The sequence below is a fragment of the Nicotiana tabacum genome, chromosome 20, assembly GCF_000715075.1.
Source record: "Nicotiana tabacum cultivar K326 chromosome 20, ASM71507v2, whole genome shotgun sequence".
NCBI classification, from domain to species: Eukaryota; Viridiplantae; Streptophyta; class Magnoliopsida; order Solanales; family Solanaceae; genus Nicotiana; species Nicotiana tabacum.
The window spans coordinates 83,798,562-83,870,650 of record NC_134099.1 but is presented as its reverse complement, the minus strand read 5'-3'; the positions used below and the strand labels follow the sequence as shown (position 1 = coordinate 83,870,650).

Below are 72,089 nucleotides of genomic sequence, written 5' to 3'. Positions count from 1 at the left end.
TGAGTCGAACAAATCGAAGTTATGCCCATATTTTTGTCACAATAAGAATATTACAATATTTATCCTTGTCACTCCAGGCCTCAACACAGTAGCAATCCACACTTATCGCTCCGCACCTAAGACAATAATAATATCTGCCCTTATCGCTTCGCACTCGACACAAATAATAATATCCGCCCTTATCGCCCCACACCCTACACAATAGCAATATCCGTCCTTATCGCTCCGCACCCGATACAATAACAATATCAACTACAATTGCACGGTAAAATCCCAAATAATCTGCCCAAAATGTCCATATGTGCCCTAATTATAACAAAATAATGATGCTAAAATTTTATCAAGATATAAGCTCATAGTTAGGGGTGTCATTGGTTCGGTTCGACCGGTTATTTTATAAAATTTGTACCATATCAATTTTTCGGTTATTCTATTATGTATAACCAAAATTAGACTTTTCGAATCCGTCACAATCATGTCGGTTTCTCTTCGGTATCGGTACGTGTCGGTTAATTTTCGGTATTTTTTTTAATATCATGTAAAATTCACCATTAGAAGTAGAATTGCAATAACATATGTTCTTTTATAGGACTTAGCAAAACTCTCTAGACATTTTTAATGTTTAAAGGGTGATGAATTAAAAAAAAGATGGCTAGAGTATAGATCCATCAGCTATTCTACAACAACGTAAAAGAAATTAAACAAAGGCAAAGAAAATATTAATCACACGAGTTGAAAGATATACCAAGCTGGGACTCAAGAATAAAGTCTATAGAAGATTAAATATTCAAAAAGATAAATCTAAATTATATGAAAGGAAACATATTCAATACATTGTAATACTTTGTGTCTTGCTAATAAAGATACTCGAAATAACTTAGTTTAAGTAGAAGTAGCATAATAGGTTTTAGGAATTAGTATTTTGAGTTTAATTACTTGTTGGATTGTAATAGTTTTCATAATTCCAAGGCTCAAAGAAAATTTAATGCATTATTATTTTTAAATATACTAAATAAATATATTTTCTACATGTAAAATTTATTCGGCACGGTTTGGTATTTTTTCGGTTTATTTTTATAAAATAAAAAACCTACCCTAATTATTGGCGCGGTTATAGATTTATATAAAAACCTACGATTTCTTTTAAAAAAACTAAAAATCGATTCGGTGCGGTACGGTTCGATCGATTTAATCGGTTTTCGAATATCCATTGACACCCCTACTCATAGTTTAGCAACAAAATATGTAAGGACATAACAATAATAAAAATGCGGATGGATATTCAATATATATAAAATATGACTATAGTTAAATGTAACGCCAGTAACCGAGGAACACCCCTACGCTCTTCAACCTTCAGGCCCCTCCCCTGCTCCAAAAGATTAAACAAAATTTCAACTTACCACAGTAACATGGGGTGGTATCTGCAACTTTTCTCTTTTTTCCCATTAGGTTCGTCGTTGATATAATTTGCCTCTCTGGCCTCTGCCATTGGATCGTCGTCTTGGGTTCTCCGATCCCCTTTACTTCCTTTTCTTCTTTGACATAGAGATGCAAAACCTCATTCTTGTTCTAAAATAACTTTTTTATTGGGGGAAGATGGGGAATATATTCGTGAAGAAACCGAAGATCACCGAAGTGGATAAAGCAATTCTCTCTTTAAAGACTCAAAGGCGTAAGCTTGCCCAATATCAGCAACAGGTATTATAAGAATAATTTCTGAGAACTTCATTTTCCCCCTTTTGGAATTCTAATTGCAGTTTCATTTTTGTTGGGCTAAACTTAATTTGCTTTATTCTAGGATGGCTAATTCACCTTTGCAGATAAGAGTCTTGCTACCAGCATTCTGTTGATCCTTGTGTCAAAAATGATTTGATACCCATCCCTTGATTATGCTAATTTCCACCCCAAAAAAATTAAATATTAAAAGAAAAAAAAACCCCAAAAAAGAATAAGTTAGTCTAAGATGAGGTAGGGGAAGTTTCTTGGAATTCTGGTAATTGAAGGTTCAAGGTGATTGTCTACCTTGAGAATAAGAATTCTCACCCTTTCTTGGTGCCAAAGGCTCCACTTAGGGACTGATTTGCGAGACGTCCTCAAGGAATATTCTACTAAATACGTGTTGGTTTACGATCTGCTAATCCTTTCTGTAATTCATTGCTCTCAGCTAGAAGCTGTCATTGAAGCTGAGAAACAAGCTGCAAAGGACTTGCTACGCGAAAAGAAGAAAGATAGGGCCCTTTTAGCATTAAAGAAGAAGAAAGTTCAAGAAGAATTATTAAAGCAAGTTGATGTCTGGCTCATAAATGTTGAGCAGCAAGTAAGTAATTCTTCTTAGTTCCCCTGCTAAATGTCCGTATTTAAGCATTTCAATGTTTTCTGATTCATGTGCAAATTCTTTTAGTTGGCAGATATTGAACTGACAAGCAAGCAGAAGGCTGTCTTTGAGAGTTTGAAAACTGGAAATAATGCAATCAAAGCAATACAAAGTGAGATCAACCTAGAGGATGTTCAGAAGTTAATGGATGATACTGCAGAGGCAAAAGCTTATCAAGATGTAAGCTCATTTGATATAAAATCCCCTGTTATCTTAGATATGGTTAACTCTTATTAGTCTTGTGAGATTTGGGAGTTCATTCATGCTCGTTGAGTCATAATATTTCTGGAGTAGTACCGAAAGGGAGATGGCTAAAAGGTAAGGGGAAAAGATGAGAAAGGGGAGAAGAAGGAAAATCAAGAGGAAAAAGATTACAGTAAGGGAGATGGGACAAAGACAGGGCAAGAAATGATAAATGAAGAAGGTAGAAAGTTAAGAGGACAGATTATAATAGGAGAATCAATTCTTGTCTATGTAAAACAACATAAAAATGGGTCTGAACTCCGACCTATAGAATAAGAGCCTTAAAGAAGCCAGGACATTTGTTACAAGGCTATATCTGTATCCAAAGGTACAAACGAAAACCAAACGAAGTCTAACAATTGGAGATTGATAATAATCGGTGATAAAATCTGAATTAAAAGATCCTACATAATCTAAAAGATAATCTGAAAATAATCTAAAAATAAATGTAAATTATCTGAAAATCTGGGAAAACACATATAGAAGTTTATTTTTGTTGAGAATCTTTTCCTTTTTGTTGAGATTATTGATTTTTTCGCATCTATCTTGAATAAGGGGTTTCCCCCTAGTTTCATATGCATGTTGTTAATGTTTCTGGGTGAGGAAGCGTACGAATGTCGGAGGACAGATTAGCTCTGTGCACAAGAAACGCTCCACATGACTACCTATGCTTGAAGTGGCCCAAAGGTGTTGCTTCCAATTAGATTTGCGCTCTAGGCACTAGTCAACTGAGCTCCCTTTTGAGAATTATTGGGATAAACCGATAAAGTGATTAATATTTGTGCAACTTTGGTCTTTGAGCAAATAACTTGACCAGTTATTAAATTTATAGTTTCCTATAATGCAAGATGTGAATGTTGGAGGGATTAATCATCTGCCTTTAGACATTTTCGCTCCTAACTGTTAGATTTTGTTTAACTTCTCCAACTCTATAAGACTTTGCTTCACTCACATTTTTCTAAATTCAGTTTGAAGGACAGCAACAATGTATTTTATATAGTTCTAGTGCTGTTTATTCTCAGTCAATAACAACTGCAATTTGGAAAGAGATCAGCCTGGCAGTGAAGAACGCTCCCTTTCCTATCTTGGCTTTTTTCGATAACTGCTTGTATCCTTTTGCAGGAAGTGAATGCTATTCTGGGAGAGAAGCTATCTGCTGAAGATGAAGAGGAAGTTTTAGCAGAATTTGAGGATCTGGAATCTCAGGTCTGTCTTTTTATGATGCAGGCAATTGTTGCTAAAACTTCGTTCATTTATTTCTTTTGGCAACTATATGCTCCTTCTGGTGATAACAAAATTACAGCTTTGCTGTGGCCTTTTCAGCTTATAACTATGAATCATCTTAATTTTCCTACTGGGCTATACTTCCCTTTTTGGCTGAGGGATAATCAACTGCACTAAATGATCACCTTCGCTATAGCACTACAAAATATCTAGTTCTAGTATACTGCTATCTAGTTTTCTGTTGATGCGTTCTCCTTTTTTCGAGGGAGCAAAAACTTGGAGATAAAAAAAAATAATATACTGTTATAAACCCATGTAGGGGTCTATAGAGCCTTCAAAATCCTGAGATATTACTTTTCCCATCCCTTTGATATATGTATAGTATTTATAGGCTAATTTTGTGCGTGTGAGCCATTTGGACAACTTGATTGGAATCAGATGATACTTGAATTATGAACCAAGATGTGCTGAGTAATTAGAAGTATTAAGTTATGCATGAGTCGTATTTTATTTTATTTTTGATAAGGTAAATTGTATTAATCAAAAGGGAGAAAACTCCCGTATACAAGAAGTATACCAAAAAATAGAGAATTTACATCAGAACATGATTCTCTACAAATAACGCTCAATCTTCTATACAAGCAGCGGCTATATGAGTGCATCAAGAAGTATGCATGAGTCGTATTCACAAGTATTCTTTTTTTTTTTTTTTTTAAACTGAGCGCTAGTTTTTCTTTCGTGCAACATGATGTTACTTAATAATAAGGGCAGCCTGGTGCACTGGGGGCACCCTGGGGAAAGAGGGGGGTTGAAGTAGGCAGCGTACCCCGAAGCAAGCATCGATGGCTGATTCCACGGCTCAAACCCATGACCTATAGGTCATATGGAGACAATTTTACTGTTGCTCCAAGTCCCCCCTTCAATATGATGTTCTTAGTAAACCATCAATTTAACTATCTGGTGTGGGCCCACAGATGATAGTTAAGACTGTATTTGGGAAAAGTTGTATGTTGTGACCTGTGTTTGATGCATATCCATTTACAAACTTCAGTATCATAGCGCCGGGTTCTTTTCTAGTTTCAAGATTCTAGCATCAAAAGTTGCTAGCAGTGTCTTCTTTCTCGATGTATGGTGTTAGTCGTTATAGACTCTGGTTTATTTTACTGCATAAGGATGCATCGGAAATAAAAGGTGTCCATACATGTAGAGATTAGCTGTCCCGTACAAATGTTAATGCTTCTTTCTGCTGAAAGTAGTAAAATATTTTCAGCACGTTAGGAGAGGAGTTCTCCATAAATTTGTACAGTTGTGAGTTATTTCCTTTACCCTCTTCCCTAACCCCTCATCTTGGTCATATTCCATATTCCAGTATCACTGTCATTTTCTCAATAATTACTAGTATGTATTTGACCTGATGGTGGAAAATTTGTACAGTTAAAACTTCAAGATCTGCCAGAGGTTCCTTCTACAGTACCTTTTGCTGAGAATGTTGAAGATAAACTGGATCTACCTGACGTACCAACTAAAGCACCAGTCATCACGGAAGCTGTTATGGAGGACGCGCAAGATACTTCAGCTAGCGTGGTTGTGCAAAAGAAAGGTTACTATTCTTTTCTCCCTTATTCTTATACACACACACGCACACACACAGAGACATCTTTACTAAATCATGTATTCTTCTGAATTTTCTGTTCAAATTTGCACAGTTCTGGAGGAACCAATACCTGCTTGATTCCAGCGCAACTTGGTTGCTTCATATGTCATGTTTGGTAATTTTTCGAAAAGTGTGTCAAGTTTCAGGATGCTATAAAAGTATTCGATGTTTAAAATTTGTAATTTTTCAAAAGATCCTATCATATCTCCTGTGACTTGTGCAAATTGTGGTTCTGGGGTCATGTACAAGATTTCAGATTTGTACCGTGCTCTTGTGCGTTGCTGACTCGTACGAAGTCATTTATTTACCATTATCTTCATGCTCATGTCTGAGTAGTTTCCTGTAGTTCTGTTACCTTTGTATTGTGCAAGAAAGAAGGTAATTGTGTCTTTTAAGACCCAACTCATGTTTTAGATTGACCAAATGAGCCACCAGAAAATTAATGACTCATAACTTCATTGAAACATCTCAGAACTGGTTCCAACTCTAGTATGTGCTAATTGCCTTACCAGCGTCCAAGCATTCTAAGCAAGGAATTGCCTTTCAAGGAAAGTTTCGTTTGGTTTTCCAAATGATGGTATCAGTACATAAGCCTTCGTTAATGTTGTGTTTTCCTAAGCTTGAGGAACTACTCTGACATATACCATGCAAAGCACCCAGACGTTTTTCCAGCCATCTAATTTCACCATTTTTTTTTGCATAACATTTGCTAAGAGACCGCAAATCATATGCAACCTCTAAGAGGAAAATAAAGTAATTGTAGGTGCAAAAGGGGATAAAGAAAGCAACAGCAGACAAACAGGAAAAGAATGTGAAAATAACATGGACTAGCCAGTTTTCGGATAGATATTAGAGCGTTTGCAAAGTCATTGAAAAATATCAATTATTTTATGCGGAAATAAAATCTGGACAAAAATACCCTAGCTGAAATATGAAAAGGATTATGGAGCTCCTTTATAGTATAAACTTCCAGCATATTATGTTGGAACTCCAACATATTATGAAATTCCAGCATAATAGATTCGAACTCCATCATATTATAAAAGAATTTTTTCGTATTTTAAGGGTGTTTTTGTTCAGATTTTATTTTACATGAAAAAATGATTAAATTTCGATTACTTTTAAAATTGTGACTATTTTTCAATTAGCAGTTGTAAACCATGCTATTTTTGTTTTTTTCCCTAAAAAGAATAGCGAGCAAAAACTTCTTAAAATTTTACAACATATTTAAGACATCCGAAATTTCTACATTTTTAGTACTACAGTCAAACCTCTCTATAATAGCCTCGTTTGTTCCAAATATTTTTGAATGTTATAGCGAAATACTATTATACAGAACATATATTATAACATAACATAAAAATTGGTTCTGAAAAAGTTTCGCTAAGGAAATCCAAAAGGGGTAGAGGTATTTTGATATTTTGTAGCTGGAATAATGCTGGTTTTTTGCACCCTTAGATCAAGAGGGCTCTAAATCTGACCAATAAGGGAAAAATTCTTGACTGTAGAACATTTATCCGATTTCACCACATTAAAACTCTTATCTTGCAGCTTGTCGAAAATAACTCCATTGTAATCCATCATTAAAATGGAGATTTTCCTGAACACTCTTCATCGATACAAACTCCGTTACATACTTGTTTTTTGATAAAAACTGGACAAAATATCCTGAATTTTTTTGGGTTTTAACACATTGTGGCATATGAAACTTGATTCATATATCAAATCCAGAGGCGGATCTAGAAATTCAAGAAGATGAGTGCACCACTGCTGACAACGACGAAAGAAGGACGAGTCGCAACTACCAAATTTGCGATTCAAGCAATTTTCAGGTTAAGATTCTAAAGTCACTAGAGTTGGGGGCTTGGTAGATGATGAGAGATATGTGAGATAGGCGTATTCTTTTTCTCCCGAAAAATTCAATTTACATACTAAAGATGTAAATTATTAGTATTACCGATTATGTTTGCTTAGAGATTAATTATAGGTAATTTCTTACCACAACCATTTGATTGGTAACCTCTAATAGTAAGTAATCTATCAAGCTAGTACAATTATAGTGATAATGTACATATCTTTTAGCTAATATATTTGACTGCAATGCTAAGCCTTTTTTAAGAGGGGAAAAAAAAAGAGGTTAAGGCTGTTTGGTTGTGGCAAAAAAAAGCAGGAAAAAAATAGAAAAAGGAAAAAAGAAAGATTCAAAGGGAAAAAAGGAAAAAGATAAAGAAAGAGTTTGGCACTTGCCTGCGGACAAGGGGCAAAATCAAAAGAATGCTCTAAATGAGATTTTATCTCATTACCTCCTAGCAAAGTATGTGTCTTATGGTAAAAGGTTGAGCCAGTGCACCAAACACTCATTTGAGAGTATGGGGGCATAGACAAATATATCACCTTTTTAAAAATAAAATGTATGGTAAAAATACAAATTTAGAGCCACAAACATGGGTTCACATGCACCAATGGCTCCAAGGCAGATCCGCCACTGATCAAATCGTGTCGTTCTTTATTCACTGTATGTGCCTTGCATGTGTCCAATGTTTTTAGAGAAGTTCGAGTTAATATCTCGAAAATTATCTCTGAAGAAAGTGAAGAAGAAGAAGAAGAAGCCAAAGCCATTGAATTGATTCAAGGAACAAGAAGTGATAGCAACTCTTCATGGTGAGAAATGACAAAAGACTGTATATAGTATAAATATATCAGAAGGTGGCTAAAACTTGAAGATAAAGAAATAGGTAACTTTATTCCCAAATAGAGTAGTGTTCGTAAACTGTATTTGTAAAATAATTCTAGAGAAGATAAAATAATATATAAACAGAAATGTAAACAAAACAGAATTTAATCTAAGCCTACTGAATTCAAAGGAACTTAATCCTCTCCTTATACCCGAGGTTTTGGATTATTTCCTCACTGGATAGAATGAATTACAAACTGGTGTAGCGGTACTTCAAACCCCAGTGTTTCAGCGAACACAATGATCGGTAGCAAATCACACTTACTGTTACTTTCTTTGTAGTTAAAATAATGCAGAAGAAATGAGGAGAATTCAGAAATTCGTATGAAAAATCTGAGAGAATTGACTGCAATTTATAGCCCCAACATGTTGAGTTCAAACGAAGAGGTGTAACTCTTCAGAGGTCAGTTACGTAAAACGGCCACAATGTAAATGGTTATTTATGCAAATTAAAACGGGAATTCAATAACTTTTCCGTTACAAAAAATGGACGGGCAGAGAAATTACTTAAGATGGATAATTTGGATTTAATATTAATTTCCGTTACAAAAACGGATCTTTAATAATATTACGTTAATATTTACTATTAATAAATAAATTTGGTCCAAAAAATTAATTAATCAATCATTTGACCAAACCCGAAGCCGAAGCCGAGCCGAGGAGCGAGCGGCGACGACACAAGGTTTGCCTTCTTCTTAACTCTTTAAGAGCTAAGAGAAGAGCAATTATATATATACCCATCAAAAGTCTTTTCCTCCTCCAATATAGGACAATGTCCCTTTATCAAAGAGGGAAATTCAAATATTTCATTTTCCCTCTATTTTCTATTCACCCTCTTTTAAGCTAAAATAGCTTAAATAGCCCAACAATCCCCCACATGAATGGGGAATGGCTATATCACAAAAATATGCATGAAAAATTGTGTGATTCACAAGCAAGGATTAATCGCATCTGGATAAGTATTTGAACTTTCCGTAGTGAACTTATGTCGAATATACTCGGTCAATCGGTAGATTTGATATCTTTGAACCGTCGAACTTTGGTGTATACCTAGACAACCATAAGTCACACAATTAACCCTTAACCGTCTTTGGTTCTCATTGTTGTGTTCGTTTCAGCCATGAACACCGCATGATTTCATAAGTGCGTAGAGAACTGGCCTTACAAAATTCTCCTTGAAGCGGCTAACACTTCACACTTACATAGGTGATTCCTAAACGTGTCATCCTATAGATACACTATTTGATATACCCCGTATCAAATTTAGAAATCATTAAAAAACCTTAATGCTTATCCTTGGTACTGAACATTGTCTCGTCACGAGAATGAACGAAAATTTTATTTGACAATGTTAAACCGTCATTAATGACTTTGTTTGATCTCTTTAAACCTAGATCTTGGGACCTCCAGTCTTTTAGGTAGAGTTAAGGCCATAATGACTTGTTCTCGGCCATAGTCTCATTCCCCTCGATGATTTATCAACTACCTCTCTAATTAAGCCTTTCGTAAGTGGATCCGACACATTATCGCTTGATTTTACGTAGTCAATTATGATAATTCCTCTAGAGAGTAATTTCCTAACGGTTTTATGTCTTCGTCGTATATGACTAGATTTACCGTTATACATAACGCTCCCAGCCTTTCTAATTGCCGCTTGACTATCGCAATGTATGCATATTGGTGCAACAGATTGGACCAAAATGGAATGTCTTCCCATAAATTTTGGAGCCATTCAGCTTCTCCACTGGCTTTATCTAAGGCTACGAACTCGGCCTCCATTGTAAAGCAGGCAATACAAGTTTGTTTGGAAAACTTCCAAGATACCTCTCATCCACCAATAGTGAATACAGATCCACTTGTGGACTTAGAATCAGTTGAACAGGTGATCCAATTTGCATCGCAGTATCCCTCAATCACCGCAGGATATTTACTATAGTGCAAAGCAAAGTCCTGGGTATGTTTTAAATATCCCAAAAATCATTTCATTTCCATCTAATGAGATTGACATGGATTAATCGTGTATTGACTCAACTTACTTATAACACAAACTATATCTGGTCGTATACAATTCACGATATACATTGAACATCCCAACACACGAGCATAATCGAATTGTGATATGCTTTGGCCTTTATTCTTTGCTAGCGCAAGATTCACGTCAATTGGAGTCTTTGCAACTTTAAAATCTAAGTGCTTGAATTTTTCAAGTATTGTCTTAATATAATAAGATTGTGACAATGCCAAACATTGAGGAGTCTTATGGATCTTAATACGTAGAATTAAATCAGCAACTCTCAAGTCCTTCATATCAAACTTGCTAATTAGCATAAGCTTAGTCACATTTATGTTGGCAATGTCATTACTCATAATAAACATATAATCCACATATAAGCAAACAATGACTATGTGATTTGGAACATTTTTAATGTATACACATTTATTACATTCATTTATCTTAAAACCATTTGACAACATTGTTTGGTCAAATTTCGTATGCCATTGTTTGGGTGCTTGTTCTAATCCATAAATGGACTTAACAAGTCTACATACCTTCTTCTCTTTACCTGGAACCACAAACCCTTTAGGTTGTTCCATGTAGATTTCTTCTCCAAATCTCCATTTAAGAAAGTTGTCTTAACGTCCATTTGATGAATTTCAAGATCATAAACTGCAGCTACCGCTACTAATGTTCGTATGGACGTAATTCTTGTAACTGGAGAGTATGTATCAAAATAGTAAAGACCTTCTTGTTGTCTATACCCTTCGACCACAAGTCTTGCCTTATATTTATCAATAACGCCATCATCTTTCATTTTCCTCTTAAAAATCCATTTAGAACCCAACGGTTTATTTCTAGGAGGAATATCAACCAATTCTCATATATGGTTGTCCAATATAGATTCTATTTCACTATTGACTGCCTCTTTCCAAAATAATGATTCCGAAGAAGACATAGCTTCTTTAAATGTTCGAAGCTCATTTTGTAATAAGAAAGTCAGAAAATCTGGTCCAAATAAAGTAGACGTTCTTCGACGTTTATTATGTCTTGGATCCTCCTGATTAAACGTACTTTCTTTTGTTTCTTCCCGAGGTCATTTAGATCTTTCACCAATCGACTCACATTACTTTTTATATGGATATATATTTTCAAAGAACTCAACATTATCTGATTCTATAACCGTATTATTATAAATGTCGGAATTTTTTGATTTATGACCAGAAATCGATATGCTTTACTATTAGTCACATATCCTATGAAAATACAATCAACGGTTTTCGGTCCTATTTTTAACCTTTTGGGTTTAGGAACTTGCACTTTTGCCAAACACCTCAACACTTTGAAATAATTCAAGTTGGGCTTCCTTCCTTTCCATTTTTATATGGAATCGATTATGTTTTGCTATGGGGTACTCGATTTAGTATCCGGTTAGCCGTAAGAATGGCTTACCCCCACAAGTTCTATGGCAAACCAGAACTTATCAACAATGCGTTCATCATCTCCTTTAATGAACGATTCTTTGTTTCCGCAATCCCATTGGATTGGGATGTGTAAGGGTCTGTTATTTGATGAATAACTCCATATTCTAAACATATTTCTTCAAAAGGAGATTCATATTCACCACCCCTATCACTTTTTATCATTTTGATTTTCTTGTTAAGTTGCATTTTAACTTTATTTTTGTATTGTTTGCATGCGTCTATTGCTTCATCTTTACTATTAAGTAAGTAAACATAGCAATATCGAGTACTATCGTTAATAAAAGTTATGAAATACTTCTTTCTACTGTGAGATGGTATTGACTTCATGTCGCAAATATTTGTGTGAATTAAGTCTAAAGGATTTGAATTCCTTTTAACTGACTTATAAGGATGTTTAACATACTTAAATTTCACACATATTTGACATTTTGATTTGTCGCATTCAAACTTAGGCAATACTTCCAAGTTAATCATTTTCTACGAGGTTTTAAAATTGACTTGTCCCAAACATATACGCCATAAATCATTTGACTCAAGTAAGTAAGAAGAAGCTGAAATTTTATTATTCTCAACGACCATTACATTCAGTTTGAAAAGTCCCTCAGTGAAGTAACCTTTTCCTACAAACATCTCATTCTTACTTATTACAACCTTATCAGATACAAAAACACATTTAAACCTGTTCTTAATGAGAAGTCCATCAGAGACTAAGTTCTTCCTAATCTCGGGAACATGAAGGACATTGTTCAGAGTCACAACCTTGCCAATATCTTGCCACATCCTTCAATTTTGGCAGTTGCAGAATTTCCTAGAGAAAGCGCCTCTTCGGGTCCAACGGGAGCATATGTAACAAACGCTTCTCTAATAGCACAAACATGGCGAGTGACTCCAGAATCAATCCACCACTCCTTAGGATTTCCACCAGGTTGCATTCAAAAAGCATAGCACATAAGTCAATAACATCTTCGCGATTTTCAACCATGTTTGCTTGACCCTTCTTCTTGTCTTTCTTTGGAGCACGACAATCTGCAGATTTGTGTCCAACTTTCCCACAGTTGTAGCAATTTCCGTTGATCCGCTTCTTGCTTGGGAGTTCTTTTCGGTCCAGAAGCGTTCTTCCTCTTTTTATTATTCTGAGGAGCATCCTCAACAATGTTTGCTCCCATTATTGTTGAGTTTCCATGACCTTTCTTTTCACCAGCTTTGTTGTCCTCTTCGATTCTCAACCGAACAACAAGCAACATCTCCTTGCGTTTGTGTTTCAAGTAAAATCCTTCCACAAAGGAGGCAACTCTCAATCATCGCTACAACTTGGAATGCTTCATTGATGACAAGACCTTCAATGAAAATTATGTTAGTAAAAACAATATAATTAATACTTTCAACATCAGTATTAATTTGAATTATACCTTCAGCAAGGAGATCGTGAATAATCACTTGCAATTCCTGGACTTGGGTAATAACAGACTTGCTATCTACTATTTTGTAGTCTAAACATTTAGCAGCAACGCATTTCTTCAACCCAACATCTTCAATTTTGAATTTTCTTTCAAGCGCAATCCACAATTCTTTTGACGTCTCCACATTACTTTAGACGTTATACAGATCGTCCTCCAGTCCGCTAAGAATCTAATTCTTGCATAGAAAATCAGAATGCTTCCACGCCTTAGTCAAGAGAAAGCGTTCATTGTCTGGAGTTTCATCGGGCTGAACATGAACATCTTCCTTAATGAACTTCTGTAGACTTAAAGTCATCAAGTAGAAGAACATCTTCTGCTGCCACTGCTTGAAATCAATCCAGGAAAATTTTCCAGGTTTTTTTGCCGGTGTCAATGCAGGTATTGTTTGGCTTGTCGATGCATTGACAGTCACCATAGGAATAGTCTGGTTCCCATTGTCATTCATCATTTCTGTAAAAGAATGACACAAGGAAACATTAAAATCATGTAGATTTTAATCTCCAATGGAGTAGAAAACCACAAAGGTTTTAGTCTCCAGAACAGTGAGTATAACACAAATACAGAAAATATTAAGTTCCTTAAGCTTGTTTGTAAACTGTATTTGTAAAATAATTCTGGAAAAGATAAAATAACATATAACCAGAAATGTAAACAAAACAGAATTTAATCCAAGCCCAGTGAATTCACAGTGTTTTCTTAAGGAACTTAATCCCCTCCTTGTACCCGAGGTTTTGGATTATTTTCTCCCAGGATAGAACGAATTACACACTTGTGTAGCGATACTTCAAACCCCAGTGTTTCAGCGAACACAATGATCGGTAGTAAATCACACTTACTGTTGCTTTCTTTGTCGTTAAAATAATGCAGAAGAAATGAGGAGAATTCAGAAATTCGTATGGAAAATCTGAGAGAATGGACTACAATTTGTAGCCCCAATATGTTGAGTTCAAACGAAGAGGTGTAACTCTTTAGAGGTCAGTTACGTAAACGACCATAACGTAAATGGCCATTTATGCAAATTAAAACGGGAATTCAATTATTTTTCCATTACAAAAAATGGATGGGCAGAGAAATTACTTAAGACGAATAATTTGGATTTAATATTAATTTTTTGTTACAAAAACGGATCTTTAATAATATTATGTTAATATTTACTATTAACAAATAAATTTGGTCCAAAAATTAATCAATCAATCGATCATTTGACTAATCCAAATACCAATCTAAATCCAAATCTGAAGCCGAATCCGAAGTCGAGCCGAGCAGAGGCGAGTGCAGAGAAATTACTTAAGACGGATAATTTAGATTTAATATTAATTTTCTGTTACAAAAATGGAACTTTAATTATATTACGTTAATATTTACTATTAACAAATAAATTTGGTCCAAAAAATTAATCAATCCGAAGCCGAGCGATGACGGTGCGAGGCTTGTCTTCTTCTTAACTCTTTAAGAGCTAAAAGAAGAGCAATTATATATATACCCATCAAAAGTCTTTTCCTCCTCCAATATGGGACAATGTCCCTTTGTCAAGGAGGGAAACTCAAATATTTCATTTTTCCTCCATTTTCCATTCACCCTCTTTTAAGTTAAAATAGCTTAAATAACATAACAGTAGGAAAATGAGGAGAAAAAGCTGTGGACGGCTTAGTACAAGTCAATACTAGCACTCTTTTCCAGAACAATTAGAAGGAGCAAATTTTCATTATTTAGGGTAATAATCTTTTGGCAAAATGACCTCTGGACATCTAAACTTGTACTCGTTTGTCAATGCGGTAAATTAACTTAGAACTTTTCCATTTGAACACTTCAAGTTAATTAAATGAATATCAATAAACATCTCTGACCGTTAACTATGCTTATGTGGCATTGGCACTGTCTATGTGGCAAAGATGCGTGCAAATAAGGCTTAAAAGGCGCGTTGATAGAAAAAATCTGATTAAAAATTCTGAAATAGAAATAATTATTAAAAACGTAACTAAAATAATAAAAATGAAAGTAAATATAACAAAAAAACTCATCTCCTCTCCCTCTTTCTCCACCCCACCCCCTTCCCCTTCCCCTTCCCTTTCTGCTATGCCATTCCTCTGTCCCCTCCTCTTCTTCCCGTCCCCAATATCTTCGTCGTTTTTTCTTCTCCCCATCTTCTTGTCAAAAAGTGTTGTTTAGTTAAAAGAGAAAAAAAAGAGTTGAAGGTTGAAGATATGTTGTGTGTGAGGGATTGGCTTTATATGGAGAAGATGGGACGATTAGACCGATGGATAGTTGGTCTACTAATAGATAAGAAAATTGATAGGTTTTAAATGTTCCTGCCTTATGTTTTGATGATCTAACAAACTTACTGTTAAGAACCAAATAGGGAACCTGGCCTACTTGGACTATACTGCAAGCTTAATGAATTCCAAGCTAAAGGTGAACTGCTACAGCTTTAACAGCTAGGAACCCAAACAAGGATTTGATACCCTTGTGGTTCCCTTATCACAATACAAGTCAATTGGTCACAGCTGGAAATGAAGTGACTGACTGCACTGTTTTTGCCGCACTACACTGTCTCCAACGCCACTCATTCTCTAACCAAATAAAGTACTCACATCATTTCAAGTGACTTGATCAAGGTTTACCTATAATCAGTTTATACAAAACATCACTTGAAGGTTTCAGTTTCTTATTCAAGCTTTTTTCCAAAACAGAGAAATCAATCCTCACAAGCTTGAAGAACAAAGTTGAACGCAGCTACAGACCAATTCCTAAAAGATAGCTTGTTGTTGTCCTAGTTGAGTTGTAACTTTGTGATTGTACTTATTGTATCTCCTAAACTGCTTAGCTAGAAGCGTTTGATTAGGAATCCTCTTGTAAATCCGTAAACTCCTTAAGTTTATGTTGTGACTAGATTTAGTCATAAGCAAAAGTCTTTGTAATTGTAGAGTTACAAAGTGGATTGTGGTAAGAGCATCGCAAGTTAGTAAAGGCCTTTGTAACTAGGAAGTCACAAAGTGGCTTGTGGTAAGAGTACCACAAGTCAGTTGAGTAAATCCTTTGTAATGTAGTCATTGCAAAGTGGCTTGTAATAGGTTTTTTACAAGTTAGTGAAGTTGAAAGCCTACAGGTGCATGTCATGGTTTTTGATCCCCTTGTGTGGGAATTTTCCGCATAAAAATCCTCTACCTTATTTACTACTCAGCTTTATTAGCATTCTCAGCTTAACCTTATAGAGGACCAGGTACTCTACTGTTTGGTGGACTCATACAAACTAACAATTGGTATCAGAGCGGGTTCCTCCTATTAGGCTAACACCTAGGAAGGATCCTCATGGCTGCTCCACCAAATTTGGAATAAGGTCAATCTACATACCGACCACCCAAGTTAAATGGAAAATACTATGGGTGGTGGAAAACAAGAATGCACGATTTTATCAAGGCCGAGGATTGTGGGATATCATATGCGATGGTCCTTATGTTCCAACCAAGGTACTAGAGGAACTTTCATTTTCAATGACAAAAACCAGCAAAGAGTACACTGAAGCAGATAAGAAAGCTGTGGAGAAGAATTTTCGTGCCAAGAAAATTCTAGTATGTGGAATAGAACCTGAAGAGTACAATAGAATCTCCACCTGTGATACTGCCAATGAGATATGGGAAGCTTTGCAAACAGCTCATAAGGGAACTACACAAGTAAAACAGTCTAAGATTGATATGCTCACGACTGAGTATTAACTCTTCAAAATGAGGGACGATGAATCTATTCAAGATATGGACACAAAACTCACTTCCATCATAAATGAGTTACACTCCCCTGATGAAACTATTCCTAGAAACAAGCTAGTAAGGAAAATCCTCAGCATTCTGCCTAGCTCTTGGGAAAGCAAAGTGAATGCTATTACTGAATCAAAGGACTTATAGGAGCTGACCATAGAAGAACTGATCGGAAACTTGAAGACTTATGAGTTGAAGAGAAAGATAAACAGTAAAAGAAGAGAACTGAAGAAGGAAAAGAACCTGGTACATAAAGCATATAATAATGATTCAAGTGAGGAAGACAGTGACATGGCTTAATTAACCAAAAGATTTCAGAAGATGGTCAGAAGAAATGGAAAAATGCTAAAAAAGGACAGTTATAATAGACCAAGAAACTGTGATCTTTGTTACAAGTGTGGAAAGCCTGGACATTTCATGAAAGATTGCCCTCTCTTGAAGCAAGAATTCTCCAAGAACTATCATGAGAAAACATCTAAGACTAACCCGGTTCCTTTCAAGGACTTCAAGAGAAAAAGATCTGCTGACAATATGATGCGACAAACTCTTGCAACATGGGGGGGATTCATCCAGTGAGTCTGAAGATGAACCTGATACTAGTAATAGTTCCATGATCACAGTTGAAGGCGAAAAGACTGGATATGACTCAACTTTTGCTTTGATGGCTCAATCAGATGATGATGAAGGCAATGTCAACAAAAAGGTAAATTTCATGGATGCTCAGAGAAATCTGAAATCCTATTCTCCAAAAAAACTCATGTCTTTGGCTGATGTATTAATCACTACTTTTCATAGTCTTGTGGAGGATAGAGATTCTTTGACCGTAGAATTAGGAGAATCTGAACAAACTAGAGACGACTTAGTGGCTGTAGTTACTGACCATAAGAAAACCATTGAAATCCTCAGAAAAGAAAAGAGTGATCTGTTGGCAAAAATTGCAGATAAAAGGGAAACAATAGTGAAACCATGGACTAAGTAAAAACCTGAAAGTTCTAAAAAGGGAAAGGAGATAGCCAGTGAGGAACACAATAAGATTGAAAATGAGGCGAAAGCTATGAGATCTAGAATATGTGCTGAAATTGAGAAAAACGAGCTTCTCCAAACTAATCTGGAAAGAGTAAAGAATGATCTTGAAAAACCCCTAAAATGGACCTGGTCCTTAGAATCTACCACTACCTTACATACTAATGATTGTGAAAACAGGCAGGGAGAAGGGTTCCAAAGGGAGAAAACTCCTCACAACCCTCACAGTAAGTACGTCATTGTCTCTGATAACTGGCCTCGTACCCAATTTGGGAACACTGGGCGCTTCAAGGATGGTGTCTAGGCCAAGAATCAATCAGTTCAGAAAGATAAAGTGGCTGCTAAAACCGTGACCACAAAAGAGGGACCGGGTTCCACTCACAAAAAAAAAGCACATTACCTGCATGGACTAAGAGAACTCTTATTCATCCTCTTGCTTACTACAAGGGACCCAAACTTGCTTGGGTTCCTAAAACTAACTCCTAATCTCTTATGTAGGGAACAATGAAAGGAAGCGGTCAACAATGGTTCATGGATAGTGGGTGTTCAAAATATATGACGGGGAACACCACAAACTTTCTTTCACTAAAAGCCCTGCAAGGAGGGAGTGTATCCTTTGGCAATGGTAAAAAAGGGTACATTCTTGGAGTTGGAAAAGTCGGGAAGTCACTTACTCACTCTATTGAAAATGTGTATAATGTAAATGGCCTTAAGTACAGTCTCTTGAGTGTCTCTTAAATCTGTGATAAAGGAAACAAGGTGGAATTCTTGTCCAAAATATGTACAGTCACTAATCATGACCGGTGAAATAGTACTTGTGGCCAAAAGATACAAGAGCATCTATGTCGCTGATTTCGAGTCCTTACAGAGTGGTGATCTGAGATGTCTAAAAGTTGTTGATGATGAAGCTGAACTATGGCACAGAAGACTGGGCCATGCAAGTTTTTCTCTTCTGAACAAACTAATTCAGAAGGATCTGGTCCATGGTCTGCCTATGTCACAATTCAAGATGCAAAAAGTCTGTGATGCCTGTGCTAGAGGAAAACATATGAAGTCCTCTTTTAAGTCTAAAAGAGATGTGAGCACCTCAAAGCCACTAGAGCTTTTGCATATGGATCTGTGTGGACCTATGAGAGTGCAAAGTAGAGGAGGAAAAAGATACATTTTTCTGATAGTAGATGACTACTCCAGATTCATATGGACTTTGTTTCTCAAAACCAAAGATGAAACTATTGAGGTATTTGTGTCTTTTGTGAAGAAAATTCAGGTGAAGATGGAGTCTAGAGTCGCATGCATTAGATCAGATCATGGGACAAAATTTGACAATGTCAAATTTGATGAATTCTGCAATGAAAATGGCATCACACAAAACTTCTCAGCTCTCAAAACTCCCCAGCAAAATGGAGTAGTAGAAAGGAAGAACAGAACTCTAGAAAAAATGGCAAGAACAATGCTGATCGACAGTGGAATTGCAAATATCTTCTGGGATGAAGTTGTCAATACTACCTGCTACTTGGTGAACAGGTGCATGATCAGATCACTTCTGAACCAAACCCCGTATGAATTGTTGAATGGAAGGAAACCCAAGCTGACTCACCTAAGAACATTTGGGTATAAATGCTATGTTCTCAACAATGGAAAGGATCAACTTGGTAAATTCGATGCCAAGAGTGATGAAAGAATATTTCTGGGATACTCTTCTCAAATCAAGGCTTACAAGATATATAATAAGCGGACTCAATATGTTGAGGAAAGTGTCCATGTTATTTTTGATGAATATTATCCATTATGTGAGAAAAGTGCTGAAGAAGATCAAGACGAAGAACCCTTACTAGTCCTTGGTGAAGTCATTAACATGATAAATGGAAAGGCAGATATGATGAGTCAAGTAAAGGAGCCAAATGAAGAAAACACTGCCTCATCTTCAAAATAACCAAACACCTCAATTACAACCACTAAAGCTGAAGAAAGAGTGGTTGATGCAGTTCAGGGAACTCCACTAGCACCTGAGAGAAGAACAGAGGAAAATCAGCCAAACATACCTTCTTCCTCTTAGAATGAACCTCAGGCGTCTAACTGGAGACACCATAGCTCCCATCTAATAGACAACATTATTACTCCTCTAGATTTCGGAGTACAAACCAGGTCAAGAGCCAGAAATTCACTTGCCTTCACAGCCTTTCTCTCCCAGATAGAACCCAAAAATATCAAGGAAGCTTTGAAAGATGCAGATTGGATTACAGCCATGCAAGATGAGCTACATCAGTTTGAGAGAAATAATGTGTGGCACCTGATACCTAGACCCCCAGATCAAACCATTATAGGAACCAGGTGGGTATTCAGAAACAAGCTCGATGAACATGGAATTACCACAAGGAACAAGGCCAGGCTAGTGGTCCAAGGCTACAATCAGGAGAAAGGGATTGACTATGATGAAACGTTTGCTCCAGTGGCTCGCATGGAATCTATTAGAATTCTAATCACTTTTGCATCTCATATGGAATTCACCTTGTTCCAAATGGATATCAAGAGTGCATTTTTGAATGGACTCCTTAAGGAAGAAGTCTATGTGAAGCAACCCCCAGGGTTTGAATGCCATGAGCACCTTGAATATATGTTTAAACTGAACAAAGCTCTGTACGGGCTAAAGTAGGCTCCTCGAGCTTGGTATGAAAAGTTGTCAAAGTTGCTCTTGGAAAATGGCTTTAAAAGAGGGAAAATTGACAACATTTTTTTCTTAAAGAAACGAGGAAGGAACCTGCTCATTGTTCAGGTCTATGTTGATGATATCATTTTTGGAGCAATAACTGATTCTCGGTGTGAAGAATTTGCAAAACTCATGGGAAGTGAATTTGAAATGAGCATGATGGGGGAACTGAACTTCTTTCTGGGTCTTCAAGTAAAACAGTCCCCAAAGGGTATATCCATTTGTCAGCAAAAATACATCAGAGAGCTCTTGAAGAGGTTTGATATGGAGGCATCAACGGTGATAGACACTCCCATTGCTACTACCACTCGACTGGACATGGATGAAACTAGATCTCCTGTGAATCAAACCATGTATAGAGGCATTATTGGGTCTCTCCTCTATCTCACTGCCAGCAGACCTGATATTATTTTCAGTGTGGGGCTATGTGCAAGGTTTTAATCAAATCCCAAGGAATCTCACTTGAAGGCTGCCAAAAGAATACTAAGATATCTCAAAGGAACACAAGACCTGGTGTTGTATTATCCATCAGGTGACAGTTTTAATCTGATTGGGTATGGTGATGCAGATTATGCAGGTTGTCTTGTGGACATGAAAAGCACTTCTGGAATGTCTCACTTCTTAGGTTCATGTCTTATCTCTTGGGGCACAAGGAAGCAAAATCCAGTGGCTCTTTCAATAGCTGAAGCTAAATATGTAGCCGTAGTATCCTGCTGTGCTAAGATTTTATGGATCAAGTAGCAATTGGAGGACTTTGGGGTACTCACTAAGAGAGTTCCCCTTCTATGTGACAACACCAGTGCACTCAATATGGCCAAGAATCCAATTCAACACAAAAGGACAAAACATATCGATGTGAGGCATCATTTTCTGAGGGACAATATGGAGAAAAGGCTGATATGTATGAAGTTCTGTAGCACAGAAGATCAAATTGTAGACATTTTCACCAAGGCGCTAAGTAGGAACAATTTGAAAGAAATAGAATGAAGTTAGGGCTTTTAAAGCCCAATTGAGAACCTGATTCCTCTTTAGCTGACTTTTACCTTCAAAAAATAACTGGCTCAAAGTGTTTTCTGGCCATGTCTAACTCACTTCAATACCATTGCAGGTAAACACGCATGATGAGTATAGAAGCTGTAGATGTAGTGCATGAACGATAAAAGAGGATTTATTCTTTCAAATAAAAAGGTCAAGAACCTGGTTCTTGTACCAAAGGTTAGTAGTTATGTGCATCCTTTAATACACGTCTTAAAAAGGGGTACAAAACACAACTGCCATGTCATCAACTTTTCAGATCCTGCTGTCACGTCTCTTCATTTCAAATCGTTCCATGTCCCTCTGAAACATTGCAATTCTCCACGCCCAACCGCCATTTCAGAACCGGTGCCTATTCCTCTCTCTTTATAAGTATCCTCTCCTTTTAAAAACCCTCTTTTATGCTCTTCCTAACCATAAGTCTTACATTAGAATTTCCCAAAAAGGATTGTCACACCACTTCTTTCAATGTCTAAGACAACTTCCGATCTCCATGTCACAGTCGTAACTACTACTGATCAATCTATGGAGCCTTCCGTTCTCACTGAGCCTTCCTCACCCACTATTACTCATGCCGCTACAGTCACAACTCACCCAGTTTCCCAGTCTCTTCCTAATTCAAAAACCCTTAAAACTACTGCTCTGTTCTCCCCATCGTCTGAGGCTCCCACCAGTCAAAAACCAAGTGGAGAACAAGGTCAAAACCCTGAGGCCACAAAGAGTTCTGCCATCGTTGCTACCGATTCCATGGTGGTGGTAGCACCATTTGAGGAAGAGAAAAATGTTGTAACCGTTTTTGTAGTGTCTGTTGATGGTGCACCGCATGGGATTACATCTCAGAAAAACGAGGCACAAAGTGTGGAGGAAGAAGGGGCCATTGTAATTGTTAAAGGGGATGCAATAGCATATACTACTGGGGCATCACATGAGGAACCTGATCCCTCTCCGGAGGACCCAGGTTAGGGCTCTCGTTCCCAGGACAGCGCTGTTCCTGCATTCGATGCTGTGGCCCTAGAAATTTAAGCACCTGAAATGAGATTCGGCGATGAAGAGGACCTAGATAATATGGCGCTTGATGCATTCATAAGTAAGTGGAGGGTTGTGTCCACCCCTGAGTCTGAAACCAAACGACCTACTACCAGGCTTCAAGTTAAAGTGGCCTATGATTCTGCCCTTTAAAATAGCAAGAAGAGTAGTAAGAAGAAAAGAAGAAAGTTGGTGAAAGACGGTGTACCTGTAAGTGATGAGGTGATCCCTGTAGTCGAGGTGGAAGAGGAAACCCTAGATGAACCTGGTTCACTTGTTAGACGGTCTTCGAAAAAAATGAAGCCTGCTTCAATAGAGAAGGGGTCAACATCTAGGTCCAAGATGAAGGAGGTGGTGAGTGAGTTTTCAATGTCTGATGAGGATGTCTTAGTCAAATCCAAGGGAAAAGGAAAATTCAGTGGAGAGAAGTCTGACAAACGCAAGTCTGAATCTTTTGAAGAACTGGTTCTGTGAAGAGAATGAGAAGTGAAGTCAGCCTTGGCTCTGAGCGCCTGAGGTATCAAAAAGTTCTGTTGGGTCATACGTTTGACCCAGCAATCTCTAAGATGGCTGGAATGTGCCAAATTCTGGAAATAGTCGATTTTCAACGATGGGCACATCTATTTCAAATTGATGCACATAAGGTATATGAGGATGAGGTAAAAAGTTTCTTTGCTAGCCTCTTTCCAGTTGAGACTGACCACATTTGTGCTTTGGCCAATGGGGTGGACATCGTCTTTGATGTAAAGTTGCTTGGAGAGATTTTAAAAGTTCCTACAGCTGGTGTGTCCAGTGTAAAAAATGTGTGTCAGTATAACTTCAGAAATGCCGCGGTAAAAGACAATGCAAACCAGAAAGGGGACCAAATCCATAAGAAAGTGCTACTCCCTGTCTGTCAATTGCTGTTTGAATTGGTTAACAAAGTTCTATTGCCTTGAGCTGAGAGGAGGTCAGTGACTTCTAAGTCTGACCTATTCGTGATAGAGTAACTGGACAATTTTACTCTTGTGAGTCTACCTGCTATTATGATTGAACACATGCAAAAGGTTGCCACCTTTAAAGATGGTAATTATGGCCTTCCCTATGGGTTCCTGCTTACTCGAGTGTTCAAATTCTTTAAAGTTCCACTGGGGACGGGCAAAGTGGGGACTAGGAAGCAGACTTCCTCACAGATGACTTTGGAAGAGTGCGAGTGCGTGGAAAAGAATGGGGGGTAGGAAGTACATTAAACATCTCAAAACTTATAAATGCTCAGCACAGTGCAACTGAGGAAATTCGTCGGTCGAAGGCCAGGAATGCTATCCTGGAAGGTCAGCAAGCCTAAGGGGTTCCGATGTCAAATGATGAAGTGGATCATTTGACAAAGGAGAATGCTGATCTCAAGGCGCAAGTAGAAAACCTAAAAGTAAAATTGCTCAATGAGCAGAAGTCGGCAAATGCCCGAATAGACCTTGTTCTCCAAACACTTGCTGCAACTACCAAGCCTTTTACTCCTAGTGCCCCCTAAGTACCCCTTCAGTGAACAGTTTCTGGAAATGTTTGTTAAGTTGTTTTTTTGATGTTTTGGCGGATGTTTTTGTTTTCTTTTTTTATATGGTTGGGATGAAACACTACTGCTCCCGTTAACAAGTCCAATGTTGCCTTTTGCTTTTTCAAAGCAAAGCATATTAAAGCTTTATTAATATCAATCCTTGTTTTATTATGTCAGTACTCTCCTTTTGTGTTTCTATTCTCTATCATGATTGTGTGCACATATGTGGCATGAGTTAGCTTAGCTGGACTTCTTTGTACTGTTATTTTGTATGTTTTTTTAATAATGCCAAAAGGGGGAAAAAAGCCATCAACTCAGGGGGAACACATTGTTACGAAAAGGCATAGTCTCAGGGGAAACCTGTGTTCCCCTGTTACTTAAACTGGTTCTTACTACTCTAAATCCACTCTATAAATGTTAAGTTTGTCATCATAAAAAATGTGGAAATTGATAGGTTTTAAATGTTCTTGCCTTATGTTTTGATGATCTAACAAACTTACTATTAAGAACCAGATAGGGAACCTGACCTACTTGGACTATACTGCAAGCTTAACGAATTCCAAGCTAAAGGTGAACTGCTACAGCTTCAGGAGCTAGGAACCCAAATAAGGATCGGATACCCTTGTGGTTCCCTCATCATAGTATAAGTCAATTGGTCACAGCTGGAAATGAAGTGACTGACTACACTGTTTCTACCGCACTGCATTGTCTCCAGTGCCCACTCATTCTCTAACCAAATAAAGTGCTCACATCATTTCAAGTGATGTGATCAAGGTGTACCCACAATGAGTTTATACAAAATATCACTTGAAGGTTTCAATTTCTTATTCAAACTTCTTGCCAAAAAAGAGAAATCAATCCTCACAAGCTTGAAGAACAAAGTTGAACGCAACTACGGACCAGTTCCTAAAATATAGCTTGTTGTTGTCCTAGTTGAGTTGTAACTTTGTGATTGTACTTTTTGTATCTCCTACACTGCTTAGCTAGAAGCGTTTGATTAGGAATCCTCTTGTAAATCCGTAAACTCCTTGAGTTTATGTTGTGACTAGATTTAGTCATAAGCAAAAGTCTTTGTAATTGTAGAGTTACAAAGTGGCTTGTGGTGAGAGCATCGCAAGTTAGTAAAAACCATTGTAACTAGGAAGTCACAAAGTGGCTTGTGGTAAGAGTAACACAAGTTAATTGAGTAAATCCTTTGTAAAGGAATCATTGCAAAATGGCTTGTAATAGGTTCTTTACAAGTTAGTGAAGTTGAAAGCCTACAGGTGTAGGTCGTGGTGTTTTGATCCCCTTGTGTGGGATTTTTTCACGTAAAAATCCTCTGCCTTATTTACGTATTGTTTTAGTAGCATTCTCAGCAGAATTTTGTAGGGGACTAGGTAGTCTACTGTTTGGTGGACTCATACAAACTAACAGAAATTGATAATAGGTCGAAATTGGATGGAGGAGACAGAGATGGGGATCGATGCCGATGAAATTCTTTACTGCTCCGTTGCCGGACCGAATTGCCTAGTGGCTAAAATTGATGGAGTTGGACGGTGAAAATGGTAGGTTTTGTCAAGAATCAAAATGGGTAAGTAAAATTGGTGACGATGAAGAAGGAGCGGAAGGAATATGCTTTCTATTATATTTGGGTTTGGCCATTTAGACTTGACTTAAGGGTGTGTGGTGGTGGTGGAATTATGGTAGAGTAACAGTTGGGGCATGAGTGTGATGAAGAGAAAGAAAAGTAATAATTTAGAAAATTGGTAAATTGGTAATTAAAAAGTGAAACCCACATATTACACGTGTCGAAAAATAAAAAGCCATAAAGTGTGACCTATCATTGTTGTTAGGCAATTGAAGCTCACGCTAGGGGTGGGCATTGGTCGGTTCGGTTCGATTATGAATATTATCGGTTTTGCCTATCGGTTATCGGTTTACAAATATCATAACCCGATAACCAAACCAATAAGATATTAGTTATCAGTTACTGGTTAATCGGTTATCGATCGGTTCGGTTATCGGTTTGCCCCATAAGATATAACAACTAAAACATTTTCGCAATGTATAAAACTATTTCACAATGTATAAAACTGTTTCGGTATAAAACTATTTTGCTAAAACAGTTTTATAAGATTTTAAGAACTGTTTTGCTAAAACTCTTTTCAGAACTGTTTTGCTAAAACTCTTTTCAGAACTGTTCTATTTCACAAGAATTTAACTTAGCTGCAACATCCAATAGAATAAATACTAACCAAAGTTTTTATCTTTCATTCTTCAACCCAAAATCAAGTAGCGTATAGGGTCTTTGAACATTGATATCTACTTTTTTACTCTAGTACAGAATTATGTATATAGATTAAAAAGTTTATTAGTTATGAAATACAAATTTTATAATAACTGACACAAGATAACTTTGTAACAGCTCAATAATTAAAGTACACGACAAATCTCACTTCAGCTTTCAAACAAACTAAGAAAAATCCAAAGCAAGAATACTTTCAAACAAACTAAGAAAAAGATGAAAATGAAGCAACTAAAAAATTACACGAAGAATCAAGATGAAGCTGAGGAATGCGGCTGAGAAATGCGACGGAAGAGTGAAGTGAAGATGAGACTGAAGGAATCTGATGGATCTGAGAAATGAAGTGAAGATGCGACTGAAGAGTGAAAGAAAGAAGCTGAGAAATGCGATTGATGCCAGCCTGAATCTTGATGGGCTGGCTGGGTGAAGACGTGATGCCACTGACGCCGGCCTGAGTCTTGACGGGGGCTGACTGGTGAGGGCGTGAGGCGAAGAAAATGAGAAAGAATAGGAAAATCAAAGAGTGAGTCAGTGAACTATGAATTATGAAACCCTAGTATGTATATACTTAAGGGTAAACTAGTAAATTAGTTAATCCTTATTGGGTTATCAATTTTACCCAATAACAGAATTGCCTAACCGAGCCCGAATCGATACCCAATAAAAAATATTTTTTAACCCGTTACCGAACCGTTAACCCAATACCGATAACCCAATAAATAATTAACAGTTCGGGTTATCGGTTTTATCCGATATATGCCCACCCCTAGCTCACGCTCTGTTGGAGATGTTTATTGATATTCATTTCATTAAGTTGAAGTGTTCAAATAGAAAAGTTCTAAGTTGGTTTACCAGGTTGACAAATGAGTATAAGTTTAAGTGGCTAGAGGCCATTTTGCCTAATCTTTTCTAACGAAATAATAAGCTAAACACAAATTGTCGGGATCGAAATAACATGGTGCATACGGAAGCTAACAATGGAAAACTTGATATGTCTCGTAAAGACTACATTGTAGAGTTTATTGTCTTTTGTTGTGAGAAGAAAACGTCAATTTATAGAAGTAAAAAACTTTTCCCCAAGAAATGAATAAGACATATAAAGGAGATTTATTCTTTTTAGGAGTCTTATTCCCCTCCTTCCAGAAATATAATCCTAATAGGTTAGAAATTCAGTACAAACCCTAACACAAATGACATATAAAAACATTGAAAAACCTAATGGAGTATTGTTATTTACCGATTACGAAATAGAGCTTTTGTGTAGTTATTATTTATTCCAAATCTTTAATATTTTTTGGAGCTTAAGTGATACACGACCAGTGTAAGAAATATTTTATATTATCAAGTCAGTTAAAAGACATCTACAAATAAGCCTTTTAAAATGTGAAATTTATAATTCTGAAAATAAAATAATTAAACTTTCTTTTTGTATGAAATTGATACATACCAATTTTACCATTTGCTATTAAATAAAATTAGCTGTTGTGCAAGTGAAGATCTCATTATCCTCAATTCTCCCGAACTCTGTTCCTCTTCCCATGCATGTCCGCTCCCTCTGCTTCACTCTGATCTATTCTTCAAACATACCCCAATTTTGATTCCATTTTTTTGACTCATTCTTCTCTGCATGCTTTCCTTCTTCCTTAATTTCACCACTGATTATTTCTCTCCCTTTTCCTACGTACAAAATGGAGCTTTTTCCAGTTTCCTCTGTCTTTCTAAAAAAAACAAAAGAAATCTTCTGAAATAGAAAAGTCTGTGGAGTTGATGAATTCAAATCTTTTTGCATGTTTTTGAAATTAAAATATTTTCATTAGACAAATGACTCTGACTTGGAATTAAATTTAGTACTCCAACTAGATTTGATTACATGGACGAAAGCAAAGACGATGACGCACGTGCATGGGATCAGAATCCGAGTAGCACACAACCTGTTCGACAAAATCAATCCAAAAGCCACCAGCTGAGAACATATACAGGGACGCACCCCAAGTGTGGGCCCCACCACCACCAGCTCCGCAATAATTGGAGCCTCGATGATGGCATCACTAATCACAATCATAATTATGGTTTGCCGCAAGAGGATTATTTATCAAATGATATTAAGGGCTCCTCCGATTTGATTAATCAAAAGATTGAAGGTATTGGGCTGGCGGCGGATGGTTCAGATGATAAGAATCATGAATTGCCATTGCCGGAGTTTGAAGGAACTGGTGGTGGACTTGGAATCTTTAAAGTCCCAGTTCGTGCCCCTCTTCATCCTGCACGTCCTTCTTGCCTTGAGCTCAGGCCACACCCCCTCAAAGAAACCCAGGTAAACAAAATTCGTACTCCCTCTGTCCCGTTTTCTGTGACGGTATTTGACTGAATATAGAGTTTAATTATGAAAGAAAGACTTTTGAAACTTGTGGTATAAAACAAGAGTAATAGACATTTGTATAGCTCAATATATCATTGAGGATAGAATAGAAAGTTTATAAGTTAAACCGTCTCTAAATATAAAATGTGTCATTCTTTTGACCGGATAAAGATTAAAGTGTGTCATCATGCTCAATATTTTTATGGAGAAAATCCAGTGGAAGATGTTTTACCTTGGGGAATTATTTGGTTGTTCATTAACCTATCTCACATATAGTACATCTATTAGACAATGGCGGAGTCAGAAATTTATGTAAGGGATTTAAAAAAAATTAGAACGTCAGACCTGAGATTTGAACCTGTGCCTAAAGCAATTTTTGGACCCCTTTGCCACTTCATTCTAACCACAAAAAAAATCATTTTTACCCTATTTGCTTCGTTGGATTTTTTCAACGAAGGGGATTCAGCTGTACCCCTTTCCTTGACCTAGTTCCCCTTGGGTATTAGACGGAGGGCAGGGTATGATGATGGTGCTCTGTTATTATTTTTGAGCATTAAGGTTAACAACTAAGATACACATGTTGGTTAAAACAAGTGATATGGGATAAGAGTTTGAAATATCTGTAAAGGAAAATAACACCCACTCATAAGTGACGAAATAATTGTGTCTTTTGGTGAAAATATTTTCTTTAGAGAAAACAGTTTACAAATACTAGAAACTGAATTATTCAAGAAACATGATACCAAACACATCCAGTGTACTGTGTTTATTGGTAGAAACAAATGTACATGTTGGAAACACAGTTTTGAATGTGCATTGTCCCAAATAAAAAAAGATGAAGTCAGGAATCAGCTAAAAAATATTTTAAATGGATGGGTATTTTTAGAAGAGTAATGCATGCACTTCTGTACAGGTTGGGAAATTTTTCCTTTTCTCTTTTCAAAATTTTAATAACAATACAGGTTGGGAAATTTTTGAGGACCATTGCCTGTACAGAGACACAACTATGGGCAGGGCAAGAATCTGGGGTAAGAGTGTGGAATTTTTCAGATCAGTATGAGCCTGGAATGGGAGCTGGAGGTCGTGCAAGGAGAGGGGATGAGGATGCAGCACCATTTTATGAGTCGGCTGATATGTCACCCGCATTATGTTTGATGGTTGATTCTGGGAATGAGTTGATCTGGAGTGGGCATAAGGATGGCAAGATTAGGTCTTGGAGAATGGACCAGCCTAGTTCTGATGATTCCCCTTTCAAGGAAGGCCTCTCCTGGCAGGCTCATCGTGGTCCCGTTCTTTCAATGGTGATATCTTCTTATGGTAATGTCTAGTTTTTCCTTGTTCACGTTTTCAATTCATATATTAAACTAACCTATGATCCTAGTCAATGTTTATCAATTTGATCACCCTATTTAACTTCTATTGTTATCATTCTCAAAAAAAAAAAAAAAATTATATTGTTATCTTGTCTTACTGGTCTACTTCACCGACCTTATCTTAGCTTTAATTTTGCTGAAATAATCTTTTGCTTCTGATAGTGTTCCAAGATCAATATATCATAACTACTCACTTCTTGGAGAACAATATATCATGATTGCTCACTTCTTGGAGAACAATATATCATGATTGCTCACTTCTTGGTCCAGGTGATATATGGTCTGGGTTTGAAGGTGGTATCATCGAGATTTGGCCACGTGAAGCAGTAAACAAATCTCTCTCTCTATCACCAGAAGAAACACACATGGCTGCTTTACTCGTGGAAAGGTCATTCGTTAACCTTAGAAGCCAAGTTACAGTTAATGGTGTATGTAATATCTCATCTTCTGATGTAAAGTGTTTGCTCTCTGATCATGTAAGAGGAAAAATCTGGGCAGCTGGATCTCTATCCTTCTCGTTATGGTATGTTCCTCTACATTCTTCCAGATGAACATGATGTATGTATTTGTTTAATGTTAATTCATAAGGGAAGAGGTAAAACTTTCTTTATTGATTAATTGTTTAGCCACTAATTACCCTGATAGTTGGACAACTGCAGGGATGCACGGACTAGGGAACTCCTGAAAGTGTATAATATAGACGGTCAGATTGAGAATGGGGTTGATATGTCATCGATGCCAGACCAAGCAGTGGAAGATGAGAGGAATGTCAAGCTTGTCTCCAAATCTAAAAAAGAAAAGTCACAAGGAAGTAACTTTTTTCAGCGTTCACGCAATGCTATAATGGGAGCTGCAGGTGCTGTACGTCGAGTTGCAACAAAGGGGGCAGGGGCATTTGCAGAAGATAATAGGAAAATAGAGGCCCTTGTGCTTGCATCCGATGGGATGATTTGGAGTGGATGTTCAAATGGCTTACTTGTGCAGTGGGATGGAAATGGCAATCGTTTGCAAGATTTCCATCATCATCCTTGCGCTGTTCTTTGCTTATGTGCTCATGGTTCTTTAATATGGGTTGGCTATGTAAGTGGTATGGTACAGGTCCTGGACCTTGAAGGGAACTTGCTAGCTGGTTGGGTTGCTCACAGCGGGCCTGTAATAAAAATGGCAGTCGGGGATGACTATGTTTTTAGCTTAGCTAATCATGGAGGTATACGTGGATGGGCCCTCGCCACTCCAGGACCTATTGATAACATATTACTATCAGAAAGAGCTGAGAAAAAATATTTATACACCAGACACGATAATTTTAGGATTTTGGTAGGTACGTGGAACGTTGGTGAAGGAAAAGCGTCACAGGAAGCACTGGCAACTTGGCTGGGTTCTGCAATTTTGGATGTTGGGATTGTAGTAATTGGTTTGCAAGAAGTAGAAATGGGAGCAGGGTTTCTTGCAATGTCTGCTGCAAAAGAAACTGTAAGCTATCAAAGCACACCCTTTACATCTTGTAAAGAAAATGGACCTTGCGCCTAACTCAACCTCAAAAGCTAGGTCATAAGGTGAGGATTGTCCAAGATAATATAAGAAAACAATAATTCATTCCCTCACCCAATGTAGGACATTCTAGCCCCTGCATGCCCAGGGTTAGACATTTGGAGTGTGGAAAATATAACATGGGAGTCCAACATTGGGTAACTAGAGAGTTGAGATGAGGCAAGTTCTAATATCATGCAAAGAATGTACTTTGGCCTAACTCAACCTAAAACTAGCTCATGAGGTGAGGGGTTATCCAAATCCATATAGGGAAACAACATCTCATTCCCTCCACCAATGTCCCAAAAACTAATTAAAAGGGAAAAGGAGACAAAGGCCAAAGCATTGACTGAAGAGAGGGCAAAGAGATTCGCCTTTGACTTCTTCTCCGCTTACTGACAGAGACGTGCTAACACATCTTATAGGGATCCTAGCTGATCTAATTGAAACACCACCTGCAACTGGTAATTTTGGCATTCAGTAGAAAACAATAAGTAATTAAAATACTTGAGCTATCTATTATTCAGGCCCAAAAAGTCAAGAATCCATTAGCTAAAAGATTTGACAATATACAATGTCTATTCTGTCACTAACTGGTTATCAAATACCTGAGCATGATTAAGAGATTTGCGGACATGGTCTACCATTGTATGTATCCTGTAGGTAGAATCTTAGATCCACTAAAGGAACTTTTGCATTTCAAGAAGCAATTATTGAGCACAGAAAAGTTGTATACCCATTGGCTTTTCTTCTTTTTTTAATTGTTTCTATTACATAGGGGGATCAGGGAAGGGCAGGAAGCGCGGGGTAGTGGGAGTCAGACCCACACCTATTGTGTGGGAGACTCCCACTTACCACTAGGCTATAAACCTTGGTGATGTACTGGATGGCTTTAAATGCTCAATTTAGTTAGCAAGACTTGATCTCTTTAGCAGATCTCTTTCAATAGTTCCAAGTCTATCATTAATTCAATTTTGTATTTGATATTATTGATAATTGAGGATACTCATATTGGCAACCATGTGGATAGTGAAGCCTTATACTTTCCTGATCTTTTCTAATGTGCATAGCATTATCCTGATCGCAATGTCAACTGTAGGTAGGACTAGAAGGAACTTCTAGTGGGCAATGGTGGCAGGATGCAATAGGAAAAACTTTGGACGAAGGATCAACTTTCGAAAGGGTAGGATCAAGGCAACTAGCTGGCTTGCTTATTGCTATCTGGTAAGAACTTATGACGGTTAATTTAATAAGCTATTCTCCATTCTTCAAGCTGAAATGAAAGCCGTGCCTCAAAAACCCCATTCTTCGCAAAACTTCGTATTTTGGACTGAATTGGCTGAAGTATTTCTTCCATTGGCTCCTGCCTATTCATACTACTAAAATATTATGTTTATTAACACCCTTTAACTTACCGCAACTATTTTGGGATTGAAGTGCAATTGATTTATTGATTGTTAATCTTTAACTTAGGGTGAGAAAAACTCTTAGAGCACATGTCGGGGACCTTGACGTTGCGGCAGTTGCATGTGGTTTAGGACGTGCATTTGGTAATAAGGTAAGTATCTCTTCATGTTAAGAGGTATAGCAAATCATTGATCTTGTCCAGATTACAATTCATCAAACTATTTAAGTAGTAAAATTGGACAAAATTCTAGGTAGTCATTCAAGGTGAGGTAATGAAGATGATTGAGACACTACTTAAAAAAATTAAGGGCTTCGTCTTCTAGTCTAAGTTATTGTCTTTTTCTCCTTGAAAAGGGAAATGAATTGGCTGGCACAATGTTTTTATGGTTATACAATTATAATGCAGGGTGGAGTTGGTCTGCGGTTAAGAGTACTTGATCGGATTATGTGCTTTGTGAACTGTCACTTCGCAGCACATTTAGAAGCAGTCAACCGCCGCAATGCTGATTTTGACCATATATATAGAACAATGGCTTTCACTCGATCTTCTAACCTTCTGGACAATGCTGCTGGTATGCTGCGATACCTGTTTTTGACTTGCTCTCTTGTCTTCTCCACATATTTACTGTGGCTGCTTTACTCTTCTGGTCTGCCATGGATCCTCTCTCTTGCAGCTGGTGTTTCATCTGCTGCTCAAATGCTTCGTGGTACAGATGTATGATGCAGTATTTGTGTTCATCAGTTTCATACTATCTTTACAATTGAACTAACGCTTAACATCCTCTATAAAAGGCTGCAGCAATTAGTCCTGATGAGGAAAAGCCTGACCTTGCTGAAGCTGATATGGTGATTTTCTGTGGTGATCTTAATTATCGTCTTTTTGGAATATCTTATGACGAAGCAAGGGACTTTGTCTCGCAAAGATGCTTTGAATGGCTTAGAGAGAAAGATCAATTAAGAGCAGAAATGAAAGCTGGCAAAGTCTTCCAAGGGATGCGTGAAGCAATCATCAAATTTCCTCCAACTTACAAATTTGAAAAGGGGAAACCAGGATTAGGAGGTGAGATATATTTGTAATGATTAACATGTGACTCAACATCTTACTTTCTTACACTTTGTTAAGTACTAGTTAAACTGTTTTTTTTTTTTTGGTGTGTTCTAATGACAAAGATATGTCCAAGAACCAGTTCGGGATTGCCTTTGGATTGTATTTCTTATTGCAAGAAATGTCAAAAAGGACTGAAAGATGTTTTCTCTTTCCACCTTAGGATATGATTCTGGGGAGAAGAAACGAATTCCAGCTTGGTGTGACCGAGTGCTGTATCGAGATAGCCGGGTAGCTCCTTCTATGGAGTGCAGTTTAGGGTGCCCTGTAGTTGCCTCCATTTTACAGTAGGTTTTCTCAAGGCGCTCAGTAGGCTCTTTCTTGCTTCATGTAGAGACTAATTTCTCTTATGTGATAGGTATGATGCTTGCATGGAAGTGACCGAAAGTGATCATAAGCCCGTAAGATGCAAATTTAACATTGAAGTTGCCCATCTTGATAGATCAGTAAGGAGACAAGAGTTTGGGAAGATTTTCCGGTATAATGATAAAATCAGGTCTTTATTGGCAGAACTGCGTTATTTACCTGAAGTAGCTGTCAGCACCAGCCAGATATTTCTTCAGAATCAAGAAGCATTCAGCTTAATAATTACCAACAGAAGCAGACAAGATAATGCTTTCTTCCAAATCACTTGCCAAGGTCAATTAGCTATCAACGAGGACAAGCAAAAATCAGAGAATCGTCCCAAAGGCTCTTTTGGCTTTCCCCGTTGGCTTGAGGTGATTTCCAAGGCCATGGCTTATTGAACAATCACTCTTCTCGAGTCCCAAGAAAAATATTTTTTGGTGAATTTACTTATCCATACGAAACTTCACCGGTTATGAAAAGAGCCTAAACATAGATTCAAGCTTCAAGGATTGTTTGTCCCTTATTTTTTTCAATTCCTGGCTTCTTACATCATAATTATGGAGTGTCATCACAAAATGGATAAAGGCGAAACTCCCTCTACATAATACATTTTGTAACATGTTGTAAACGACAGAAAAAGCATACTTAATCCAGGAACCTGAGCTCATATACTTTACTTTCTATACTAAAATAGAAAATTAGCATTTTATACTACTCTGGACTGAAAGTAGACCTCTTCTGCAAGCAATGCCGCTTATAAGTTTGTCTGATTCAGGTCACACCTGCGGCTGGCATGATCAAATCTGATCAAGATGTTGAGATCTTGGTACGTCAAGAAGATTTTTATAATACAGAAGATACTGCAGATGGTATTCCACCAAGAAAATGGTCTGAGGACACGAGAGAAAAGGAGGTGATTTTGATGATCAATGTGAAAGCCAGTCGCTCAACTGAGGTGAGAACACATCAAGTACACCTCCGCTGCAGTTTCTCAGCTAATGCAGTATGCATGATTTCAAGAAGCAGTTCCAGAGGAAATGAAGGGAGCTCCCACCAAAGGTCAAACAGTTCCAGAAGAAATGAAGGGAGCTCTCACCACAGGTCAAACAGCTCGAAAAGAAATGAAGGGAGCTCGCACCACAAGTCAAACAGTTCCAGAAGAAATGAAGGGAGCTCCCATCACAGGTCTGCTCTTCAACATGTGGGGAGTGCGTCTGACATGATGAATGACCATCAAGGCTTTCATCGTACCTGATATCTGCATGAAAGCCTATAAACAAAAACAAAACAATTGTACCACAAGGGGGTTCCAAGCTATATTCTCTGATGTAAAAGGTTGGGGTCCCTTTGCTGACAATACGTGATAGATCTAGATGTATATACTCATAAGATGATTAGTGAGGAGCTTGGTATCCAGCTCAGAAATCTGGGCATAGAGTATTCATTCCCTCTTCCATTTTTGCAGTAGAACTAAGTTCCTAGATTTTTTATTGTTACTTTTATCGCAAAATTATATGATAAATTTTGCATTTTTGATCAGTCAAAAGCTGTTTATGGTTCACCAAAAGACTACTCGATTGTAGGATTCTTGCCAATTCTTTATTGTACAGTTCTTTTGTTGACTAAGCTGTTCTCAGTCGTGTTACATTCATGTTACATTCAGAGAATGGCTGCTCTGCAAGTCTCTTGTCCTGCATATGTGCTGATATGCATGGGAAGAAACATAAAAGATGCTGGATATATTGTGATTCTGGTACCTTATTGTAATTACCACCTCATGTCTAGAATCAAGATACTCTAGATGGGGAAGAAAGAAGGAAGTAAAAAATTGTTAAATGATGCAAATAAGGTAAATCATGAAAGAAAGCAAGAAACTTATCTTGATTTGAGTTCTTCTTCCATGCAGGGGCGGCCCTTCCATAAAGCAAGTAAAACAACTGCTTTAGGCCTCATATTTGTGGGGGCCCCATTTTTTGTTACACCTAATAGACTATGTATAAGTTTAAAAAGAGTTCTATAAAGTGAAAAAGCTTGATTTCTTTCTTTAACAAATATAGAGAAGAATGATTTACAAATGCTATAATTTCTACCAAGGAAATTACACTTGAAATGAATGTCGAGCCCGAATTTCGTAAGAAATGTGTTATATATAGGAAGTAATAATTTTATTATTATGTTGATAATGAAATCTCAAAATATTTTGAAGAGTCCTTTAGAGTTGATTACTTTTATACATAATAGACAAGTCTATTTTTTCACTTCAAAATAGATTCGAACAATTCGAAACATATGAAAATATTTTTGGTTTTCTATTTGGCAGTAAAAACTAAGATCACTAGATGTTGGACATTTGAAAAAATATTGCCTTAACCTTGAATATTCTTTAAAGTATAATTATCAATTCGATTTTGACAGTTTAGATTTATTTTCTGAATTAAAAGTATTAAGTAAAATAGTACAATTAGAAGATATCAGTTTAGTTGATACACTTAATCAAATAAAAAGATTTAATTCTTTTTCAAATGCCTAAATTGCTTATGAAATAATGTTAATAACTCATGTTACGTTGCTTCAGCAGAAAGAAGTATTCAAAATTAAAATTGATAAAATCTTACATAAGTACAACAATGTCATAAGAAAGGTTAAATGGATTAGCTATATTGTCAAAAGAGAAATACTTATTAGGAGTTATTGATTATAAGAAAATTATTAATTACTTTGTATCTAAGCAAAGCTAAAAAATAGACTTCAAATAAATAATAAAAAAAATTAAAAAGTTAAGGCCCATCATAAAGTTTGGCTTTAGGGTAAAAATTGCACGGGGCGCCCTATTTGGTCGTCCCCATTTAACATATACCTATTTTTTTTAAAACTTTTAACTTGTACCTAATTTTTAAATAACTTCAGCCCCCTTTCTCCTCCTCATTCTCCTCCTTCGTTTTCTTCTTCTTTCTTCTTCTGCTGTTGGTGCAGATTATTTTTTAGGTAAAATTTCTTTTAAACTGTTGGTGCATAGAAGTTAAAACTTTCTTTTGTACCTTTATATGACTAAAAAAGAAATTATTTTCCATAGTTCCTTTTGTGAGCGGAAACTATCAAGATACCATTGTTAAGTGACGACGTCTTTGCATTTTAATCGTATTACGGAGCTCATTATTTGTTCTCGCAATCAGGGATGATTAATTTGCATTTATTTACTTCTTTTTTAGGGGTTGTTTTGATAAATATTATTAAGGTGAAAGTTGTTTCTTGTAAAGCTAAATTGAGTATGTTAGCACATAAAAATTCTTGAGCCAGTGCTGAGATTTTACCCCAAAGATTTTAACAAACTAGCAAATTGTTTGATGGATGGATCCCCATCTTATTTGAGCAGATCCTATTCTAAAGCTAGCTTCCAAATAACTTCAGCTCTAGGACAGTTACAAAACAAAAACTTGAGCTCTAGAACTAAAGTTCGTCAGTTACAAAAACAAAAACTCTGAAGTTCGCCAGTTACAAACAAAAACTTTCGACAGTTACAAAACAAAAACTTCAGCTCTAGAGCTGAAATTCGACAGTTACAAAAAAAAAAACTTTAGCTTCAGGCCCGGCTACTAGAATGCTGAAGTTTTGCGTGATTGTCTTTGCTACTTCAGCCTCGTATGCTGAAGTTATGCGAAAAAGCGGGTACGCTTGCAATTTTTTTTGCAAAGCGGCCACAAGTTAAAACGTGGCACAAAAAGCGAGTATAGATACAAATGCCCAGCTTTAGGCCACAAAATTCCTAGTTGACTAGTTGACTCATGGTTCGGGACCATGCCTAGTTGACTCATCCGAAAACTGAATACACTACCTCAACCAAACTGTGCAGTCTCATCAGCTCAAAATCATGTCAAAGGGGAGAACGTAACAGGTGGACCAACTTTGAAGGACGGAGACCTGGTTCTTGGTGTTGTCAAAATTTGGCATCATTCGGTGACACTTCCATTCATGTGACTGATTTGTCTGGAAAGCAATCCATGGTTCGTATCACTGATGGTATGAAGGTTTCTAGCTGATAGGCATGTATCTTCTCCAGAGCTGTGCTTGTAGCCAAAATGTTGTTTACTGGATGCGAAGTGGCATGAATGTATCCTTCATATTAGCACTACAAAGGATGAGGCTGAGGTTATTCGTGGCGACTCTAGGGTCATTGGGAAAAGTCTAGTCGCTGAAACTTATTCGTGGCAATAGGTGGAAACAAGGCTACGAACACCTAGCTTTGGTGGTCAGCGCTCTCAGGTCTTATGCTCACTGTGTAAAAAAAAAAAATTGACAATAGAAGTGACATTTAAATTGTACATGAAATTTCACTTCTTTAAGCATACATTCCTGTACTTCTTCATATATATACACACACATGCGCCAGCGTGCGCGCGCACACACACTAGGAAAGGTTGCTGGCACAAAGATACTAGAGAGAGAGAATGGCCTACGCCTCAATCTTGCTAAATGCACAAACTAGAAACTATTAGCCAACGGAAAATAACCGGCAAAATTAGGATAAATTGGGTTCCCAATGTTCAGCCTAAATACTGTTACATGATTCTTGGAGTCGGAGAACTTGCTCAAACTAGAGATTCTGCTCCTTTAAAACCTACTAATTATCAATCCTGAACTGAGATTTTCCTTTCCTTAAGACACAATGTTGTGCTCTTATTATATTACAAGCTCAACTTTCACAGAACTAGCTCATTCTCAGGGCATGTTGGCAGAATTCTAACAAATTATGGCAGCTGGAAAAGATGGACCTTCATGATGAGGCAAAAAAAACTATCATAAAATATACAATGACACCATTTTGTTTGATGAACTAAGAAGTTGATCACGTATATAGGCATAAAAGTAAATAGCAGCCATCCCCACATTCTTGTCACGGAGTGCCAATCTGGTGTGCTAGTATTGGAGCCATATAGTTAGTCAACTTCAAGAGAGCATGCTTCTCGAAACTGTCCGCATTTTTATGAGGCGAAAACTGAAAGATCTGCTAAGGCTTCATTTTGAACTTGTAAGGAATATGCAACCCCAGTTTGCAACAATTCAGTGGTTGCAGGAACCCACATTAGAGAATTTTGCGGGGACAGATATAATAGAAATATTATTGAGAATCTATTGAAACTCTCTGCTCATTTGTTCCTAAGCAGCACAGATCCTTTTTGTACTTTCACCATTCTGAATCTGATGCCATGGCAGAAGTTCTTGGACCTCATGTTTGAGAACTGCATATATTTGCTTATAGTTTTAATTACAAAGCTGTGTTTTATGCCATACGCAGAAAGCTACCTGATTGTTCTTCCTAGACTGCATACATCCTCTTGTAGTTCTCACTGCAAAGCTCTGTATCTGATGCCACAGACAATGGGAAAGAACGTGAATGAGTCTCATCTCTTCTAATGCTCCTCAGCCTCGATTCTTCTAGCCTATGTTGAACCACACAATAGCACATGGAGCCAATTGTAGTGAGCATTATTATGCTACCAATCACAGTTGCATAGACAGCAAGCCATCTTTCCTTAGATCCAACTACCACGTAACTAAGAGAGATAAAGGCGATCGAGATGAAGAGGCAAGCTGCCCACATGAGCTTGTTTATCCAAAACATGAGTCGCTTCTTTGCTTTCTGTTCAATCACGACCACGGATGTCTGGACCACGACAACAGCAACTGAAATAAACAAGGCCATACTGTCGAACAAGAAGAAGATTATGAAAGCTGCTTTTCTGCCTACGTTTGCTTCGCCAAGAGAAAATCCATCTGTTTTCTCTTCAACATATTGGCCAGGTACAGTGAAGATGGCAGCAAAAGCAACAGTAGCAATAAGGACAGCGACAACTGTTGCATTGTTGATGGCATTATTAAGACCACTAATGTGGAGCTTCTTCACCTTCAATGCAATTTTTCGTACTCTGAAGCCAGTCTGCCGACTCTGTTGGAGCTGGGAGTGCACATCATGTTTTATGTCACTGACAGTCTGCTTGAGTTGCTTTGCAGCAGGGGGGGGCTTCCCGTGATCTTTGGAATGGGTAGCTCCGGCCTCTATCAAAATAGAAACAAGCTCTGGAGTTCCAAACTTTTCTGCAATATCAAGAACCGTTTCTCCAGCCTTATTAATTGCACTGAGATCGATGCCCTCAATTGATATAAGACATTGCACCATCTGCAATTACACATAGCAGAATTTTATTAGGACATCGGTTTTCCTAGATTGAACATGCAAAAGACATTGTACCATCTGCAATTACACATAGCATAGTTTCATACAGACAACTAAAAAGGGCACGCGAAGTAGGACTTTGGTTTTCCTAGATTAAAAAAAAATTATAGCCAAAGAATCTATCTCAAAAACTTTCTATCACTTAAACTGGCCGGAACATCAAATGCACAATTTCGAGCTAGAGACTGCACAGTAGCTTGATTCTTGATGTCCCTATAAATGAACATTTTAAATATAACAGCAGAACAAGCCTGCACTTGGAAACGTACTTGGGAGTTATATCGCCAAGGTATCATATATGTAAACACAATAATTTAGCAGTGACCATATGTAAAAGACCTAATCCCAGAAAAAATGGATTCGGAAGAAACAAGCAAGATAACATTTTGCTTGTTCGTCCTTGTGGTTTCTTTTTTTCTTGTGGTTGAATTAAGTAAGCTATCTTGCTTTCAGGAGGCATCGAAATCTGTTAGCTGTTTATGTCAGCTCTTACAGACTTTAGGTTTAGTGATAAAGAAAATACAGGATTTTCTGGAAGGAAAAGCGCATTTTGGTGACAAATAAGCTACTTTTCTCTTAAATATATAGGATCCATTTATCAGTTTTAGTTGGAATTTTTTAAAAACGTTCCAACATTTCAAAAGATTTTCCAGACTAGTAAATAAGATTAAAATAATGGGATAATTATTAAATATTTCTCCAACTTCTACATTAAGTCATCAATGAAGTACCCCTTATTGGTTGCTCTTATGTCAAACACAGCCATCTAAGATAAGCTACTTCTGAATGAGGAACGTATCACGTACACACAAAGAATGCAGCTTATGTGGGTCAAAATTTTCATATTAAATTAAAGTAACAGACACTGACCAAGTGCGTGCAAATCATAGAATAAATTCAGATCACGTGTGTGAGGACATGATATATGACATTAAAAGATTAAGTGTTTCTAAAATCTAAATATTCCTTCTCTCCAGGAATATAACTGTCTAGCAAGGAAACTGGAACTTATCAGTAACTCATTTCGATAACCATTTTGTGGCACGAAAAGAACTCACTCTTCACCTGCCCATTATCCCTCAAGTTTGAAACTTTTTTTCTTGATTAACCAGATAAACAGTATTCGCTCAATCTACGAGCATTTCTTCAAGATAGAAAACACATACTACATTCGCCTCACACATAAAAAATCTCAACTTCGTGGAAGTTGCTTTACGAGAAAAGACAGGTTAAACAAGCAAACCTGTACCCTCCCCTTTCTTGTTGCAATATGAAGTACTCTGTTTCCTTTGTTATCTTCCAAGGCCAATACAGCAGGATTTGGTTTGATTAATTCAAGCACAATGTCACCATTTTGTCCCTTTGCAGCCATGTGTAGGGCAGTCTGGCCTTTTTTATCTGTTCTAAAACCAATATCAGGATCCTTGCTCAGAAGGGATCTAACTATCTCCAAGTGGCCCATTCTTGCTGCTGTATGGAGCACAGTCTTTCCATTGTTCCGAGCAATCTTAACCAGGTTTGAATCAATCTCCAGAAGCATATTTACTACATGAATATGTCCCTGTGCAGCTGCTGTGTGTAACGCCGTAGAATTGGATGAATCTGTAGTCATGACTAGGTTTGGAAATGAATGCAGCAGTTCCTCCAGTACATCTGCAATTTTACCCCCAAAGCTGTTTACAAGTGCAAGCAAGAAAGGAACCTATATTGAGAAACAAACTTGAAACAACAATAAAAGATCAAGATATGACCGCTAAAGTTTCTTTTTCCGGTCCCCACAAACATATAAGCTCTAATGTGATCAAGTTACACAGGCTAAGTGTTAGGATCGAGGTTCCAGGTGCTATGTGCAGTTTGATGAAACAAGCCCTAACGACAAAATTAAGACTACGAAGAGAAATGCACCAAAAAGAAACAATGATATATGTGGTTCGATCATCAGATACATGTCCCCAGATGGAAATTAGCAATCTACCATTTCAGATATGGTAGAAAAGAGAGTGAAATTAGAGAAACTACCTAATAATCTAGGAAGCAACAAGAAAGAGAATAATCTCTATAATGAATATCTCACAAATGGATTACTCACACAAGTATTTTCTCAGAACAAATCTCTCTAACTCGGAGGAGACTAAATTGTGGATAATATCAATTGGAAAAGAATGAGTTTCAATTAATATGAGTTCGTGACCTTTTCACCAAATTGGCCATTTCATTGCTTTAGGCCAAAGTGGAGGCAACTTTTTCCTTTTTTAGCAGATTGGTCATTTTATCTCTTTAAGCCACAGTTGAAGCCACATTTTTTTTTTTTTTTTGAATTGATAACTTTTGTATATATTAATAACATCAATACATAACATCAGTACAACCTAAATTTACAAGTAGGTGGTAAGTAGATGTGCTGGTGTGCAACCTAGCAAGATCCTAGTATGTCTACGATTGTCAATGTATCTTCTGTGTAAATCTGTTTACACCAAAAACAAAAAAGAAGAATACAATTGAGTTTGATCTTCTGTACTGGGTTGCTTCTATCTTCAAAACATCTAGCATTCCTTCCCCTCCAGACTGTCCACCAGATACAAGCTGGGACAGTCCTCCATCTATCTCTGTTAGTTGCTTCAGCACCAGCTTCTTCCCAACTATAAAGAACTTCATTAATCTTGCTTGGCATTGTCCATGAAATACCCCTAAGACTAATAAAGATTTTCCATAGTTGGTCTGTTATCTTGCAATGTAGAAATAAATGGCTAACAGTCTCAGCGTTACACATAGGAAACATCTTGAACACAGTGAAATTCCTCTTTTTATGAGATTATCCTGGGTTAATACAGCCTCCTTTGCTAGTAGCCAAGAGAAACATGCTACCTTATATGGAATCTTTGTTCTCCGTATATGCTTCCATCTTGAAGCCACTTTTCCTTTTCGCCAAAAAAACTTATCCCATTTCTTCAGGCCAAGTTAAGGCCACATTTTTCCTTATGACCAAATTTCCATTTTTCTCTTTTACCAAAATGCCATTCAGGCCATGTTTCTAACACTAGCCTAACCAATTGCCAAGAGGAATCTCTAAGCTGGTAACATTCATAAATAAGGTGACAAAAAATACAAATTAGCTATAGAATGCAAGGCAATTAGGGAGCCAAGCCAGACAATAAACTGCTAAATATCTGTTTGTCATAGGCTTTCATGCTTTAGTCAATCTACTCAACTATCTAGGGAAACTAGAACTAGGATGAAGGAAAGGATTTCCTCCAGTCCAGTTGATGAAAAAAAAGGAACTTAAGTAATTAGATATTCCTATCGACAAGAAAAGATAGGAGCTGGCACTTCTCCTATCTTTTCTCCAAGCTCCTATCTTTTCTCCGCATTTCTTAAATTCTAAATTTCAGAACTTCGTATTCTACATTACATATATCAGGCAAAAAAATATTAGTCAAGGTTGGCAGTTGGCACTGAGATGAGACGAAAAGGAGGCACATATTCCTTCAACATCTATCTGCTAAATGTGATAATGTGACAAACGTCTCCACTTTTCAGAACATGCTCTTTGGTAAATGCAAGGAAGTTAGATTTGGCTGAGGGCTTCACCACACTTGGTCTTGTCCATTAATTGTGGATCAAGAAGAATGCCACCCTTATATTGATACATTAAAGGCGGGTGATGTCATGTACAGGAGAAATAGTAGTTAGGAAATCAAGATTAGTCAGTTGTTAGTGAGATTAATTGAGAAATCAGTTAAACACCAGCCTATAAATAATTTGAGCCACAGCAGTGAAGGACGAAGAATGAAAATATGAAGAATTCCCCTTTCTCTCAAATATTTCCTATCCTAATTCTCTCCCTTCTCTTCTCTTGATCTCTTTCCTTCTCTCTTCTCTCCCTCATTCAATTCTTTCTCATTTAAGATGTGCTTAAATATTTCAATGGAGTTCATTCTAGTTCTTAGTACTAATTGTAATCTTTGAGTTGTACTACTGCTTGTAAACTTTCCAATTTAGTTTCTTTAATTCTTGAGTACATTACAGGTGATAACATAGGAGACTGCACTTGAAAATGATCAATAATTTCAGCAACTAGGCTTGTGGAAACTTGTGTATTCATAATTATCTATATTCTTACTCAATCCTACAGTGAAATGGTCAAACAAGAAGTTTAAGACAGAAATAATCTGTACTACAGCATATCAAATTAAAGGTCTGGAAACTCAGATCCAGGATAGAAGTTGCACACTCTATTTACAGATATTAGTAGTGATAAATTGCATGTGAAGTACCAATTAAGTACCAATTTCAAGTCCACAATATACCAAATAAAGCACAATTATCCTTGAAGTCCACATTTTTACTGGAAACTTTGACTCTTCAAAAGCAAATCTGAAAAGTTAATTCAGACTTCAACATTTTCTTATTCCTTTTTTTTGTTCTTTTTTCTTTTTAATTGGGGGGGGGGGGGGGGGGTTCTGTGTTAGAAGACTCACCAAGATGACCCTGCCTTGCTGCAACATGGAGAGTATCATAGCCATTATTTGCCACAATTGAAGCAATTTCAAGGTCTAAATGTTTCAAGAACTCTGCAACAACCAAACTGTGGCCATTCTCAGCAGCAACATACAAAGCAGTCTCACCCTCTTGGTTTTGCTTACATAGCAAATCTTTTATGCCTTTCTCATCAAACTTGTCAACAATTTCTTTCACTTTTCCTAAATTCCCTCCTCTAGCTGCAAGGTGGAGAATCGAATCCCCTCGTTTCCCCGGTGATTCCTTACCCCTTTTCCTCTCACCACCAAAACTCAATTGCCTCTCCATTGCTATCCTAAAGCTTTTCTGCTTTTCCATTATTCCTCTAAAGCTTTTCTGCTGCTCCGTCGCCCCATTTCGAAAACTCTGTTGCTTTTCCATTGTTGGACCCTGGAAACTAACCTGTTTCTCCATTACTTTAAAAAAAAAAAAACTCAATCCAAAATCTTAATAGATTTCTTGTATATCAGTTCTCCTTATAATAAAAATCCCAACTTTTTCCACTTTCAAGAACTACAAAGGTTGAAACTTTTCGTCATTATCACTTCAATTTGGGAAGGAATGTACTAAAATATTACATTTTCCACATTTCTGGCTAAAAATCTATAGTAGCATTGGTTCCATGGGAATCTCCTAAATCAGAAACTAAAAATCTGAAGCAATTTAAACAACCTTTTACGTAATGAGTCTTGAAGCTATCCAGAATAAGCAAATCACAGGTTAAAAAGTAACAATCTTTCAGTGGATTTACAGAACAGGAAAGCAAAGCAAGACCTCAAATTAAATAAATTGAGACAAAAGAACTGATCTTTCGACAAATATAGAGCTCAACTTCATTTTTTATAAAACCCCAGAAGCTGAAAATCAGAAAATCTTGTTTGGTGACAGATGAAATCTTGAAAAACCCCAAAAAAAATCAAGAACAGGAAACACCATCAACCTTATGGGATATACCATTTACATGTATAATAATACCAAAAGCAGTATATAAGCAACAAAAAAGTCACTGAATCCAATGGCTTTGCCCACTTCTTCTTTTTTGTCAGGCTCTACGTGAACACGGTTACTATTTGAAGATTTTATTATAAATATTTTAACTCAATGAATCCATTTGACTAAAAAATTTTAAAAAATAAAAATATTTTTAAATTTATGGTGTAAAATTAGTTATATATATAATCTTGTGTCGTTATAAATTATTGCATAAACGTAAATTATTTTCATATAAAAAAAGAAGTTAATATTATTTTTGGCATGAAGTAAATACGAAATAAATTCACATAAATTTAAACGAATGAAATATTAATTATTACTACTCTATCCAAAAAGAAATAACTTCTCCTTTTTACTCTTTCGTAGGACGTTATTTTAGAATGTAGAAGTTGGTTACTTAAAGAGGCAACTTGTTAGTCGCCATTGATATTAACATCAAACGTGCACTAAAAGACAGACAGAGATACATGTCTGTGTGTGTGTGTGTGTGTATATATATATATATATATATATATATATATATATATATATATATATATATATATATATATATATATATATATATATTGTTCACTCTTTTTCCTGCAAAACATAATTGGTGGGGTCTCCCTCCCACAGTGTGATTTAAGAGGGCAATCATAAGGCAGTTTAGTCACAAAAGATTCAGATATTAGCAAGAAAGAATAAAAAGAGAAAAATACAACAAGAAGCTAAGGGTGGTTAATATTTATCGTGAAAATGATAATAACAATCAAATTTGATTTTGTTGTTCTAAAAATACGTGATCTATTTTTATGCTAGTTGTAAGTCAAAAAATGCTAAAGTAAAAGACTAGAAAGCAAGATTATAGCTAGAAAACGATATAATACTCAAACCAAACGGCTGAAGATCGGGGCCTCGAGCTTGCTTATTCAGGGCTTCGAGGTCGAGTCTGATGTCCCGCCGAGGGTAATCGAGGGACGACTAACAGTTATAATAAAATCAATAACGGTTGTTTATGGCCAATGATAAGCAGTAAATGATGAACAATAAATAGAACACAATCAATGTAAGCAATAAATGGAAGCAATGAGATCAAGAGAATATGTTAAAGAGCAGAGAGAATGTTCTTGTGTATTTAGTATTGAGCAACAGGTCCTCTACAAAATGACAAGGATCCCTTTTATATATAAAGGGGAACCCCAACATAGTACAAATACATTTATTACAAAGATATAGAGATGGGACTGCTAGTTGATGCCATGATTCGGGTCTGAACTTAGCTCACTAGACTTTATCAGCTCTAGTTATGCGCCTTGGGAACTCCCCACTTTTTCATTATAGTCGTTGGTCTGCACTGCCCCGAGGTCGAGCGTCGATAGCCCTCGGGGTAAACCTCGAACATAGTCTCGAACCTGTGAAATGTGCTTACGAGGCATCGCAACGACGGAAAATTGGACTCTCCGATTTTACTGCATACAGATAGTCCCCGCGTTTCTTAGAGTGAAAATGATAAGAAACGACCTTGAATTCCTGCGCCTCTGGTACTTCCGTAACGACGGCAGTCATAAGGTGCCGAAAGATCGCATACACACACCCCTTGAAAGCCTTTGTATTGATTACAACGGTAGGCTGTCCTTTGGCCTCCTTCAACGCGCGTGGGGGTCTCTATAAATACCTCTTCTCTCGTTCTTTATAACTCACTGCACCACCAAGCCCCCCCAAAAAGGTTCCTTCTACCTTCACTTTTGTTCTTTCTTCGGAACGCAATTTCCCTTTCTCCTCTGAAATCTTTTAGGAATGGCGAAAACTTCCACCTCTGCTTCTTAGGAGAACGTGACCTCCTCCTCTTCGCTTCCATCTAAAGGAAAAGCGACAGTGCCTCCTCGTGTTGAGGAATGCGTTCCAAGACCTTTTGCAATGACTTCCGATTTCAAGGTCGAGAAACCTTCTTCGAAGCCGGGGCATCGTGAGTCTGTGTCTTAGTATATTAGCTCAATAACAAATGTCGAAAGGGTGAGGACTGATTGCCGCTGGGGGGATGCAGTGCTTGTGGAGATCCCTTCTTGGGAGGAGGATATAAAGACATACAAAGTCGATTTTCGCAGTGTGTATTCTTACCCATTTACCCTTGGGACGGTGGGGCCATCCTTGCCTCCGATAGACTCGTGATTATCGACTTCTGCCAATAGTATCAAGTGGCACTCGGCCAAATTCACCCTTCGTTCTAGCGCATTGTCTACATGATCAGGTACTACATGAACATGATTGAGGAGATGCCCTTCACCCTCGATCACATGATCAGGATGTACAACCCCCATCTCTTCCATGGGGGTCTGATTAAGCTCTACTACCGAGCTTCGAGGGCCCTTTTTGCTTTCATCGAAGAAGTTGGGAACGGAGGGTAGATGAGCCGCTTTGTCCGAGTTAGAACTTCGGACTTTATCTCGGTGGAAAGGATGCCGTTCCCCGAAAAGTGGAACATGGAACGTAAGTAGATACGTTTTTTTAGCATTTCCTTGCTTCTTTTTAGGTACATCTTTCCACGCCCTTAATTTTTTCTGCTAATGCAGCCGTGGCAATTTACCCTAGCGCGGTCACGGACCTCTCGGGCTGGGTCGGTCGGCTAGACTTGATTTGTCCATATGCTGAGCGAGTGTGGCGTGATCTGTCCCAAGCTTGATGGGAAGCCAAGGACCATGGTGAGCCTTTACTCCTGCTTCAGTCGTACCTTTTAATCTGAATTGCTACTGATAGTGTCCTTACTCCATGTGCTTACCTCTTGCATTCGCGTAGGTCTGGTGGAGGTCCCCTTGATGAAGGGAACATCGCTTGGTGAAGAGGGTACCTCGGGACCCGATGAAGGGAAGAAAAGACAAAGGGAGCCGTCGAATGAACCTTCGGAATCCAAGAAGACCAAGGTGGAAGAAACTAAGGGCGATCCGGCAACCCTATCTCCAGAAGTAGTGGGAAGTCCCCGAGTTGAAGGCGAGGGGGGAAATAATTTCTTGATAGCGTCCGAGGGAAGGGAAAACCTGATCGACCCTTGTATACGGTGAAATCGGAGGGTCCAATTCCTCATCATCGAGGCACCTCAGAAGATCATCTCAAAGCCTCGAGGCTACAAGGCTATAGTCGAGTTTTCCCCCTCGAGGTTCGTCGATGCCCGATCTTGGGACAATGTTGACCACGACTATGGTAGAAATGAGGAGTTCCTAAGGTACACGGCTAGGACTGACAGAGCCTAGTGGACTACCCTAACCCTAAATCAGGGTGTCATCTAGCTGTCCCATCTCCGTTTCTTTGCCAATAATGTATTTTGTACTATGTTGGGATTCCCCTCTTATATAAAGGGGATCTATATCATTTTGTAAAGGGTTGTTGCTTCAGTTGCTCCATACGAAATATACAAGAACATTTTCTTTGCTCTTTAACACATTCTCTAGATATTATTGATTCCCTTTATTATATTCATTATTGTTCATCATTTATTGCTTATCATTGGCCATAAAGAGCCTTCGTTGATCTCATTATTACTGTTAGCTATATTTCGATCACCTTCGATAGCTCCAAGCCGAGCTTTGGAATCGACCCCGAGGCCTCCGAATCGACAAGCTCGAGGCCCAAATTGTTAACCTATCGGTTTGGTTATCGCCTTATCCTTCACTCCTATTTCGTTTCTAAGTCTCACACATAGCATCATCTGCTTAACAACTAGCATAAAAATAGATCACATATTTTTAGAGTCCCATAATCAAATTTAATTGTTATTACTATTTTCACGGTAAACAGTTTGGCGCCCACCGTGGGACTAAAAATAATAGTGATTATTTTCTTGTTGGTTTAGCTACACAACGCAAGTTACTTTTCACGCTTTTTCTTGTCCAATATCTTCGATTTGAGGTCAAAGTGTCCGACTCAGTAAACAACAATCTGGAGAACCACAGAGAAAATGGCGTAGATGTTCCAGGTGTTGGTGTGCCACCACGAAACCCTGGGAATGTACCAGAACCAATCCCCGTGGACGCGGTTTCACATGATGGCCAACACATCGACTTAAGCTCCCACACTGATAGGAGCGTGCAACAAGGGGATCCAAAAGAAGCTCGGGAAACCCCAACTAGGGAAGAACGAGAGGTTAGACTTTGTGTTATTTTTGAAATGTTGCAGTCACAACAGCTGGCTATTGCTCAGCTGCAAAGTCACCAGAAAACTCCTAGCATGGTAGCACCGGGGACAGCTCCCCTAGCCGAACAGGTACTGGAGAGATCGAGCAATAACGGGTCGATGACCGATCCCATCATCGTAAAAATGCTCGAGGACCTCACCAGAAGGATTGATTCGGGTGAGAAAATGATAGAAGCCAATGACAAAAAGGTCGAGACCTACAACTATAGGGTCGACCAAATTCCGGGCGCACCCCCGGTCCTAAAAGGGGTAGATTTGAAGAAGTTCGTACAAAGGCCATTCCCAGAGGAGGCAGCTCCAAAACCCATCCCAAAGAAGTTTAGAATGCCAGACCTTCCAAAATACAACGGGACCTCAGACCCCAACGAGCACGTTACTGCTTACACTTGCGCAGTGAAGGGTAACGACATAAAGGACGACGAGATCGAGTTTGTCTTACTAAAGAAGTTCGGGAAAACACTCTTGATAGATCTTAAATACTCTTGCCTTATGTTTTGATGATCTAACAAACTAACTATTAAGAACCAGATAGGGAACTTGACCTACTTGGATTGCTGCAAACTTTAACGAATTCCAGCTAAAGATGAACTACTACAACTTTAGGAGCTAGGAACCAAACAAGGACCTGATGCTCTTGTGGTTTCCTCATAGTAGTACAAAGTTATTTGGACATAGCTGGAAATGAAGTGACTGACGGTACTGTTTCTGCCGCACTGCACTACACTGTCAGCCCACTCATTCTCTAACAAAAAAAAGTACTCATATCATTTCAAGTGACGTGATCAAGATGTACCAAATGAGCTTTGTACAAAAACATCACTGGAAGGGTTCTGTTTCTCATTCAAGCCCCTTGAAAAAAAATAGAGAAATCATCCTCACATGCTTGAAGAACAAGGTTGAACGCCACTATGGACAGTTCCTAAACAATTAATTGTCACTGTCCTAGTTGAGTTGTAACCTTGTTATTATACTTATTGTATCTCCTAAACCGCTTACCTAGAAGCATTTTGATTAGGAATCCTCTTGTAAATCTGTAAACTCGTTGAGTTTATGTTGTGACTAGATTTAGTCATAAGGAAAAGTCTTTGTAATCGTAAAATTACAAAGTGGCTTGTGGTAATAGCATCACAAGTTAGAAAAAGCCTTTGTAACTAGGATAGTCACAAAGTGGCTTGTGGTAAAGGTACCAAAAGTTAGTTGAGTAAATCCTTTGCAATTGGAATTATTGTAAAGTTGCTTGTAATAGGTAAGATTACAAGTTAGTGAAGTTAAAAGCCTACAGATGTAGGTCGTGATTTTTTGATCCGCTTGTGTGGGATTTTTTCACGTAAAAATCCTCTGCCTCATTTACTTATTGCTTTATTAAGTGCTCTCAGCAGAATCTTGTAGAGGATCAAGTACTCTACGATTTGGTGAACCCATACAAACTAACAGTTGGTATCAAAGCAGGTTCCTCCTATCAGGCTAACACCTAGGAAGAATCCTCATGACGGCTCCACTAAATTTTGAAGAAGGTCAATCCATATACCGACTCCCCAAGTTTGATGGAAAATGCTATTGGTGGTGGAAAGCTAGAATGCACGACTTCATCATGGCTGAAGACTGTCAACTATGGGATATCATTTGTGATGGTCCTTATGTTCCAATCAAGGTACTAGATGAATTCCCATTTTCAATGGAAAAAACCAGCAAAGAATACACTGAAGCAGACAAGAAAGCGATGGAAAAGAATTTTCGTACCAAGAAAATTCTAGTATATGGATTGGGACCTAAAGAGTACGACATAATCTCTACCTGCGATACTTCAAAGGAAATATGGGAGGCTTTGCAAACAACTCATGTGGGAACTACACAAGTAAAACAAGATAAACCTAATACTGGTGATAGTTCCATGATAGCAATTGAAGGAGATGAGATTGGATACGACTCAATGTTTGCTTTGATGGCTCAATCAGATGATGATGAAGACATGGCAACAAAGAGGTAAACTTCAGGGATGTTTAGAGAAATCTGAAATCCTATTCTCCAAAAAAACTCATGTGTTTAGCTGATGTTTTAATTACTGCCTTTTGTAGTCTTGCGGAGGATAGGGATTCCTTGATCTTAGAACTAGAAGAATCTGAATATACAGAGAAGACTTAGTCGCTGCAGTTACTGATCATAAGAAAACCATTGAAAATCTTAGAAAAGAAAAGAGTGATCTGTTGGCAGAAATTGCAAACCAAAGGGAAACAATAGTAAAACTATAGACTAAGTCAAAACCTGAAAGTTCTGAAAGAGGAAATGAGATATCTAGTGAGGAATGCCTTAGGCTTGAAGATGAGGTGAAGGCTATGAGATGTAGGATATGTGCTGAAATTGAGAAAAACGAGTTCCTCCAAGCCAATCTAGAAAAAGTAATGAATGATCTTGAAAGGTCTCTAAAGTGGACCTAGTCCTCAGAAGCTACCACTACCTTGCTTACTAATAATAGTGAAAAAATGCAGGAAGTAGGGTTCCAAAGGGAGAAAACTCCTCACAACCCTCACAGTAAGAGCATCACTGTATCTGATAACTAGCCTCGTACCCAATGAGGGAACACTGGGCGCTTCAAGGAAGGTGTCCAGGCCAAGAATCAATTAGCTCAGAAAGATAAAGTGGCTGCTGAAACCGTGACCACAAAAGAGGGACCAGGTTCCACTCACAAAAAACGCACGTTACCTGCATGGACTAAGAGAGCTCTTATTCATCCTCTTGCTTACTACAAAGGACCCAAACTTGTTTAGGTTCCTAAAATTAACTCATAATCTCTTGTGCAGGGAACAATGATAGGAAGCAGTCAACAATAGTTCATGGATAATGGATGTTCGAAACATATGACTGGGAACACCACAAACTTTCTTTCACTAAAAGCCTTGCAAGGAGGGAGTGTATCCTTTGGCAACGGTAAAAAGGGGTACATTCTTGGAGTTGGAAAAGTTGGGCAGTCACTCACTCATTCTATTGAAAATGTGTACTATGTCAATGGACTTAAGTACAATCTCCTGAGTGTCTCGTAAATTTGTGATAAAGGAAAAAAGGTTGAATTCTTATCCAAAATATGTACAGTCACTGACCTTGTGACAGGTGAAATAGTTCTGGTGGCCAAAAGATACAAGAACATCTATGTTGTTGATTTTGAATCTTTACAGAGTGGTGATCTGAGTTGTTTGAAGGCGGTTGACGATGATGTTGAACTGTGGCACAGAAGACTGGGCCATGCAAGCTTTTCCCTTCTGGACAAACTAATTTAGAAGGACCTGGTCCACGGTCTGCCTATGTTACAATTCAAAACTCAAAAAGTCTGTGATGCCTGTGCTAGAGAAAAACATGTAAAGTCCTCTTTTAAGTCAAAAAGAGATGTGAGCATCTCAAAGCCGCTTGAGCTCCTGCATATGGATCTGTGTGGACCTATGAGGGTGCAAAGCAGAGGAGGAAAGAGATACATTTTCGTAATCATGGATGACTACTCCAGATTCACATGGACTCTATTTCTCAGAACAAAAGATGAAACTGTTGAAGTATTTGTGGCCTTTGTGAAGAAAATCTAGGTGAAGATGGAGTCTAGAGTGGTATGCATTGTAGACACGTGATTTTTGACCTTCCCCAAAATTTTTATATTTTAGCACGTAAATATTTAATTTAGGCCTAATATAGCTATTTCAACTCATTTTAACTCTTTTATTTTATTTTCTTACAAGAAAAATAAAAATTACAAACAAGTATTTTAGTTTATGTACTTTTCATAAAAAAATAATTTTAAAAAAATAGTACCTTGTTTTTATCTTTATATAATTTCGAAAACACAAAAATAGTTTATATTTAGTTTAATTAATTAGGATTAGCTTTGGTATTGTGCAATGTTTCTATCTTATTTTAAAATGCATTATGTAGTATTTCAGATTATGAAAAAATACAATAAATATATATATTGCATCTGCATTTTGGATTTTATTTTACATTTTTAGATTAATTAAGTAAGTTGTTGTTGAAAAAATAGAAAAAAATCATAAAAAATAGTCATGTGACATTTTACTCTTTAATTTTCAAATTTTGGCAATTTTCTTTTAATTTGGTTTTTAATTAGTTGTAATAATTATTAGGGTTAATTAATTTAATTTTCTAAGATAATTTGGGGATAGAAATTAATTTAGGTTTTATTTAAAAAAAAAAGAGTCTTACCTAACTAATTAGGAAGCTTCTATATTGGTAGGGTAAAACTAACACTAATGAAAATTAAATAATAACACTAACTAGTAGATAATTAAAGAAGTTAAAAGTATAATTTGTAATGGAAAATGCACTAATTTGATGCCTATTTGGAGATTAGAGAGCAGGAGAAAGAGGGGAGAGGGCTGGAAAAAAAAGAGCTAAAAAATTAGTGCCTATGTATACACGCTATATACACTATATATACACTTTATATAGACTGAGCAGAAAAACGAATTCTGGGACCTAAATCCAAAAAGAAAACTTCTACCATCTAAACCATTAATTACTCACTTAGTTAAGAAGCAGGAGGTCTTTGAATTACAAAGGAAAACACACACACACATACACACCTGGTCGGAAATACAGCAGAAACAGTGACAGTACATGAGAGTTTTCCAGTCATCAAGCCGTTGATGTCGTCATCGAGGTTCCGCTCGTCGTTCTTTGTTCGTTTTCAGATTTGTTCTCTTCCATCTGAAGCAATATTTTTGTAAGTTATTCGAAATATAACTGCTACATCTACTTCTTTCACTGTTGTCCGTGTCATTTTTAGACCTTGCATGAGGTATATGATCTTATAACGATAGGGTAGGCTATCTGTTTGTTGAAATGAGATTCATGGCTGATTGTTGCGTTTTGAAATTTCTAAGGATGTCTTTGTCTTCCTAATACGTATTTGAACCCTTAAAAATACGCATATCATGTTTGTTTAAGCTGTTGATATCTCTAGGAATAGAATTGCATTCTGCCGCATATTGTTCACTATGTATTCCTTGTTTTGCTGCGCTACCACTATGTGCTCCATAACAATCAATTCCATCATGTTTCTGTGATTAGAGTTTCATTTACATTTTTGTTAGAAATTAGCGCTGGTTCTCATGTGTAGCGTACATGATTCACTTTGTATTCTTTTTATTGTTAGTTTATAAAAAGTTGCCTAGTTTTGTTGTACTTTGCTTAAAATCTTTTGATAGAGTTTTGTTAATTATTTTTTTTGAGTTAAGTTACGTGTTAGAAATAATTGTCAGGTTAGTGTATTGTTCGTTTAATTCCTGTTGATTGAGGGTTTTTTTTTTAGTTTCAATGCAAATGAATTTAAAATTTGAGAAATGAAGGCAAGTTAATCGTGTAAGTTAGTGAAAGGGGAAATAATTTTAGACTTAAAATAGTGTTCATCGTAACTAAATTATCGTGACTACGGTACGGTTCCCGTGGTGTAGTTGTGGTACATAATTTCAAATTAGCTTTAAATACGTATATCCTTAATTCATTTAGTTGAATAGTTTTGAGGTGTGCCATTCACACATTTGAATCATATAACCTATGGCCCTCACTTGATTAATCTTAATTCTTTAGAATAATTGAGGTGTGCCATTAGCGAACTTTCCACGGCCCTCGCAAACTTGAAAACGTGTAGTTGCTTTATATGTGTAATATTAAATTAACTTCCTTAAACTCGGGTGTGCATTTAATGTGACCCAATTCCAATTCTCAACAACGTTAAATAAAATGTGCCGTGGACCACGGGTGCATTTCATGTGGCGTGGTTCAAGGCATGTTTTAAATAACGTTGAATCTTTCCTAAAATAATTAAATAAAAGCGGTTAAAAGCTAAAATTGGCACATAGGTTCAACATGTATTAAAATCAGATAAATAAGCCGAATATGACAGTTGAGCGACCGTGCTAGAACCACGGAACCCGAAAATGCTTAACACCTTCTCCCGGGTTAACAGAATTCCTTACTCGGATTTCTGGTTTGCGGACTGTTAAACAGAGTCATATTTTCCTCGATTCGGGATTCAACCGGTGACTTGGGACACCATAAATCTCCCAAGTGGTGACTCTGATTTTTAATAATAAATCTCGTTTCGATTGTCCTTTAATTGGAAAAACTCTCTTATGCCCTCCCGGGGGTATAGTGAAAAAGGAGGTGTGACAGCTCTGGCGACTCTGCTGGGGACGATTAACCCAGAACCACTGGTTCAGGGTTAGAAATTTGAGCTTGGAATAATTGTTATATTGGCTTTATTTATTATCTGATTTTATTACATTTTTTTCATCTAATGTGTTAAATGTTGCTTTTACCGCTTTGTTATTGTGTGAATTGTATATAAATTGTTACGAAACCCATCTTCTCTCTGAGTCTTCTAAATCATGAAGAAGGCTGCACTTCGTGTGACTTCTTTTCTGTAGAGTCAATCCCATTTTTTAGAACGAGATTCGGATAAGTTGCTAAGCCGGTGAAGCTTTTGTATTCCCGGTATGCTGCCTCATCCTCGGCTCGAGTTGTCCGCTCGGGTAAGCCAGGTTTAGAACAATACACTCAGGTTTTAAACCTAGTATGACAAAACCACATGCCGGATCCCTAGTAGGAACGTTTGTTTGCATCATGTGCATTTGACTTTGGAGACTCAACACAGGGGGTTGGGTCTGTCTAGGACAGGTGTACCTGAAATAAAAAAGACCATCATGATGCATCTTACTTGCTACATGTGCATTTATATGCTTCGGACTCGCATGCTGACTGGCTTTTAAATATTGGGAAAAATAAAAAAAAAATGAAAAAAAGAAGAAGAGAAATAGCAGTGTAGAGGGTTAAGAGAGTTAATCACTAGTTTTGAAAATACCAATGTCTGAATAGTGTCGAAATTCTGCCAAATGTTTTTTAGAAAATGAAAAAAAAAGTTTTTATTTTAAATAGTTTGTTTTATTCAAAAAGCAAAAAAAAAGTCTTTATTTTTAGTTTGTCTTGTTTTCAAAATAGTTTATTTAGGAAAAAAATAGTCTATTTTATTTGCCCGAACTACGTCGGTTTGATTCTCACCGGATGTGAGATACGTAGGCAACCCTCATCGGGTTTAACTTCCCCTTTTTGCAAAAATACCCAGAAAATGTCAAAAATTTTATTATAAGTCGGGCGGTGCCGTTGTTGTCAAAAATAGCCAAATGTTCCTGAAAGGGACGCCGGAGGGCTGACTTTGCATAAACGGCCACTTTTGGCCATTTTTTTTGAATTTTGACCAATTAGCCCACACAGCCTTAGAATCCTCGTCCCCGAGGCTCTGTAAGGCCGTGTTCTCAATGTCGGGTTACTATTTTTGAAAAACCAGAAAAGAGTCTTAAATAAATCAAGTGATGCTATTTTTGTCAAAAATAGCCAAATGTTCCCGAAAGGGACGCCGGAAGGCTAACTTTGCATAAACGGCCACTTTTAATCATCCTTTAGAGTTTTGATCAGTTGACCCTCACAGCCTTCATCCCCGAAGTGCTGAAAGGCCGTGTTCGGAAAACGGATCTTTCTTTCTGAAAATATAGTCAAATCATTTTTTGAGTCAAATAATTTTTTGCTTTTGTTTAAATCGCCTTAATAAATGTGCAGGATGAGCACAAGTGAAAACAAACCCTTCACCGTCTTTAGCGAGGTCCCTCTCCAGCTCCATATGTGGTGGGACGATTTGGGAAAAAGCAGCAAAGAAATAGTGTTCAGAGTCTTGGGGGTCTCATCAGTCTACTAAATGTCAAGGCAAGGACGAATGTCATCGAGGCTTTGATACCATTTTGGGACCCGACCCGAAATGTATTTCGCTTTGCGGATTTTGAGCTTACACCCACATTGGAGGAAGTAGCAGGTTATGTGGGTATGAATGGGAATCTGAGAAGTCAGTATCTGTTGTCACCAAGGCCGGTATCGCCACACCGATTTCTGGACTTGTTAAATATCAGCCGGACTGTGCAAAATAATGATTTATCAAAAGAATGCTGCGCTCTTCAGTTCTTATATCAGCGTTATGGTAATCCGTGGGGTTTTGACGAGCCAAATTTGGGACTGACTCACGCCGGAAATAGAGGTAAATGGGAAGCAAGACGAACCTTGGCATTCATAACGGCATTCTTAGGAATCATGGTTTGCCCACGAGACGATAAGAAAATAGAGATAGGTCTCGTGGGGATGGTTGATGTCACAATGAAAAGGGCTGATAACACTATAGTTCCCTTGATCTTATCAGAAATATACCGAGCATTGACCGTGTGTAAGGAGGGAGGAAGTTTTTTCCAAGGTTGCAATCTATTACTTCAGTTGTGGATACATGAACATCTCTGCCATCAAGTGGGGTATATGAACTTCGGGCTGACTGGTTTGAACTGCATTGAAAAGTTTGAGAAGCGGGTAACGGGTGTTGCGTTCCCCGAGGGTATTGGAGATTGGTTTATACGACTGAGATCATTAACGGCGGACCAAATTGAATGGGCATTTGGGTGGTTGCCCGCTACTGAAGCAATATACATGTCGGCCAAAGAATGTTATGTTCTTCTGATGGGTGTCCGTAGTATCCAACCATACGCTCCCCATCGGGTATTGCATCAATTGGGAAGGTTCCAGATTATCCCTCATGATGAAGATTTAAGCAAGCATACCATCTAGCTAAGACCGAATGCCACAGTCCCGGAAGATACAATTCGCAAATTGTGGCATGAATGCAGATTCCTTGAGCCCAAAACTATGGTGCGAGATTTAGCCAAAGGCGAGATGGACCCGAAGTATGATGCATGGTTTGGGAAAAGGTTCCATATTCGTCAAAGGCCTGCTAAAAGAGCCCATGTCCAGCAATTCACGAATGACTCGCAAGAACAATGGGGCTGGCTGGCAAGAGAAGAAGGCTATCGGGTTGAAATTGGCAAGCTAAACAGCAAATTGAGGATCTGAAATATGAAAATAGCGTGCAAGTCGATGCTGACACAGGAAAAAAGAACAGATTGACTCAAGCAAATAAGGCCTTGAAAGCCCAAATCCAACGAGTTAGAATGGATGCCGACAACCAACAAAGGAGCTGGTTCGACGAAGGTCTGATAACTGGGTTGAGAAACCAAGTCATTGAAAGCCGAGAGGGTTTGGCAAGATCAGAGGCCTGCATAGCAAGAATTCGGGCCAGATGGGCAAAAGGTACAACAGCGCGAGCAAAGCACTTACGGCAAGTGAGAAGGGATTATGAAGTGAGCATTGAAATATTAAGAGAAACAAATTCCACTCTCAAAGATCGGGTCTTTAAACAAGCCCGAAATGCCAGAACGGACAGGAAGCGCTGCTATGATTTAATGGCCCGAATGGAAGAACAAATGGAGAGGTTCCAAGATCAACTCGCTGACAACGCTCAAGGACTGGGAGCAAAGAATCAACGAATAGAGCAACTGTTCATGGAAAGGGATAGAATCAGGGGTAGAATTGAGGAGATTGGGCATTACGTCACCATGAGGTGCCTAGCATGTGAGGAAATACCCCGTGATACCCTTTTTGCTTCAGTCATAGGTTACGTCCATCGAATCATGGAAGAATTGAAAAGCTTGCAAAGGGGCCTTGCACCAAAGCCCGCGGAAAGGCCGAACGATGCCCCGTGGGCACCAAAATTCAAAGCGTTAATGTACTCCTAGTTCAAATCTGTATTTTTCTATTTTCAAAAGTCTGTTTTCTGTCCGTGTGTTTCCTTTTGGCATCAAATTATGTTAGTACTTCGGAGTCTGTATTTTGTTTTCCTTTTCCAAATAGGTAGTTTGTAATAGAAGTTTTAGTAATGAAATAAATTTTCCAAAAATTGGTGTCTTTATTTGTGGTAGAACTACGCACGGTCTGATTCATGCGAGGACATAATACATAGGCAATCCACATAAGATTTGACCACCGCTAAAAGAAAAAGTGAATAAAAGGAAGGAAAAGAAAGAAAGGAAAAGAAAGAAAGGAAAAGAGAGAAAGAGAAAGCAAATAAAGGAAAGTTTCAGAAACACCTAATGGGCACAAGTAAAATAAGCCGGGATGATGCATACGGAGCAAAGACATGTTAGAAATGGTTAAAATGCCTAGGAACATTGCATTCCCCAACGTGCAATTGCAATATGTGTTAAACTCTAACGCTAATAAGTTTGTTGTTTTCCAGAGATTTCAAACCAGTTAGTTTGTTAGAACGTTCTGGCAGATTACCATTACCAAACAAGATCCAAAGGGCCCATACCGAAAAGCATGACTAAATCAGAAAATAGTGTTGAAGAGGAAAGGACGGAAAGTCAGATGCTGAAAGAGGCAATGGAAAAAATGTAAAAAATGAGACTGGAGATGAACGAGATGCAGCTAGCCCTGGCTAGGGTACAAAAGGGGACTGAACCACCCGTTACTCCTACTCTCCCACCAGGACACACGCCAGAATACCCTTCACCCAGCCCTTCGACAAGCTTCCCAAGTCACCACTACTATCAGGGAAGAAATCCCTATGATCCCCAAGCTCCACCACCCAATCAGAACCTTCCCCCACCAAATGTTCCTGTTTTCGTGGCACCCCCACCAGCCACGTTACAAAGATCATCCAGTGGGCCATTGTTTTAGGCTCACGATAACCAATATTACCCCCTGAACCTACCCTCAAAGCACCCGAGCCATATACTTATAATCCTCACTTTGAAATCCCGGTGGAGACTAAAAAGCCGTCTAAGGGCCCGGAGCAGGACGAAGTGCTTCAAAAATTTAAAAGCCTGGAGCAGTCCTTCAGGAATATACATGGGTTAGGCAATCAGGTCAGTGTAGCTTACAAAGATCTATGTCCTTTCCCTGATTTTCAATTACCGGCAGGGTTCAAGATGCCAAAGTTTGATCTATACAAGGGGCACGGTGATCCAATGACACATCTGCGAGGGTTTTGCAGCAAGATGAGAGGAGCAGGTGGTAAAGATGAGCTGCTAATAGCTTACTTTGGTCAAAGTCTAAGTGGGTCTGCACTGGAATGGTACACAAGACAGGATCCGAGGAGGTGGTACACCTGGGACGATCTAGCATAAGCATTCGCAGGTCACTTCCAATACAACCTTGAGATCGTCCCTGACCGTCTCACATTGCTGAAACTTGAGAAGAAGCCGGGAGAGAGATTTAGAGAATTTGGGTTCCGGTGGAGAGAACAGGCAGCAAGAGTGGATCCTCCGATGAGAGAGGGGGAAATGGTGGACTACATTCTGCAGACTCTAGAGCCAACTTACTTTGGTCACTTGGTGACGTCAGTTGGCAAATCTCTCAATGAGGTGGTGAAAATGGGCGGTATGATTGAAGAGGGACTTAAGTCCAACAAAATCCTGAGCTATTCAGCAATCAAAGCAATAACTCAGGCCATTCAGAGTGGCACGGGAGGTGCGCTCGGGAAGAAGAAAAGAGAAGAGGTCGCAACAATAGAGGCAGGTAATTGGTCTAGATCGAGAGTTCCTTTCCCCCGCTACCAAGCCAGACCCCATCACCCAAATTACCCACACACTCCAAATTACCCTCCACAGCCCTACTACCTACCACAAGAACCACATTTCTTCATCCATCAAGACCATACATATACCCAGCCTCCGGCTCACCCACAGTGGCACGCGCCGGCTCTCTAAAATACCTATCCACCTCCACAGAATACATATCCACCTCCACAAAACACATATCCACCACCAAGGGCCTACAGGAATCCCACAGGGCCAGGTTTCCGGGGGAATCAGGCTTTCAGAAATGAAAGGGTGCAGAGACAAAGAACATTCACTGAGTTGGGAGAAACATATACTGCTTTGTTCCACAAATTAAGGCCGTTAGGTTTGTTGAGTCCTGTTGAGACCAGATTGCCGAATCCCCTTCCCCAAAATATGGACCACTCGGTAAGCTGTGAGTATTGTTCGGGGGCTCCCGGACATGATACCGAGAAGTGTTGGAAGTTGAAATGTGCAGTGCAAGATCTTATTGACACCAACAAGATCGAGGTTCAGACACCGGAGGCACCCAACATCAATCAGAACCCGTTGCCAGCACACCACCAAACCCACACGATCGAGCTTGTGCACGAAGGAGATGAGCTAAAGAAACCCTCACAGACGGTGATGATGATCCATGCCAGTCCAAAAGAAAAGTCGACAGGTGGAGAAGAGGTGGTACAGTTGGAAAAGGTAGACGTCAAGCCAGTAGTGGTGATGGGGAAGAGTTCGCCTGTTGTTGCAAAGAATCCAGAGCCGGTCAAAGTAACGGTGCGAGGGGTACCAAGCAAGCCAGCATGCATAGGGCCAGTTGTCATCAGGCCAGTAATGCAGATGCCAATAACCAGCGAGAAAGCCGTGCCATGGAGATACACTAAAGCGATGGTAATGTACAAATGGAAGGAGGTTGTGGAAGAAGTATGTGAGTCCCAGGGCTTAACTCGTTCGAGAAGGTGTTTTGCTCTCGTAGAGTTAAGAAGGTCCAACCCAGCGGAGGTAAAGAAGCCAGTGACAGAGGAAGAGGCTGAGGAGTTTTTGAAGAAAATGAAGGCACAAGACTACTCCATTGTGGAGTAGTTAAGAAAGACCCCAACACAGATTTCGCTACTATCACTGCTGATTCATTCCAGCGATCATTGCCAGGCATTGATGAAAATCCTGAACGAGGCCCATGTTCCGGATAAAATCTCTGTAAATCACTTGGAGAGGATTGTGCACAAAATCTTCGAGGTAAACCGAGTGACGTTTTTTGATGATGAATTGCCAGCAGAGGGTACAGAACACAACAAAGCCCTATACTTGACCGTGAAATGCGAAGACTCGGTGGTCACCCGAGTATTGATTGATAATGGATCAAGCGCCAACATCTGTACTTTGACTACTCTAAACAAGTTGAAAGTTGATCATGACCGGATTCACAAGAACAGTGTCTGCGTCCGAGGTTTCGATAGAGGTGGTACCGACACGGTGGGTGATATCATACCGGGATTGACCATTGGTCCAGTGGAATTCACCATGGAATTCCAAGTGGTAGACGTGGCAGTATCATACAATCTTCTATTGGGGCGACCATGTATCCATGCCGCCAAAGCAGTGCCTTCTACATTGCACCAGATGGTGAAATTTGAATGGGACAGGCAGGAGATAGTGGTGCCGGGGATGACGGTACATGCATTGTGAGTGATGCCGTTGTGCCATTCATAGAAACTAATGACAACAAAGGTCCATGGGTGTACCAGGTTTTCGACGCGGTTTCAGTGGATAAAATTTCTGAAGGCGAGGACCTTCCACTTCCCAGGATCGCAGCTGCGACCTTCATGGTAGCCTCGGAAATGCTAAACAGCGGGTTTGTACCAGGAAAAGGTTTGGGGGTTGATCTGCAAGGTATGGTCTAGCCAGTTTCTTTGCCCAAGAACCTGGACACTTTTGGGCTAGGATTCAAGCCTACGGCAGCAGATGTAAGGCAGGCCCAAAAGTTGAAGAAGAAAGTTTGGGTTCTTCCCAAGCCAGTTCCACGTCTTTCCAGATCCTTTGTCATAGCAGGTATCAGAAGGTTGTTAGTCCCCAAAATTCTCGGACCTCTGATTGGGTCAGATGGAGATTTGATTCAGGGTTTTGAAAGGCTGTTCGCCGACGTCAACGTGATAGAAGCTGGAGAAGGTTCCAGTAGGGCAGATATACAGTTTGTAGGGCCTAGGGCCAATATCAATAATTGGACAGCTACTCCTCTTCCTACCCGGAGGGAGTCTTGGTAGTAGGCTCTGGATTTTCTTTCTTGTTTTCTGGATTATTCCAGAGTTGTAATCCAGTTTTGTTTTATTTTTGTATTCGACAAAAGCGTGAAACTCTGTTATCCCGCATTTTAATAAAGTGAAAGTTTTCTCTCTTTATTTTATTTTAATTCTGTTTTCTTCTTTTCTCTTTTTGAACAGTTCTCTTTATACTGGTTCTAATGACATGGCATGCACAACGGATTTTCAACCTAGTCTAAAAAATCAATCTGATTCCGAACTAATTGTACAAGAGGTCAATTATGATGATGAATCGGAATACGATGAGGATGAAGCCTTTGAAGAGATAAACAGAGAATTAAGCCAGTTCGAAGAGAAACCCAAGCCCAATTTGAACGACACTAAAGCTGTCAATTTAGGGGATGCAGACGATGTTAGGGAAACCAAAATAAGCATCCACATTGAGCCGAACATCAGGAAGGAACTAATCAAAGAACTCATTGAATTCAAAGATGTTTTTGCATGGTCGTACGATGACATGCCGGGCTTAAGCACCTATCTAGTGGTTCACAAATTGCCCACTGACCCGGCGTGCCCTCCCGTCAAGAAGAAATTGAGGAAGTTCAAGACAGATATGAGTGTGAAGATTAAAGAAGAAGTAACCAAGCAGCTACAAGCAAAGGTTATTCGGGTCACTCGATATCCTGATTGGTTGGCTAATGTGGTGCCAGTGCCGAAGAGATGGGAAGATCAGAGTGTGTGTCGATTACCGCAATTTGAACAGGGCAAGCCCCAAGGACAACTTTCCATTACCCAACATCCATATCTTGATCGATAATTGTGTCGGACGTGAGATCGGGTCTTTTGTAGATTGCTATGCTGGGTATCATCAGATTCTGATGGATGAAGAAGATGCGGAAAAGACGACATTCATTATGCCGTGGGGGACTTATTGCTACCGGGTAATGCCTTTTAGCTTGAAGAACGTTGGGGCAACGTACATGAGAGCAATGACTACGGTGTTTCATGACACGATACACAAAGAGATTGAGGTGTACGTAGATGTTCAAATTCTTATCAATATCTGGTAGTATGATGCTCAACCACCAAACAGGGGCAATAGATTTTCTTTGTTGTATCTATTTTGCTGAAGTCAGGAGCCTGCCTGGAGAACAGAGGAATACATTTCAAGTTTTGAAGTGAGGAGCCCGCCTGGAGAACAGAGGAGTACAATTCAAGTGTTGAAGTCAGGAGCCCGCCTGGAGAACAGAGGTATCATGATTCAAATTGTAGTTTTCAACTTCTTATTAATATCCGATAATGTGATGCCCAGCCACTATGAGGGCAAGAAAATTTCTTCGTGGTGTTTGTTTTCTTAGAAGTCAGGAGCCCGCCTGGAGAACAGAGGAATACATTTCAAATGTCGAAGTCAGGAGCCTGCCTGGATAACAGAGGGATACATTTCACGTTTTGAAGTGAGGAGCCCGCCTGAAAAATAGAGAAGTCAGGAGCCCGCCTGGAGAACAGAGGAATACCTTTTTAAGTCAAGTAGTCAGTAACTCGCCGGGAGAGCGGAGGAATACAACAAAAATCAAGAGGAATACAACAAAAATCAAGAGAAATACATTCAAGATCAAGAAGTCAGGAGCTCGCCTAGAGAGCAGAGGAAGACGACAATGATCAAGATGGGGACATTTAAAGGATCAGTAATCAGGTACTAGCATAGCGAGAGGGAGATCATTTCAAGAAGTCAGTGAAAAGTGGCAACAATGGATTTCACCGGGAGAATACAAGTCAACATGGCAACAAGAGTTGCAAGATCGAGTTTGAAGATGTAGATAGAAATCTTGTAACTCATAGTTGATAGACATAGTTAGTTTTTTTTTCATTTTGATGTAATAACAGGACCGCGGATCAGAACCTCGATGGAACGGCACCTCGACTGGCTCTCCACCTCGGCATACTTAATCATCTCACTCACTTCTGAACTACACGTGACCTGATTCCTTTATAGCCAAGGATATGTAGGCAGCCCAAATACCAGGGCTCGGTCACATTTCCCTTTTCTCTTAAGTTTTGGTCTCTTTAAATAAGGGTCGGGTCAAAAAACATGTCTAGTCGTTCTTTGTCTGAAAACTCTTCACGTTTCCAGTCAAAGAGGGGAAGCTGTAAACATGTGATTTTTGATCTTCCCCAAAAAATTTATATTTTAGCACGTAAATATTTAATTTAGGCCTAATATAGCTATTTCAACTCATTTTAACTCTTTTATTTTATTTTCTTACAAGAAAAATAAAATTACAAACAAGTATTTTAGTTTATGTACTTTTCATAAAAAAGCAATTTTAAAAAAATAGTACCTTGTTTTTATCTTTATATAATTTCGAAAACACAAAAATAGTTTATATTTAGTTTAATTAATTAGGATTAGCTTTGGTATTGTGCAATATTTCTGTCTTATTTTAATATGCATTATGTAGTATTTCAGATTATGAAAAAATACAAAAAATATATATATTGCATCTGCATTTTGGATTTTATTTTACATTTTTAGATTAATTAAGTAAGTTGTTGTTGAAAAAATAGAAAAAAATCATAAAAAATAGTCATGTTACATTTTACTCTTTAATTTTAAAATTTTGGCAATTTTCTTTTAATTTGGTTTTTAATTAGTTGTAATAATTATTAGGGTTAATTAATTTAATTTTCTAAGATAATTTGGGGATAGAAATTAATTTAGGTTTTATTTAAAAAAAATGAAAAAAGAGTCTTACCTAACTAATTAGGAAGCTTCTATATTGGTAGGGTAAAACTAACACTAATGAAAATTAAATAATAACACTAACTAGTGGATAATTAAAGAAGTTAAAAGTATAATTTGTAATGGAAAATGCACTAATTTGATGCCTATTTAGAGATTAGAGAGCTGGAGAAAGAGGGGAGAGGGCTGGAAAAAAAAGAGCTGAAAAATTAGTGCCTATGTATACACGCTATATACACTATATATACACTTTATATAGACTGAGCAGAAAAACGAATTCTGGGACCTAAATCCAAAAAGAAAACTTCTACCATCTAAACCATTAATTACTCACTTAGTTAAGAAGCAGGAGGTCTTTGAATTACAAAGGAAAACACACACACACACACATACACACCTGGTCGGAAATACAGCAGAAACAGTGACAGTACATGAGAGTTTTCCAGTCATCAAGCCGTTGATGTCGTCATCGAGGTTCCGCTCGTCGTTCTTTGTTCGTTTTCAGATTTGTTCTCTTCCATCTGAAGCAATATTTTTGTAAGTTATTCGAATATAACTGCTACATCTACTTCTTTCACTGTTGTCCGTGTCATTTTTAGACCTTGCATGAGGTATATGATCTTATAACGATAGGGTAGGCTATCTGTTTGTTGAAATGAGATTCATGGCTGATTGTTGCGTTTTGAAATTTCTAAGGATGTCTTTGTCTTCCTAATACGTATTTGAACCCTTAAAAATACGCATATCATGTTTGTTTAAGCTGTTGATATCTCTAGGAATAGAATTGCATTCTGCCGCATATTGTTCACTATGTATTCCTTGTTTTGCTGCGCTACCACTATGTGCTCCATAACAATCAATTCCATCATGTTTCTGTGATTAGAGTTTCATTTACATTTTTGTTAGAAATTAGCGCTGGTTCTCATGTGTAGCGTACATGATTCACTTTGTATTCTTTTTATTGTTAGTTTATAAAAAGTTGCCTAGTTTTGTTGTACTTTGCTTAAAATCTTTTGATAGAGTTTTGTTAATTATTTTTTTGGGTTAACTTACGTGTTAGAAATAATTGTCAGGTTAGTGTATTGTTCGTTTAATTCCTGTTGATTGAGAGTTTTTTTTTAGTTTCAATGCAAATGAATTTAAAATTTGTGAAATGAAGGCAAGTTAATCGTGTAAGGTAGTGAAAGGGGAATTAATTTTAGACTTAAAATAGTGTTCATCGTAACTAAATTATCGTGACTACGGTTCGGTTCCCGTGGCGTAGTTGTGGTACATAATTTCAAATTAGCTTTAAATACGTATATCCTTAATTCATTTAGTTGAATAGTTTTGAGGTGTGCCATTCACACATTTGAATCATATAACCTATGGCCCTCACTTGATTAATCTTAATTCTTTAGAATAATCGAGGTGTGCCATTAGCGAACTTTCCACGGCCCTCGCAAACTTGAAAACATGTAGTTACTTTATATGTGTAATATTAAATTAACTTTCTTAAACTCGGGTGTGCATTTAATGTCACCCAATTCCAATTCTCAACAACGTTAAATAAAATGTGTCGTGGACCACGGGTGCATTTCATGTGGCGTGGTTCAAGGCATGTTTTAAATAACGTTGAATCTTTCCTAAAATAATTAAATAAAAGCGGTTAAAAGCTAAAATTGTTACACAGGTTCAATATGTATTAAAATCAGATAAATAAGCCGAATATGACAGTTTAGCGACCGTGCTAGAACCACGGAACCCTGAAATGCCTAACACCTTTTCCCCGGGTTAACAGAAATCCTTACTTGGATTTTTGGTTTGCGGACTGTTAAACAGAGTCATATTTTCCTCGATTCGGGATTCATCCGGTGACTTGGGACACCATAAATCTCCCAAGTGGCAACTCTAATTTTTAATAATAAATCTCATTTCGATTGTCCTTTAATTGGAAAAACTCTTTTATGCCCTCCTGGGGGTATAGTGAAAAAGGAGGTGTGACATGCATTAGATCAGATCATGGGACAGAATTTGACAATGTCAAATTTGATGAATTTTGCAATGAAAATGGGATCACTCACAATTTCTCAGCTCCCAAAACTCCCCAGCAAAATAGAGTAGTAGAAAGGAAGAACAGAACTTTGGAAGAAATGGCAAGAACAATGCTAATTGACAGTAGACTTGCAAAGAACTTCTGGGCTGAAGCTGTCAACACTGCCTGCTACTTAGTGAACAGGTGCATGGTCAAATCACTTCTGAACAAGACCCCGTGAATTGCTGAATGGAATAAAACCCAAGCTGACTCACCTAAGAACATTTGGATGCAAATGCTATGTTCTCAACAATGGAAAGGATCAGCTTGGTAAGTTCGATGCCAAAAGTGATGAAGGAATATCTCTTGGCTACTCTTCTCAAAGCAAGGCTTACAAGATATATAACAAGCGGACTCAATGTGTTGAAGAAAGCGGCTATGTTATTTTTGATGAACCTCATCCATCATTTGAGAAGAGTGCTGAGGAAGATCAAGATAGAGAACCCTTACTTGTTCCTGGTGAAGTCATTAACATGACAAACAGAAAAGCAGATATAATGAGTCAAGTAAAGGAGCCAAATGAAGATAATGTTGCCTCATCATCAACATAACCAAGCACTTCAATCACAACCACTAAAGCCGAAGAAAGAGTGGTTGATGCAGTTCACAGAACTCCACAGGCACCTGAGAGAAGGATAGAGGAAAATCAGCCAAACATACCTTCCTCCTCTCAGAATGAACCTCAGACATCCAACTAGAGTCATCAAAGCTCTCACCCTATAGACAACATAATCACTTCTCTAGATTCCAGAGTTCAAACCAATTCGAGAGCTAGAAATTCACTTGCCTTCTCAACCTTTCTCTCCCAGATAGAACCCAAAAACATCAAGGAAGCCTTGAAAGATGCAGATTGGATTATAGCCATGCAAGACGAGTTGTATCAGTTTGAGAGAAACAATATGTGGCACTTGGTACACAGACCCCCAGATAGAACCATCATAGAAACCAGATGGGTATTCATAAACAAGCTTGATGAACATGGAATTACCATAAGGAACAAGGCCAGGCTAATGGTCCAAGGCTACAATCAGGAGGAAGGGATTGACTATGATGAAACGTTTGCACCAGTGGCTCGCATGGAAGCTATCAGAATTCTAATCGCTTTTGCTTCTCATATGGAATTCACCTTGTTCCAAATGTATGTCAAAAGTGCATTTTTGAATGGACTCCTTAAATAAGAAGTCTATGTGAAGAAACCCCCAGGGTTTGAATGTCATGAGCACCCTGAATATGTGTTCAAACTGGACAAAGCTCTGTACGGGCTAAAGCAGGCTCCTCGAGCTTGGTGTGAAAGATTGTCAAAATTTCTCTTAGAAAATGGTTTTAAGAGAGGGAAAATTGACAACACTCTTTTCTTAAAGAAACGTGGAAGGAACCTGCTCATTGTTCAGGTTTATGTTGATGATATCATTTTTGGAGCAACAATTGACTCCCTGTGTGAAGAATTTGCAAAACATATGGGAAGAGAATTTGAAATGAGCATGACGGGGGAATTAAAGTTCTTCCTAGGTCTTCAACTAAAATAGTTCCCAAAGGGCACTTCCATTTGTCTGCAAAAATACATCAGGGAACTCTTGAAGAGGTTTGACATGGAAGCATCAAAGGTGATAGACACTCCCATTGCAACTACGAATCGACTGGACATGGATTAAACTAGATCTCCTGTGAATTAAACAATGTATAGAGGCATTATTGGGTCTCTCCTCTATCTCACTGCCAGTCGACCTGATATTGTCTTTAATGTGGGGCTGTGTGCAAGGTTTTAATCAAATCCTAAGGAATCTCACTTGAAGTCTACCAAAAGGATACTAAGATATCTCAAGGGAACACATGACCTGGTGCTGTACTATCCATCAGGTGACAATTTTAATCTAATTGGGTATGCTGATGCAGACTATGCAGGTTATCTTATAGATAGAAAAAGCACTTTTCGAATAGATCACTTCTTAGGTTTATGTCTTATCTCTTGGGGAACAAGGAAGCAAAATTCAGTGGCTTTGTCAATAGCTGAAGCTGAATATGTAGCTGCAGCATCCTGCTGTACTCAACTTCTATGGATTAAGCAGCAATTGGAGGATTTTGGGGTACTCACTGAAAGTGTGCCCCTCCTATGTGACAACACCAGTGCACTCAACATGGTAAAAAATCCAGTTCAACATAAAAGGACCAAACATATTGACGTGAGGCATCATTTTCTGAGAGATAATGTGGAGAAAGGGTTGATATGCATAAAGTTCTGCAGCACAGAAGATCAAATTGCAGACATTTTCACCAAGGCATTAAGTAAGGAACAGTTTGAAAGAAACAGAGTAAAGCTGGGACTGTTGAGGCCAAATTAAGAACCTGATTCCTCTTTGGCTGGCTCGTATTCTTAAGAAATAATTGGTTCAAAGTGTTTTCTGGCCTTTTCTAACTCACTTCAATACCGTTGTAGGTAAATCTTCATGATGAGCATAGAAGCAATAGATGCAGTACATGACTAATAAAAGAGGATTAATTCTTTTCAAAAAAGGGGGGATGAAGAAAATGTTTTCTCAAGAACCAGGTTCTTGTACTAAAGGTTAGTAATTCTGTGCATCCTTTTAATACACATCTTAAAAAAGGTACAAAATACAACTGCCATATCATCAACTTTTCAGATCCTGTTGTCACGTCCTTTCAATTCAAACATTCCATCTCCCTCTAAAACATTGCAATTCTCCACGCCCTACCGCCGTTTCAGAACTGGTGCCTATTCATCTCCCTTCATAATTATCCTCACCTTTTAAAAACCCTCTCTTCTACTCTCCTTAACCATAAGCCCTACTCTAGATTCACCCAAAAGGGAAGGATCGTCACACTTTTTCTTCCAATGGTTGAGAAAACTTCCGATCTCTCTACCTCAGCTGTAACTACCTCTGACCCATCTATGGAACCTCTTGTTTTCCCTGAGCCTTCGTCACCCTCTATCACTCTTAGTGCTGTAGTAACCCCTT

General features: G+C 38.1%; 3 protein-coding genes across 5 annotated transcripts; 2 read left to right on the top strand and 1 right to left on the bottom strand.

Annotated features, from left to right (window-relative positions):
* The first annotated feature begins 1,305 nt into the window (after positions 1 to 1,305).
* On the top strand, positions 1,306 to 5,820 carry LOC107803456 (vacuolar protein sorting-associated protein 20 homolog 2). Its single transcript, XM_016627176.2, has 6 exons — positions 1,306 to 1,701; positions 2,168 to 2,320; positions 2,405 to 2,557; positions 3,743 to 3,826; positions 5,279 to 5,444; positions 5,551 to 5,820. Exons 1-6 carry the CDS (start codon positions 1,600 to 1,602, stop codon positions 5,574 to 5,576), a joined length of 684 nt encoding a protein of 227 aa, XP_016482662.1. The 5' UTR covers positions 1,306 to 1,599; the 3' UTR covers positions 5,577 to 5,820.
* A 22,440-nt stretch (positions 5,821 to 28,260) lies between these two features.
* On the top strand, positions 28,261 to 36,278 carry LOC107832346 (type I inositol polyphosphate 5-phosphatase 12-like). Of its 2 annotated transcripts, XM_075241269.1 has the most exons (12): positions 28,261 to 28,847; positions 29,855 to 30,209; positions 30,536 to 30,788; positions 30,925 to 31,738; positions 32,895 to 33,019; positions 33,269 to 33,353; positions 33,609 to 33,774; positions 33,877 to 33,917; positions 33,995 to 34,262; positions 34,471 to 34,594; positions 34,666 to 35,026; positions 35,431 to 36,278. In XM_075241269.1, exons 1-12 carry the CDS (start codon positions 28,404 to 28,406, stop codon positions 35,908 to 35,910), a joined length of 3,516 nt encoding a protein of 1,171 aa, XP_075097370.1. In that variant the 5' UTR covers positions 28,261 to 28,403; the 3' UTR covers positions 35,911 to 36,278. The 2 variants fall into 2 exon arrangements, with proteins under 2 accessions (XP_075097370.1, XP_075097369.1); XM_075241268.1 differs by having other exon boundaries at positions 33,609 to 33,917.
* Positions 36,279 to 39,432: 3,154 nt separating this feature from the next.
* Positions 39,433 to 46,765, bottom strand: LOC107832347 (ankyrin repeat-containing protein At5g02620-like). 2 transcript variants are annotated; one of them, XM_075240563.1, is made up of 3 exons: positions 45,366 to 46,765; positions 42,131 to 42,540; positions 39,433 to 40,830 (listed from the first exon to the last, which is right to left on the bottom strand). In XM_075240563.1, the coding sequence occupies exons 1-3, from the start codon at positions 45,817 to 45,819 to the stop codon at positions 39,970 to 39,972; spliced, it is 1,725 nt and encodes a 574-aa protein (XP_075096664.1). In that variant the 5' UTR covers positions 45,820 to 46,765; the 3' UTR covers positions 39,433 to 39,969. The 2 variants fall into 2 exon arrangements, with proteins under 2 accessions (XP_075096664.1, XP_075096665.1); XM_075240564.1 differs by having other exon boundaries at positions 42,137 to 42,540.
* Positions 46,766 to 72,089: the final 25,324 nt, after the last annotated feature.

Bases quoted from the DNA above. Each gene is read 5' to 3' on its own strand.
- LOC107803456 (XM_016627176.2), top strand. From the start codon at position 1,600: ATGGGGAATATATTCGTGAAGAAACCGAAGATCACCGAAGTGGATAAA. The intron at 2,321-2,404 runs GTAAGTAATTCT...AAATTCTTTTAG, and splicing joins TCATAAATGTTGAGCAGCAA to TTGGCAGATATTGAACTGAC. The intron at 2,558-3,742 runs GTAAGCTCATTT...ATCCTTTTGCAG, and splicing joins AGGCAAAAGCTTATCAAGAT to GAAGTGAATGCTATTCTGGG.
- LOC107832346 (XM_075241268.1), top strand. From the start codon at position 28,404: ATGGACGAAAGCAAAGACGATGACGCACGTGCATGGGATCAGAATCCG. The intron at 28,848-29,854 runs GTAAACAAAATT...ATAACAATACAG, and splicing joins ACCCCCTCAAAGAAACCCAG to GTTGGGAAATTTTTGAGGAC. The intron at 33,918-33,994 runs GTATGATGCAGT...CCTCTATAAAAG, and splicing joins AAATGCTTCGTGGTACAGAT to GCTGCAGCAATTAGTCCTGA.
- LOC107832347 (XM_075240563.1), bottom strand. From the start codon at position 45,819: ATGGAGAAACAGGTTAGTTTCCAGGGTCCAACAATGGAAAAGCAACAG. The intron at 42,541-45,365 runs GTGAGTCTTCTA...GTAAAATTGCAG, and splicing joins AGCAAGGCAGGGTCATCTTG to ATGTACTGGAGGAACTGCTG. The intron at 40,831-42,130 runs GTTTGCTTGTTT...GTGTAATTGCAG, and splicing joins CAAGAAAGGGGAGGGTACAG to ATGGTGCAATGTCTTATATC.